Raw genomic sequence first — 72,089 nt, 5'->3', positions numbered from 1 at the left:
ATCCTTTTTGTTGATGGTTCATGCCTAAGAGACAATGAAGGGTATCTGAGAGCAGCTTTTGTTGTGTGTACTGTCTAGGGGGTGGTCGAAAGTACCTGTTTGAACAGAGTATACTCTTCCCAGGTGGCCAAAATTATTGCTCTGACATGTGCCTGTACCATCGCAGAAGGGGGTCAAGTTACCATTTATACGGACAGCCAATATGGGTTTGGAATGGTTCATGATTTTGGACAGTTATGGTCTCAAAGGGGTATTTTAAACGTCATCACGATCCCCTATCCATAATGGAGAATATGTACATCAGTTACTAGAGGCCTTACAGAGACCCGAAGTTATAGCAGTAATGAAATGTACATCTCATAGGAAAGGAGAAGATTTTGTCACCAAGGGAAATAACTATGCTGATGAAGTAACTCATTTTTGTGCACTACATGTTTGCATTTTCAATGGAGGATATGTAGGAGAAAGCGTAGAAGAGACCGAGCTTAGCATGATGTTAGCTGTGGCTGATACATTGGATGAGATGAAGCGGCTGCAGGATGAGGTCTCAGAGGAGGAAGCTGCATCATGGGTTAGAGCAGGCTGTGAAAAGAGAGATGATGGCATTTGGGTAGTAACATATGGAAGGGCAGTGTTACTTATTTTTTTAATGAGCCCAATTGCAGGATGTATGTCGTTACAACGCATACTTTTACAACGCATACCTTTACAACGCATTTTTTACACCGCAACCTCCATTACAACGCATTCCATTACAACACATGCCATTACAACAAATTCTTTGAAACTACCTTTACAACGCATTCCACTACAACGCATACTACATTTACAACGCATACCATTACAACGCATCCCATTACATTGCATGTATGGTAAGTATTGGATAGTGTAGGGATAAAAATTACTATTCTAACTCGAGGGGGTGCAACAGTATGGCAAGTGTTGGATAGTGTACGGTTAAAAATTACTATTCTAACTCCAGGGGGTGCAACAGTAGGGTAAGTATTGGATAGTGTAGGGGTAAAAATTACTATTCTAACTCCAGGGGGTGCAACAGTAGGGTAAGTGTTGGATAGTATAGGTATGCGTTGTAGTCGTATGCGTTGTAATGACTGCGTTGTAATGAAATGCGTTGTAGTGGTATGCAGAACTGTTGTAAGTAGTAAGTAGAACTCTTGCAACCTGCTGTGGGGTCCTGAGAATCTTAAGAAAACTTACTCTTTACCTCTCTCCTGATGCCCGGAAACAGGTGGCAGTTGCCCTTCTATCCTCGCGACTGGACTACTGCAATGCTCTTTAACTTGGCATGAGCGCTAAACTTCTCCATCGCCTGCAGGTTATCCAGAACGCGGTAGCAAGATTTGTTGTCAACGCCCCCAGACGCTCCTCCGGGACCAGGATCAGGAGAAACCTTCACTGGCTCCCGGTGTATGCCAGAATTAAATTTAAAATCCTGACCATCACCCACAAGGCTCTTCACGGTGCTGGCGCTGAGGGCATCAGGACTCTAGTGTCGTCCTATACCCCAGGCAGGACACTACGCTCCTCCGGTCAGTACCTGTTGTCTATTCCTCGAGTTGCCAAGGCTAGATGGGGTGGTAAGGCATTCTCCACACTCGCCCCCAGACTTTGGAATGAGCTCCCCCTGGAACTCAGGGGCCAGGATTCCCTGCTGCTCTTCAGAAAGGGCCTCAAAACCCTGCTCTTCACTGAAGCTTACTCTTAGACTTTTTTTTCTCCTTCTCCATTTCAGTACCTGGTTATTATATTCCATCTTCTGCGCCTTGACGCCTTTGGGCAAAGTAGCGCTTATATAAATCGCCTATCAATCAATCAATCATTGTAGTGACATGCGTTATAATGGTTGCATTGTAATGGCATGCGTTGTAATGGATGTTGCGTTGTAAAAGATTTGTTGTAAAAGTAGTGCGTTGTAAAAGTTGCGTTGTAAGTGTTGTTTCCCTAATTGCAAGGCAGATTCACGGAGCAGTTCATCTTGGAAGAGATGCCTTAGTACGAGTGTTCAGGCAAACATGATTTAATCTCGATTTTGTGTGCATGCTGAAGCAGTCTGTGATCGCTGTGTTACATATCAACAAATTAATGTGGGAAATAGAACTGTGGCTGTGATGAGTCACATTGGAAGGTCAGGAGGTCCTTTCAATAGAATACAGTTGGACTTTATTGAGATGCCGAGATGTAATAGGCTGAGATACGTTTTGGTGGTGGTGTGGATCATTTCATGTTGGGTTGAGGCATATCCAACTAGGCGATGTGACAGTCTCACAGCGGAAAAACTGCTCTTAAGGGAACTGATAGCGAGATTCGGATTTCCGACCTCGGTGGAGACAGATAGAAGAACACACTTCCATTGCGAACTTATGACATAATTGTGTGCTGCTGCGAAAATCGACCAGAGATTGCATTGCAGCTACAGGCATGAGGCTTCTGGTCTTGTGGAACAGATAAACGGCACAATCGAGATGAGGATGTCAAAATATGTTTGTCAACGTCATTAAAATGGCCTGATGCATTGCCACTTGTGTTGATGAGTCTGCGTAGTACACCTGATAGAAGGACAGGGCTCTCTCCCCACGAAATATTGATGGGAAGAGCTATGCGACTGCCTATGGTGCCAGCTACAGCATTGATAAACATCACAGAATATTTGGTTATGGAATAATTGTAAGGGACTGGCTGATGTGGTTAATTCTGTGTCCCACCAGGTCGAGCCTGTGACTGCATCCACCTCGAGAGACCTGCTGCATGATCTAAGCCCTGGTGATTGGGTGCTTGTCCGAAAACATGTGAGGAAGAGCTGCCTTGATGCTCGCTGGTGAGGTCCATACTAGGTGCTACTAGTTACAAGTCCTGAAATCACAGAAAGGTATCAAGGGAGGTTTATTTTAAATATTTGCGATAAAGCTGAGACCACTAATTCTGGGGTTTTTGAGCATTTATTCTGCTTAGTTTTGGTAATTCAAGAAAACATTCATGAATCAATTGGGGATGCCTTTTAAAAGGAAACACAACATTAGTAAATCACACAATTGCAACACATTTGTATGCATGATTTAGAACCATTTCGTTTGTGAGACAATATATACAACACATATATAATACCAAATGTTATTTGTGACAAAAATATATTCAGCAAACCAATGATCACAAGACAAACATCGATAAATTATGTGTGCCAGCCTGAAATCAAACCAGTCCTGCATTTGCACTGAAAACACAAGGCTGACTCATTCAAAGACACATGTCTACTGTCCTGCCTGTGGGAGGGTGGGGATGCATATCCTACTTAAGGGTGTTAACAACCTAGAAAAAGGGGGATATCATTTCTATTCAGTCCCCTCGTGGCACACCCTGTTCTGTCTTCCCCCACACTCAACAGTCAACGCATTTCCAATCCCCAACAATTCTGGGATTCTCTTCAGGACTCTGACTTGGTTTTGTTTTGGTTCTAAAAAAATATAAATAAAAAATGTTGCTATAAATCTGACGACCCCTTTTATGACCAGAACTTAGTGGGCAGCACACGTGTGATAGGTACCTCAATTGTGCTGCAGACAGATGTCCATTATCTGTTCTTCAATTCATAGTATTAATCGAGGCTACAAAAGGATAGACATCAGGGCATTAAATGTACGATGTACTACGTAAGAAACACATTGTATTTCAAAGGATCAATGAACAGAGCTCCTACCTTAAATTTTATGGCTGTGTGGAAGCTCTTGATAATGGTTTAAAAACGGTCCAGGATCTAGAAATGGTAAGTAAAATTGTTATCAGTACTGACACTGCCTGCATTCTGTGCGTGCATCAGAATTAAACAGTGAAAAGCTGGCTCGCGCTACAATGTTACCTTGAGACTTGTGAAATGTAGCTAGAGCTCACGGGCACGTCGCAATGAATTTCTTCTGCAATAATCCTGACTGTTTCCTGTGTAAATTGAAAACTACATGAAAGGAGGCTCCTTGATTATGTGAAACCCCAACTGTTCCAACAGCAGATTGTGACTTGCCTTTCCTTTCAGCCATGTAAAAGCAGTTAGAAAATCATCTCGCTCCTCTCATTCAAACCGGCAGTACTTGGTAAATCCCACTGATGCTTCCGTAAACAACCTGGAAGCGGAACTGTGAGGTCAAAGGCCCCGGGGATTGTGGGCCATGTAGTCCATATACAAACCGGGTGACATTTCAGAGTTTAGTCATTTCAGATGACTCATTCAGGCTGTGCAAGGCCGTGTTAAATTTCATAATGAGAAATGCCTCTCTTCGTGCCAATACTGTCTCAGGGTCACCACCTCTCAGGTTGTTCTTTGTTATCAGAGACAATACAGTCCATGTAAAGTTATCGAATCTGTGGTTCAAAGTTATAAAATGCTCGACCATGGGGGCAGTCAACATTTTATTCTTCAAACATGAGTGGCATTGCACAATTTGATTCCCTACTTCTTGCAAAGTTTTTCCAATATAAATATTTTTGCACGGGCATGTAACTGCGTAAACCATGTTTTTAGATTTGCTATTTGTAAATTCATTGTGATGCCAGTGTCTCTCTCCTTCAGTGAAAGTGCAGCCCTCAGTGGGGGAATTGCATACCGAGCATGTTCCACATTTGTGATGCCCTTGCACAGGTGGAAGATTTAGCATGCTGCAGAGAGTAGACGGTTTTTTACTTTGGCCTGCTGTGTTGGCAATTTGTTGCCCAATACTGCTGTTTTTTTTCAGAGCAAAGAGGGGTGGTCCGATGTTAGGAATTGTACCTTCAATCAATCGCCAGTTGTTGCATATGATTTTTTTAACGTGTTGTGTGTAGGGCCCGAACGTGGAAACACACACAATGCGATCAGTAGGTGACTTGATTTTTTTGGTTAGCAAATGTTCCCTAGGTATGAGACATGCCCTTTTGAGAGAGTGTTTTAACAATTTCTTAGGATACCCCCTTCCCTGAAGTTTGTTAACAAGTGCTTCTGCATGGAACTCGTAGTCTTCCCTTCTTGAGCAATTGCGCCTTATACACAAAAATTGGCCAAAATGCAAATTGTCTTTGAGGTTTCTGGGATGGCAACTTCTGTAGTGGAGGGCATTATTTGTATCCGTGGTTTTGTGTGTAGTATGGTAACTAATCCACTGGGTGACCTTTTCACACTCACGTCCAGGAATGAAAGACCCTGATTACTGTATTACAGGCTAAATTTGATGTCTGGGCTGCGATCATTCAACCATGAGTGGAATTCTTGTAGAATGTTAGCGGGCCCCTCTCACAGGTACCAAACATCATCGATATACCTGTACCACTGTTTTAAGTGTTGACTGTATGAATTGTTCTGACACAATAATTGCTCCTCGTACTTAGCCATGTATAGGACTGCCATCTCAGGCGCGATGGACTGCTCATGGCTAGGCCTTTGACCTGGATAAAAATTAATTGTCAAATTTGAAGAATTTCTTCTTCAGTAAGATTGATGCTAATTTCAGAATTAATTCCATCAGAACACGATGAGGTCTAGGTCTAGATTCCAAAAATATTTCCATGGCATCAAGGCCATCTTGTTGGGGAATCTGAGTGTATAGTGATGACATGTCCATAGTGACTAGGAAATTGGTTTATGGATCAAAGGGGACACCATCTATTTTATTAATGAAGTCCAAGGTGTCCCATAGGCACGATGGAATTTCTTGCAGGAATGGTTTGAGAAAGATATCCACGTACTTGGACAGTGGTTCCAGGATGGAATTGCACCTAAAAACAATTGGGCGACCCGGCGGATTGGTTGCGTCCTTGTGAACCTTGGGGAGAAAGTAAAGTAGGGGCACCCTGGGAGTTTTTTATTAAGTATTCAGATTCTTTTGGTCCTAATATGCCCAGCTCAACATTTTGATTTTTTCCTTCAGATACATATGCTTGTTGGGACCAGAAGCCTATCTATCTGATGGAAAAAATCATGTGCAGAATCCCTTATGGTACCGGCACATTCCACGGGACTCGACATTGGAAATTTCACAAGAAATCGCAAAGGTGATGACTGAAGGTGTTGAGCTGGGCATATCGGGACCAAAAGAATCTGAATACTTAATAAAAAAACATCCCAGGGTGCCCCTACTTTACTTTACAGAAGAGAGAGAGTACCATCACGAAAGTACGCGTCTCCTGAGTGGATGTACCTGGCTGCAGATGCAGAGATCGGAGAGATCCGGGAGGTTGGGGACCGGCACCATGAGTCATGGAGAGAGCACTCTTACAATTGATCTTCAGCTGATAGTCCCTGGAATTGAGGCCTACGGAATCCTGACTCTGACAGTCCCTGTTCCACCAAGGCTGAGTGGCTTACTCTTTTTGATCCTCAACCAGGTGGCTTTCCCTACTTTTGGTCGACAGCCAACTGCACAAGAAATGGGAGAAATCTGTGCTGTAATATTACAGTTTGTTCTTGCTATGCTTGGAATAAATCTCATAAATGATGAAGTGTGAACTGTAAAATACATTTATTAGCCTTAGAACAAAGATAACCTAGCCCCAAGAGGGAGAAGATATAAAATTAGGGCCTTTCAATAGAGAGAAGAATTGAGGGTTAGGGCTGACTACGTCTCTTCAATAGGTGTAGTATTGTTGAACTGAACTTTGATAAAAATCGAATGGAGTAAGGAAACTAATAGCCATTGTAAATAACAAAAAGAAACAAGGGGAAGAAGACCAAAGACTTTAATGAATACAGTTAAGTTTTAAATCAACACAGTGATTCAAAATGGAGTCTGAGAAGTCAGGACACAAGCATAAATGCATAATTGGTACCTTAATTGTTGTGGTTCTTATTGTCATAGCTGTGGTGATTTTTACATCGTTGGTTGGGTCTCATGATGCTGAAAAAAATGAAATGACACAAACCTCATCTACCGCAGGAATAGAGGAGGGTGCATCAGCCAAGGATAGAGATATGATTAGGTAAACTAGTTGAATGTTACATGTAGATTTGTCAAAGGGAGATTTTACGCTGAATGCATATGCTCGTTTGTTGTATGAATATATAGATACAATTGAAGCAAAAGATTATGTGTGTATGCAACTGCCAGTATCAGTAGAAGAGGGCATCCAATATCACCACTTACCTTTAACTTATGGCATCACATGTAGTGTGTTGCTGAGCATGTTTTATAGTAAGGCCCATTTTGAGTACTATTTCTCGAATTATGATGTAGTACTCGCAGAAGTCCCAGTACTAAAGTACGTGAAAAAGTATGACTACTACAAGGAGTCAGAAAGAATGCCTATGTATTTCATGCCTACTAATATGTTAGATACATCATATGCTCATAGACACAATTTGACTTGCATGTTGACTGATATTGAAAAGAAATTTGTAGATCAGATAGAGGATCGACATAGACAGACCTTATTTAGACCAGACCCAAAGCATAAGGTTATCCCATGGACACAGGAAGAATTAGATCATAAGAAAAAGGGAAGTTCCGGTCCAATAGCAATAGACTTCAAGCAAAAAGGAAAGTTATGCATCAGACACACATCAACTTATTGTGACAAAATATTTGTGGGTGAGAGTGATTGTGAACACATTTTCTTAATTGAAGAGGTGATAAGAAAAGCATTATTGGATAAACTAATCATAGCACCAAATGCGTATTTTGTGTGGGGGAAAGGTGCTTATGTAAAATTGCCTAAGAATTGGTATGGTACATGTTATTTAGCAGTGGTATTCCCTAAAATTTTCCATGTGGATGATCTATGGCCATTGGAAGGAAAAAGCGTTTGCAGAGGAAAACGTGGTGCATGTGCTGGAGAAATTGTTGGAGATATTTTTGGAGCCATGATACCAAGTGTTGGTGTAATCTTGAATGACGTGAAAATCAGAAAGCTGGCAACAATAGTGGATAAACTCTCTGTGAATACATACCAAATATTGTTACTCATTGATGGGGAGATGGTCTCGATAAGAGTTATGGTTCTTCAAAACTGTCTTGCTTTAGATGTCCTCTTGGCAAAAGCTGGAGAAGTCTGTAAATTACTGAAAGGTCAACAGTCCTGCAAGAATATTCCTGGCACTAGTCGGAATATACAAAAATATATCAGTAACATTTCAGAGATACACCAAGATGTGCGTGATTTGGCTGCAGATGGCATTTGGGAACAAATTGGTAAGGGATTTGGGAAGATAGGAACCTGGTTTGGAAGCCTGAGGCAAGGGATAGTGGGTTACATTTTGAAACCCATCAAAATAGGGGTCATTTGTATCATTGTGTTATTAGGAGCCATTAAAGCTTACAAATGGCAAAAGGCACACCATCATGAAAACTCCTTGAAGAAACGAGAGCAGCAAATACATCGACTGAAGGACAGTCATTATATGCAGCTTAAGGGGTTAGAAAAATTCAGACAGGGACGGCAAGCTACAACTTCTGTTTAGGCCGATCTCTACTGCAAAGAGAGAACTGTAAGAGAGTAATGTGTTGGTGTTATGACACTAGTCATAAGAGGGGGGAACTGATAGAGCGCTTACAGCAATCTAAACTATATGGGTGCATCATACTCATGATTTAAACACATTCATATATTTTCGTATTGTGTGTAATATATTGTGTTTATTAAATGCATTTATTTTACAACTAAGCAAGAATCGTAATGTGCACCTTTAAATAGAATTTACATGTAGTAGAGACCCATAATTTTTTTATGTATAATGTGCAGAATTATATTATATTCATAACAATGTAATTGTGTTGCCTGCACTGTAGGCCAAGAGTTAAAAGTTGTTGACAGTTTCGAAAGCCCCGGTTGCTGAAGAAATTATTAAATGTATCTTTGTGTGTGCTAGAACAGTATGCTCTCACCCCACTGCAGGTATTGGACTTCCACCTCATTATTTTAATTTAAGGAGATAACCAGAATGTCTTTGAAGAGTCTGAGAAGCGGGAAGGTCGGATACCTTCTGTGCCTGGCCTATCTGCACTCCAAGGCCAATCGAAGAAAAGAAGAATTAATTAGAGAACCAATGGAAATTCACCTCAACCTTTGAAAGTGAAATGATTTATCATGTGATACATTTAGGAGGGTGCTGAGTTTGTCCTTTTTGTATTATGCCCAAGCACAGAAAAATCTGACTTCTAGATTTTCAGAGGAGAAGGAGCATCCTAAGAGGGAGCTCCAAACCTTTAAGCTATCTTGACCCATTTGACGTGGGTACTTCTCAGGAAGGCTACACGTGCTGACACCTTTGGGAATTGAGGTAGGGGGAAGCAGACAGGAATATAATTAATGAGAGTAGTGTAGGGAAAGATAATTTCTGCTTTCCTTCCTAATGAAAAAGTATTTAGATTCCGCCTCCATCTTGGGGTGTATCTTGCTTCTTCAATTTATTACTTTGTGCCTTCTATGCCAAATTAATTATATGCAAAGATTTGGCTTTGTATTGATTTTCATGTATCTATATTCGCTGATTCTCAGATGCGTGTATATCCAATTATTCTTGGCCTTATCTATACTACTATTATAAAGAGAGAACAGAAACCTTTTGGCAAGGTAAACTCGGGAACCACAGTGCCAATCCACACACCCAATACATTGTTGTAATCCTCAGGGTGTGCAGATGGACATAGGCTATAGAAAATGTAAAAAAAAACATACATTTCAAAATATAACTTAAAAAAAAAGTAGTGCCCTGAAAATAGCGCCGGCCGCGACGCTGCGCTGGCCGCGACGTAGCGCTGGCCGCAACGTACGTGATGACGAGAAGGAGCGGAGGTGAAATGAGGAGCGCGGGGAGGAGCGGCAGCTCAGGTGCGTCATGACGAGGAGGAGCGGCGGTGAAGTGAGGAACGCGGGGAGGAGTGGCTGCTCAGGTAAGGCTCTGGGACATGGGAAATGTCGGGGCGGGAGGGAGCCGGTGTGGGAGGTTGGCCCTGAACAAATGCGGCTGAGGTAAGGCTCAGGCTCTGGGGGCAGCATTTCAGGCTTGCGTGCACTCCCGCCCCGGCCCCTTCCCGCCATGACATTGTCCGGGACACAGACAATGTTGTGGCGGGCCGGGGCGGGAGTGCACGCAAGCCTGAAATGCTGCCCCCAGCCCCCTTCTGCCCCAGGCAACGCTGGGACGGGCTGCTAGTAATATCCATAAATGACAATTCGGAGTCTGTGGTCTTTAAAGCATGACTACAGTGTAAGTATAATCTTGCAGTGTTTATTACCCTCAACAACTTTCAGCAAGCAAATAGAAGACCATGAGTGCTAAATTTGGATGGTAAGGCAAGGTTTAAATTTAGCGTAATCACCAAGCTAAACATCTATCCCACCAAGACCACGAGACAGCTCCCAGATTACATGCGAAGCAGGTCCCACTCATCACCCATGTGATGAGTCGGGGTCCTAGGCCCCCATGCACTAATAATGATCACACAGACACCATGGTACACTATCAGGAACTGGCCCAGGGCCTGTGCGTCCGTCCTCTTTTATTGGCAGGGTCACATGACCTGTGACACCTGTGATGGATGGGTGTGGGGTGAGAGTGGAAGCCAGCCCTCTAGGAGTGGCTGGTGGAAACACATTACTGTTCAATACTCGAACGTGACCAGCTGGTCACCAAACCTAGCAGCTTGTGTCTGCAGGGACCTATGGCTGATATGGAGATGGCAGTTGGTGGAGGTAGCGTGACATCTTCATTCCACCACCACTCTCGGTCCCTGGTGACCGTGGGGAAGATAGTTGATTGCCGCCCAGAGCATCGGACCCATAGTCCAAAGCTTCATTATTCTAACACTAAAGAAGCAAAAAAAAAGAATTCTTGCTCATAATTCTTACTCGATCTGTAAAGTTTCGGAAAAGGTCAATATGCTAATGTTATCGCTATAAATAATGCCTTTGAAGTATAAGGCACCTTCAAGTAATTTATGCGAAGTCTTTCTTTAGTTTAAAATTAAATGTTAAGTCTTTCTTTAGTTTGAAATCTGGTTAACACATTTTTAAAGTACATATAACTGACTAAACGGTCTTTAGACACAACAGTACATTGTTCATGGTGATGCAAATATACAGCATTACTGCGCGTAAAGGCCAACTAAAGCCAGTATTCTATTTTAAATATGTATGAACTCGCACGGATATGGTCATGACGTCAGCTGATGAACGTACATATATGGACGTGTGCGCGTATTAACATCATTCAAAGATTATACATTAAATTAAAAGAATGTACTAAACTTACCTAGTTCATAATTCAGCAAATAGTTTGGAGAGATCTGGTGTAGTTATATGTTGAGCCCCTGGTCATTTTTTCTAAGACATACCATGTTTCAACTGTATCAAAATACTGGACGCTAGTATTTTATTTATTTTTATAAAGTGAGGTCAAAAGACAGATTCAACAAATTGAAGCCCTGTTTATTTTCATAGCTATGTGAGCCAGAGGATTTGAGTTGACAGAGCCCCTCCCTTTCTTCTATTCTGCCCTGCGGGGGTGCATAGTCATCAGGATGAAATGCGTACCAGCCCTCCATCTAGGCTGGGCCAGTACTCTATCAAAATATTGTGACACCTTCATCAGTTATTATGTTACTGAGGGAGCGTTTACTAAGTGTGCTCTTTGATGTCCATTAAAATATCAAATTAGATGACGTGTAACATGTAGACGTTTCCAGAACATTCCTGGCGTTGAACCGTCCATCGAGCCTTGAGTATTTGAAACTTATAGCACAAGAGTTTAGTTAGCTAAATCAAACTCAGAAAGTAGTATAGGAAGGGTTATATGCCCTCTAATGCAAGTAAAACATTTTTTTTGCTCCAGGTTATGTAGCAAACACTGCCGTAATTAATGTGTATTTTTCTGTCCCTCACACCCGGAGGCCTAGTGTTACTGCACATAGTGCACCGGTGACAAAAACAATCCCGAGAAGCCCGGGTAAACACCCAGCCTAATGCATCTTTGTAACATATCCATATTTTCCCAAAAGGGCTGGACATTATCACGCACATGCGTTACGCTTGGCATGGCTGAATAAATACAGCTCTCCCTGCAAAGTTCTTCCTTCCTCAGCCACTTTCACGTGACTGTCCGAGGACTTTTGGATAAATTAGACAGACTCTCTGCCCCATGGGAGAGAACTGTTGCACTGGAAATGTGGCTAGTGTCCCTCCCTATTCATGCAATTAAGTAATTTGTTACTAGCACCCACATGTGCCGTGCATCCTCCGTATTGCCTACCCCCTGTGGCTCTGACTCCTGAAGCTAGAATGCGCCGAGGAGAGCCAGGTAAAGTGAGGACCCACAGTCCATAGCCCCACCTTACCCTCTCCCGACCTAACCACAGAAGAATAACATCTGACCTCCGGCTTCTGACCTCTGAATGTAGAAACCCCCGACTTAGACCGCTGTAAAACCACTACTTTCCCAGAGGACACCAGAGAAATACTTCTTACTGCGATTTAGAAAACTTTCGCTCCAGTTGTCAATGTGTTTATAAAACCAATTTTCAAACAAACAACTTTAATAACGAACTTCATGATTCCGAGAGACATTGAGAGATCTGTTAGTAGGTCAGACTTCCATATCAGAATGCTGTTTCTTTATAAGCACGTTTTAAAGTTAAACTATACTTTTATTCATGATTCTTTTTTCTTGCCTCTATCTCTTTACATGAAGATTGTAAAACACATCACATGTAGTTTAAGTGAGCAATGCACTTTTTAAAGAGTAAGGGAGGTGATGATCAAAAGGCAGGTGCGACCAGAATCTCGAGTTCGTAAGTACGCTGTTGTAATTGGTTGCCTTCCAATCCCCACCACTTTTTAAAAGAATTATGTTTTTGGGAAAATCTCTCGTGGATGGTGTTGCCGCATTTCTTAGGAAAAAAATACCGACCATTTATTTGTCTGTGTTTTACTATTTTGGAACATGCAAGAATTGGGTAGATGAAAAGGGATTTGTGTAAAATTGCCAGGAATCTTTTTTGACAATTTTCCCTCTGTGTGCTCTAATAATCTTTCAGAGAGGGCTAACAGCTCCCAAATACTTTTGATTAAGTCATTTATTTATGTATTTGCTTCTTTTATATTCCAGAAGAGAAAATGTACCAGATGTTGCTGCTTTTGCCAATCATGCTACCGGCCTGGACTTAAAAAGACAGGTCAGGTCGGTGATAAAATTGGCCAAATGGCAACCGGACTCGTGGGTCTGTCTCCCATCACTCAATTTGAGGGAAGGATGGGAGAGTCGTAAGTCGAGGACCTCAGTACCAGGTGAGCCTATCTTGTTTTGCTGACGTGTTTAGCCAGTCGTGGCTTTTTAGCCAAGACTTCAAGGGTTCTTCGGCTGGTTTAACACCATTACAAACCAAATAAACGATCATTTCTGAAATTCCTACTTTGTTCTGTTACTAAAATGTGTCAGTTAAAGTGTCACACGTAATACATAAAAATGTCACAGTTAAGTGCTTTGAAAACCTAGAAATGTCACTCGAAAAGAAACTGAAGAGCTAGCATCTATGCATGATCTCTCTCTCAGGAAGATATAGCACAAATAGGTCAGTTTGTGATGCTATCTTGAACCACAATAAAGTGAGATTTCAAGTTTTTGAGTGCTTGGCACTTTAAGCAGATTAGAGCTTTCTGTATAAGAGGTATTAACGGAACTGACCAGGACCACACTGTTTAGGCAATTTGGAAAGCTCATTTAGAACTAAAGTCTTATTGCTCCACAAACAATTATGTCGCTACTACAGCACATATTCTCCTTTCCTTCTTTTTAAATCTTCATGGATTTTACTGTATTCCAATTTGACCACCAGTTATTCTGCTTTTGCAAACATTGGTCCTATGACTGCACATGATTCTTTAGGTTTATTTTACCATCTTTGTGAAACCTGCTCCCTTTATATAAAAGAACAGCACAATAATCCGCATTTATTGTTGAAAGTTACCGACCAAACCGTTTTGATAGATATCTGTATACACAGGTACATTTCACCTGATCAGGCTTCCAACAAACAGTAATAGATGTGTAACTATGGAATACCCATAGCAATGTAAATACTGTTGTGACAAATTGGGTTACTGGTTGACTGGAGTGTGGTCAACAGCAACCTCAATCCTTGTCGGGGTAAGAAACAAGCAAACCTCAAATTTACCTGTCCTCATCCCCCTGGTAGCCGGCACAGAGCAGTCAGGCTTAACTTAGAGGCAATGTCCAAACTATTTGTGCAATACTTCAAACAGTAAACCTATGCAAACACCACACAAAAAGATCCCACAACCAGTTAGACAAATAGAGCTAAATATAATCAATACAACAAGACAAAATCATAAAAAAATCCAATCCGTAGAACCAGATATATAAATATTTAAAGAATATAGTGAAAATAACACAAAAAAATACAAAGCACCAACTTGGGATATCTGGTCGTGCTGGGCCGGGTCAAATTCAAAGGTCAGGCTGACCACGATAGAGTGCAAATCATTACAGTCCCAGATTAGTCCAGATAAAGGTTTACTTTCTCAAGTTCTATCCAAGAGTCCCGATCACATTGCAAAGGGCCTTGAGTAGCAGTTAGAGTGTTGCGGGACGCTGTCCGTGAAGCACGAGGATACAGCCGGCATTGCTGGATCTTCGCAGTGAGAGGCCCATTCGTGGACAGCCTAGAAGCTTGATTTTAGTGCCCGTGAGCCAACCAAGTGTTCAGCACCTGAGATTAACTTCTTTGGGGTCAGGAACTCGCTGGACCTAGGCCCAGAGATTGTTTAGGATATTTGGGAGCCTATGATGTCCCTGAGGCTCAGATCAGGAGGCCAGCAGACTAGCCCTTGGACTCACTCTGGGGTCCTGGGTTCAAGATGAAGTTGAAGGTTCTTCCCCAGGCAAGGGGTCAAAAAGCAGCAGGGCAGCAGTTGCTTTATAGCCACAATCCAGCAGAGTGACAGTCCTTGTAGTAGCACAGTGGTCCTTCTTCCTTCCAGAGTATCCACAGGTCCAGAAGTATACTGAAGAGTTGGTGTCTGAGGTCCAGTATTTATACACAGTGATGCCTTTGGACTGGGAAGAAGCTTCAGGAGGCATGCCTTTTAAGTGCACAGATGCCCTGCCTTCCTAGCCCTGGCTCCACACTGACTACAGGGGGTATGTAGCTCTTGTGTGGAGACAGGACACGGCCTGTTCAAGTGTAGGTGGGGATGGTTCCAGCTCCTGCCACTGATGGCCGATTTAGCCACACCTAATCACCCCATTGTGAGTGGGTGTCTAGTAGGAATATACAAAGCCTGAATGTCACCTACACCCTGTCAGATGACCCAGAGACAGGTTGCAGACACAAAATGGCTAAGACATGAAAATGCCAACTTTCTAAAAGTGGCATTTTCAGAATTACAATTTAAAATATGACTTCACCGTAAGCTAGGAATTTAAAGTGCGATCCCAGAAACACCAAACATGAACTAGTTATCTCTTTCCAATTGGAAATTACACTTACTAAATGTAATTAGGCTAGTTCCAATGTTAGGCCTATAGTAGAGATAGGCCTTACAGTAGAGACAAATGAATTTAAGCATTTCACTATCAGGACATGTAACATTAAAAAGTACATGTCCTACTTTTTAAATACATTACACTCTGCCCTCTGGCGAGTCCATGGCCTACCCAAGAGGTGACATGTATATTTAAAAGGAAGGTTTGGCCTGGCAAAAAATTTACTTTGACAGGTTAACAAGGTAGTTTAAAGTGCACACACGGGGGGCGTGGCCAAGATGGCGGAGTGAGCGGCCGCACTCTCTGTGAGCTCCCCGGACCCTAGACCCCTAAGCCCTGTATTTATGCCGATCCCACCCCGATCAGCCTAAAACTTGCAGCGGAGGCGGTGGTGCTGCCGGTAGCTCATTGTGAGCTGGCGTCCGCCCCGGGGATTGCGCAGGCGAGGCTCCGTGGCGCGGGCCGGTGCCGACACCAGAGACGTGGAGAGCTGCGACCCGAGACCTGCCGGAGCAGTGGATGACGCAGTAACCAGGCCCACGGCAGATCTGGAGTAGCGGATCGGCCGACTGAGCAGCGGAGGCTTCCGCAGAACAACAGACGACGGCCCGGAGGCTGCGGAGTAACCGGAGGTGACCGGACGTATTGTCGGGGCCCTCCCAACGGCCGGGAGCTTCTACGCGAGGCCGAGGACGCGGCCTGTGGGCGGAGCTGCCTAGATTCCTGCACCGGACCGAGCGATTGCGGCGTCTGCCATCGACGGAGGAGAGGTGCAGAGCCGGTGGCAGCAAGGAGGTCGAGGGAACGCAGGTCCACTGAAGCGACGAGGCCCAATGGTTACCGAGAAGGACTAGGCCCCGAACCCACCCCGCCAAGTGCGGCCTCGCCGGAACATGGCCGACTGAAGTGCGGGTTGTGACGCAGGAAAATTTCAACACTCATTGGGAACCTGGAAGTTGGACTGGCCTAGGGTCCGAGATAGAGGTGAAGCTTCTTTGCCACGGTGCTCGAAGGGCAGGGAGCCTCGACGACCAAGCACAGCAACAAGGCCTCCCGGTCTACGCCAACGCGCTGAGGAGGTGTATTACCGAGGGAAGCCTGGAACTTGAGGCGCCGGATGAGGGCCCCGAGGTGAACGAGCTGGGGCGTGGAGCACACGCTGGTTCAGGGACGGCGGCCGGCGAAGGCGGCGGAGCCGCGAGATTGCTATCCATGAGAGCCCGAGAGAGACGCATTCCATAGAGGCCCACGTTGATGGGAACGATGGCGGCCGGCTGGAACGGCCTTTAAACTTGCACGTAGCCAGGCTGGGAGAAGCTACCAAGGAGTGGCCCAAGTGCAGCGGAGGGGCTGAAGAGGGTACCCAACCCACACAGTCTCGATAAGCGGTGGTGCAGATCACCCGAAGATTGCCGCCGGGTTGGTGTCGCACAAGACAGGGCGGACCGCCACGTGGCGAGCCAGAGGGCAGAATCGGCCGCCGCACTGAATCTACACGCAGTGAGAGCTCGAGCCCTCCTGTGACCTGAGACGGAACCGGACAGCCCACGGCGCTCACCAAGGAGGTCAGGTTGAACGTCGGTGGAGGACAGGGAGGTCTCTCCAGACTGCCAGCGACTCCGGCAAACTGCTGGCTGTTATTAAGGGCCGAAGAACCGATAGGCCTCACCCAGCAGCTTTCGCTTCTATAATGGCCGGCAACAGGGGGGGTAAGAAAGGAGAACGGACATTACCTGAGATGCTAAACGAGGGGTCATCGAAACAAGATAAAGGACAACACTCACCGGGCCCCTCGCGGAGCCCACCAGATGCAGGAGGAGGAGAACCACCGGTCACCAGGTCCTTCCTGGAATCTCTTTTCAGCTCTCTACGGGATGATTTTCAGACTCTAAAGCAGGAAGTGGCCGGAGAGGTCCGAGAGGTGCGGAGAGAGGTTGATAGTCTAGGTGAGAGGGTGGCCAGCATGGAGGAAACCGGACATTCGAGGGATGAGGAGGTCGGACATCTACAGCAGGAGGTGCTGCGACTGAGAGAGCAGCAGCTGAACCTCCAGGCCCATACGAAGGACCTTGAAAACCAGCCGGAATAACATCCGAGTCCGGGGGGTACCTTTCAAGGAAGAAGGAGAGGACACTGCTGGATACTTGCAGAGCATGTTTAGGGAGATACTAGGTGAGCCGGAGGACTTCCCTATCAGAATCGACCGGGCGCATAGAGTGGGCATAACGCGCCGGTCCTCGGCGCCCCCGCCGGATATCCTGGCCTTCCTACCTGATTTCCCACTTAAGGAGCGAATCCTGCGTGAAGCGAGGAAACAACAATCACTCCAATTCCGTGGGCATCCAGTTGCACTTTTCCAAGATTTATCAGCGATTACGCTGCAAAAACGCAGAACATTTAAAATAGCAACGGACTTTCTGAGAGCCCACGAGACACAGTATTCCTGGGGCACCCCTTCCGTCTAATTTTCCGGTGGAATGGCATCCTACACCAGCTCCGATCGCTCCAGGACACTTGCGAGGTGCTGGGTATCACTGCGACGGACGAAGAAACGCACACACCACGCAGAAGGCGCACCACCAGGGACGGCTGGCAGAGGGTCTCTGAACGCCGGTCCTCTGCTTCTTCTGCTCGACCGGACTCGCCTACCATTCGGGCCGGAATGGACGGGGCGCTCCGAGAGACGGCCGGTCACACTACCTCGAGTGACGTCGCTATGACAGCCTAAGTCGACTCTGGGGGGAGATCAACACAGCTTATTTTGCATTGCAGGTTTGGGGGGTTCTGGGGGAAGGGGGTGGCGGGCGGGGGTGTAGTGGCTGGACGTCCACATTAGTGACTCACCACAGACTTGTCCCTTGAGGACCTGCCTGGGACAATGCCATTCTGGAACTTGTTGGGGGCGGGAGGGGTGGGAGCGGAGGGGTGTGCGGGTTGTTTTCAGGGGAGAGGGGGTCGGGGAGTTTGGTTGAGGGTAGGGTAGTTGGGGAATGGGGGGACGGGGAGGGTTTGTCCAGTGCATGATGCAGGTCTCGGCCGTGCTAACGGCATACATATATTTTGCCCTGCTCAGGCAGGTGTTTTTTGCTTAACTTTCACCACTTCACATGCCTCCCACGTCTCTTAAGATAGAGACTCTAAATGTCAGAGGCCTCAATAACCAGGTTAAGAGGAGGGCAGTGTTGTGTTTATTGGAGAGCACACAAGCAGATATTTGTCTTCTTCAAGAGACCCACTTGCTACCTAGCGATTCCCATAGGCTGCGTTCCCATAAATTCCCGACACAATTCTTTTCCTCCAGCAGGGGTGGCGATCCTAGTGGCGCGACATTTCAAGGGGGAGGTCCTTCATAAACAAGCAGAGCACAAAGGCAGATTGCTGGCCTACAGATTTAAAATTGGGGGACTCCCGTTTACGGTTGGATCCCTGTATAGCCCCAACAACCAACAGGAGCAGTTTTTGCTATCAGCGTTAGTGGATATTACTGCCTCGCAGGACAGACACATTATCATCGGGGCGACTTTAATATGGTTTTCGATTCGGCCCTTGATAGGTTGAGATGTATTAGGGATGGAGAAACTATCGCTCACGGTGGCGGGGGACATAGAGCAATTTGACGACCTATGGCAACCATTCCGGTCACTGCTGCTCACCGAATTTAGGGAAATCACCTGCCCTAGATACCTACGCCTTTTAAGGCTTACGACGCCTGAAGAGCCACCTTCTTGAATAACAGCTGACTTAACCTCTTTCAATCCAGGGAGATCGGGGCAGAGGGCAAGGGGCGGGCCTGCGCAGTGGACGAGGGAGGGGGGTTGGGAGGGGGGTTGGGGGGGGTGTTTGGGGTGAGGGATAGTTCATTGAATATGGTACTGTATATCTTGAGGGGTTGCTGTGGAGGGGTCTGAACTTGAGATGCTTTGGGGACAATCAATGCTTTGTATGCAACCCTAATCACAGCGACCTAATTTCATATATGCTATGAATGTTCTGTCTCTTTCTGTTGACTCAACAAAAATACTTAAACCTAAAGTGCACACATGGGCTGAAATGGCAGGTGTGAGACATGTTTAAAGGGTTATTTAAGTGGGTGGCACAATCAGTGCTGCAGATCAACTAGTTAAATTCATTTACAGGCTCTGGACAAATATAGTGCCACATTACTAGGGACATATCAGTAAATAAAAAATGCCACTTGGGAGCATGCCAAGGTTACCATGTTTATAGGAGAGAGCACAAGCACTTTAGCACTGGTTAGCAGTGGTAAAGTGCACAGAGTCCTATGGCCAACAAAAATGAATTCAACCAAAATGGAGGAGTGAAGGCAAAATGTTTGGGGATGACCCTGCAAAAAGGACTAAGTAAAACAACTGTTATTGAGGGGTCCAAAGGTAGGGCTGACAATTTTCCGGGTGGATGAATTCGACATGAAAACAAAACAAATATGACTAGCAGACTCCATGCTCCCCATGTGGACCAGAGGGCATATTCAGTAACATTTCAAGCAATGCAGCTCAGCAAGGCAACCATATTTACAAAGATATCATGTTTAGGTCAAGCCTGGGCAGCTCATGTGCTGCTTTGCGGGGCATGCTGTATTCAGGTAGGGACTTGAAGTACTATCCATTCTCTGCCCATATTTTTTATTGGCTTGTGTTATTGTCCACTGTAAACTGTGGCTGTTTATTGGTCAATAGGTTTAGTAGTCATTCCTTAGTACCGCCTTGTCTCATTTTGTAACCTACCATGGTGACACCCTGTTACGTGTGTTGTTACTCGTAGGCTTTAATTACAGCCTCCAAGCACTATTCCCAAACAGCTTTGCCCTGCCTGCTATTGCAGGCAGGACACACTCTCTCCTAACTCTTTAAAAAAATATGTATAGCATGGGAACCAAATGCATTTGCAATGTAATAGGTCTCACATTTGTGAGAGTTTAAGCTATTGACATTGTAAATGACAATGCCTTTAATTTATCTGTTTTAAAAACAGCACATAAATAAAAGGCATTGTCATTTACAATGCCAGTAGCTCAAACTCTTGTGAATGTGATTTGCATTGCAAATGCTTGTTTTTCATGTGTGATGCAGAATGCATCACACATAAAAAAAGGAAGTAGCAAGGAGAAATAAAGATATTTCTCCTCATTACAACTGTTCTGGGAGGCATCCCATTTTCACACATTCCCAGGTTTACAACTCTTTCTAAATCTGGGAGAATTCACCAAAATCCATTGGTGGATGTGTGGGAAACTCCCACACTAAACCCATGGAACTCCTCTCTGAGGCAAGGTAATGCAAATGAGTGAAATGTGCTGCCATACATAACCTAGGATGTACTAAACAATGCAGAGCTACGCAAGGTGGATTTGCATGGCTTAGTAAATCTCAGTTAAGGGCTTGTGTTGCCTTGCAACACCTTGCCTGATACAAGTGCAACAAAAGTCCTTAGCAAATGTGTCTCCAGCTTATTACAAATTTTTATATCTATTAGGCGGGTTGACCTAGATGGTGGAGTCAACCTGGATCATTTAGAAACACATGCAGAAACTTACATGGCATTCAAGTTTCAGTCCTGAGCCCAAAGACTGAGGCTCTGATTACGAGGTAGACAGATTTCTGTACGGGGCACCGTGTGGCTGGAAACAAGATTTTTGTCCATATCGCCGCATGTAAACCACTATTGGTCCCTGAAATAGTGAATAACAAGCTGACCCAGATTCATCAGGTCTAAATCTACATGTGGTGTTCCCATTCCTGGGACAAATAACCTTCCATTTACTTCTTGCTTTGAGCAGGTGGCAAATGGAAACTGGGGCACAGACAGGAAAAATAAATGGAGAGATCTTCAGAGCACAGCAGAGGCTTTTGGCTGGCAGGGAAAATTCTTTTGTCTTCTGTGTCCCATGGAAGGAGGATACATGTGTGGAATGTCAGGGCCCGAGGCACGGCTATGCTTGCAGTAAGAGCTGCATATGCTGTCACCAGCCAGATTTTCTGGGTGGTAAAGTCAGGATTGGTGCACCAGGGAAATCTAGGTGCGGGAACACTGGGCCAGATATTATTGAGCAGAGCTGTGTCCCACCAGGAATACGGCTCAACCAAACGTATAATTTGGAATTGGTTGGGCACAGGTGCAAAACTTTTGGGGTTTCAGAGTAGCGTGCTACTTGCTGAAAAAACGCGTTCACGCCTTGTCAGTGGTAGTAACCGCTATACAAACGCAATTACAACACAATACAATACACATTCAGCAAGAATATCCCTAGAGAATATCACACTAAATAACTTTCTTATAGCAATACAGTCGCTATTAGCTTTGTGCTTTAGTGAGTTCCATTTCCGAGTACTACAGTCTTAGAAAAAGTATAACACACCATCTCCGCTCTTTCTCGCAACAGCAGGTGAACAGAGACAACACAAATCCCAAAATTAGGCACTGATAAGATTTTATTCACAGAGCTGCAAGCTGTATATATATATATATATATATATTCACTGAAAAACCATAGGTTTCATGAGTGTTATAGTTAGCTGGACATTTCACTCGTACAAAACCATAGAAATTCCTCCGTTATAGTAAGTTGTGCTAGCTATAACTCGCACGCCCGCAATGCACTGCTGATGATGTCACATATTACATCATTCATGACATGGTCAGTGACATAACAGATGACATCACTGATGACATCTCAAATGACATCACTGATGAAATCACTGCAGACGCGTGAGTTATAGTTAGGACAGCTAACTATAACGGAGGAATTTCTATGGTTTTGTATGAGTGAAATGTCCAGCTAACTATAACACTCATGAAACCTATGTTTTTTTCAGTGAATTTCAAAGGTTTTTTAAATGCTAATTTCTAACTATAACGTCTCTGAAACCTATGTTTTTTTCAGTGAATTTCAAAAGTTTTTTAAATGGAATTTTTTAAGTGCAATAGTAGTTATATCTATTTTTCTGTACTGAATTTCTACAGTTTTTTAACTATTTATTTATCAATATTTTATTTATTAAACATGATATATTTTTCCGAAAATTGCAAAAAAAAATTAAAAATGAATAATTATTTAGTTTTTTGTATTTTAATATATTTATATAATTTTCTTTTTGAAAACATTTTTCAACATTTTTGGGGGAGTTGCACACCTCAGGTGTACCTACCGCAGTGGGTCCCCGTTTTCTAGCTGCCATTTTGGAAAAGTCGTGAAGAATCTGCGTATGGTGAGCAACGAGTGCATTGTTTTTTTCAGTTACGTCATATACGTACAATGTTACGTGGTGTGCGCGACCGGTATGTGACCGTTTCGCGAATCCTGCTCCCGTGCATTCGCGACACATGCGTATTATGGTACACGACGTTTGCGCGGGGGCGGCTCTCATGTGATGTCATATACGTGCTGGGGCGCGCTGGGTGTGTGACTCCCGCAAAATGTTTTATGTTCTAAAATGATATGTACATGTCTTTTATGTACATATTAGGGCAAAAGATTATCTAAGGTACTCATAAAAATAATATATTTCTACTTGTAATGAACTTATATTACATTTAAATATATTTTCGCTTCATGAGCACAAGGTGCGTGTATCCCATGTGACCTCAAAAAAAAAGATTTGATAGGTTTATAACATTTCCCACTGTAACTACTGGTAACTACTGAAGGACGCCAACCATTTTAATTATTCTTTTTGGAGCAGTTGATGAGAGACATCTCTTCTTCTTCCAGAGCTGGTTTTGGAATTTTTGGGGTGTTTTTAAAAAATTGCATTGGAGAAATGGCATCTGGTTCGGAAGCTCCTCATCATTCTTCAAATGACGATATCTTGGAGGAAGATCCACCCAAGCAGAGGCATAAATCAGTGGTATGGAAAATGTTCACCTTTCCTACTGGAGAAAAAAAGGTCAACGCAAGAAAAGTCACATGCTTGCTGTGTGACAGGGTCCTGTCGCGAGGCAGTGACAAGAAATACTCCTGTGGAACAACGGGTATGTATAAACATCTGCGGACTATTCACCCGAAGAATCTGGCACAAGAAGAAATGAGGCGTGCAGCAAAAAATCCACCACCAGGCATTGATAGCACCTCCGGTGTGTCCACTTCTGCACCACCAGTAGACATTCAGCCAGAATTTGCTTTTCTGCAGCAGCACTGCACTAAGTGCAAAACCATAATCTGTTATGGAGAACAGTCAGTGGACGCTATTTGTGCAGCTCAACGGAACCACAAATGCATTTTCTTTTGTTTTTTTTTTGTTTTTGGAATGATGTTGAATTCCAAAAGCTAACTGTTTACTTAGTTCCTTTTTTGTTCATTTAAAAAAAAAACACCCAATAAAGAACAAAGTTGTTAACAAACTACAAAAAAAACATAAAACAAAAACCAGAAGAAAAAAAAAGTTCAGAACTACCTTATCTGGTTTAAAAACTATAATTGCATGGTAATGTCTGAAAATGTGGTTGAATGTATGTGTAGAGCTTGATTGACTGAAAGAATGCATTAGTACTGTATGGTGAATTTATAGGGGGAGATCTATGAGGAAGTGCTGCAGCGTGACACTGCAAGCCCTTTACCTGCACCGCGCTGCGGCACTTCTGAAGCACAGGGATGTGACATATTTACATGAATATGTTGCAATTCTGTGCTCCCTCTGCACTAGCACACAAACTGCAGGCACCATTGGTGCAAGGAAATCTGTGTTGTGGAGAGATTGTTTTCGTGCAGGAAAGGACTACTTCCTGCACAAAAAAATCACTAAAGGCATTTTCCTCCTTCAATGTGTGCTGTGGAATGCAGCATGCATTGAAAGAGGAAAAAACGAGGAGACATGAAAACCTTTCTCCTTGTTGTGCCTCGCTACACCACCTTTAGGGTGGCACACCATTCACACGTATCTGCAGATTTACCTTTTCTCGTAAATCTTGAGATGTGCTATTCCATGGGTGTTGTGTGGGAACAGACACAGCAACACCCGTGGAACGCCCCTTCAACACAAAGTGCTGCGTTTGAATGGGTCATATTTTCAAGGAGAGGAAAAGCCACGCAGGGTAACTTTTCCTCTCCTGGTAAATATGGAGGAGTCCCCAGCGCCGTTACGTTAACGTTACGTTAAAATTATTTGTAACGCGCACTATCACCGTAGGTTTCATGGCGCTCAATGACAAATAACGTGATCCAGAGTGAGAGGGTTATTCATATGCGGATTGAAAGAGCAGAGTTTTCAACAGTCTGCGGAAACAGTCATAATTTTGGCAGAGACGGAGGGAGAGTGGCATTGAGTTCCAGGTGGTAGGAGCCAGAACAGAAAAGCTCAGGCCACCATGCTTTTTCCTTTTAAATTTGGGAACGACGAGGAGATTTTGTGATGCTGAGCGAAGGGCTCTAGAAGGGAGGTGGCGGGATAGGACCGAAGAGATGAACGCAGGGGCTGTATCCGAGAGGGCCTTATAGGTTGTGCATGCCAATTTGAAGGTGCAGCGTTTAGAGACAGGAAGCCAATGTAGACTGCGGAGGAGGGGAGTGACGTGCTGATGTTTAGGCTGGCGGAAGATCAGGCGGGCGGCCTGATTTTGCACCAGCTGCAGTCGGTGGAGGTGACATGCAGGGATTCCTGCGTACAAAGTGTTGGCATAATCGAGCCTAGAGGTGATAAGCGCAATAACAACTTGGATCAGGGCTTCTTTGGTGAGAAACCTGCTGATCTTGCGGATCCGCCTGAGGTGGAAGAAACAGGCAGAGGTGACCGCGTTGATTTGCGGTCTCATGGATAGATCTTCTGAAATGATCACCCCCAGGCTTTTGACTGAGCTCACGGGAGTGGGTGCTGTCCCCAGAGATGTTGGCCAGAAGGTGGAATTCCATGGATGATTGGGGCCTCCTATCAAAACGAGCTCAGTTTTGGTAGGGTTCAGCTTTAAGTGGCTGTGGTACATCCACTCCGCAATGGTCACCATGGTGGACTGGAAATTCATACGGGAGGAAGGGAGGGAATCTATAGGAAAGATTAACTGGAGATCGTCCGCGTAGTTGAAAATCTTGACTGGGGAGTTGTGAAGGGAGGCTAGCAAGGGTTGGAGGTACAAATTAAAAAGAAGAGGGGAGAGTGCAGAGCCCTGAGGTACACCACAGGGGAGGGAGGTGTAGGGTGCGGAGAAGGTGGAAAGATGAACGGACTGAGAGCGCAGGTGTAGGAAAGATCTGAGCCAGTCAAGGGCTATTCCCTGAATGCCGGCGTTATGGACACGGTCGATCAAGATGGTGTGATCGACCATGTCGAACGCCGCCGAGAGATCCAGTAGGACAAGGGCTTGAGAGATGTTTTTGTCAGCGCCCTTCCTGAGAGTGTCTATGACTGCTACTATGACCGCCTCGGTGGAGTGGAGGGGTCTGAATCCCGCTTGTTGAGGGTCTAAGAAAGAAGATTTCTCTATAAAAGAGCTCATACAGCGGGTAACGTGGGACTCCAAGATCTTTCCAAGGTAGGGGAGGAGGGAGATGGGTCTGTAATTGCTGAGAATTGATGGGTCTGCATTGGGTTTCTTCAGTATGGGTAGGACTGCAGCTTGCTTGAAGGAGGATGGGACCTCCCTGGTAGCGAGGGAGTTGTTAAGTAACGCTAGAGGGGGGCCTGGACATGCAAGAAAGGCTTCTTTCAAGATCTGCGGGGGACAGCAGTCATTGGGGGATCCCGATCTGATTTTATGAAGGAGAGAAACAAACTCTTGATGGGATATAGGTGGGAACTCTGTCAAGGTACTGGTATTAGTAGGGGGAGGCGGAAAAGGAGTGGGAGATGCCGGAGTCGGAATATTGTTTTTTATTGTCGTGATTTTCTCTATGAAGTAAGAGTTGAGTGAGTCACAGAGGGTTTGAGTTGGCTGAGGTTGGGGAGTGACTCTATCTGGCAGGGAGAGCTCAGTTACGATTGAAAAAATGTCTTTCGTTTTATTGTTAGAGTCCAAGATTTTTTGTGAAAAATATGCCGTCTTGGCAGCCAGGATTGATTGTTTATAAGATTTAAGGGTTTCGTTGTATGTGAGTTTGAGCTGTGGGTCATAGTGACGACGCCAGCGGCGTTCAGTTTGCCGGAGGGTTAGTTTTTCCGCTTTGAGTTGGTCTGTGAACCAACGTTGTGCGTCGTGGGGGCGTTTTGCTTTGATTCTTTTAAGAGGGGCAGTTTTATCACTGGCCTGACGCAGCCAATCATCAAGTATGACAGCCTGAGTCTCTAATGATGTCAGCGATGTCGGTGCAGTGGAGACTAGGGACTCATGAAACTCAGGCAGGTTGGCCCTTTTCCAGTTACGAGCCATGATATTTTTAGTACAGGGGGACGGACACAGAGTGTGCAAATGTAAGTGAAAGGAAATGAAATAGTGGTCAGACCAGGAGCAAGGGAAAACTGAAGGAGGTGAGATATCTAGGTTAGATGTCCAGAGTTGGTCAAGAGTATGACCTTTCAGATGGGTGGGGGTGTGGATGTGTTGGGAAAGATTCATACCTTTTAGGAAGTCTGTGAAGTCCACCGACAATTGGCTTTCATGGACATCGGCTGGCCAATAATTAAAGTCTCCAATCACCATGATATTGGCGTGGTTGATAGCCAATTGAGCGATAACGTCGCTGAATAATAGGGGAAAGGTGGGCATAGAATCGGGGGGTCTATATACAAGGACACAAACAAAAGACGATTTTGGGGAGGAAAATTTTAGTGCCAGGTATTCAGTTTTAGGGATAGGGGTCAGCGTGATATCAGAGAAGATATATTCTGTGCGGATGATAGCCGCCACACCGCCACCAGTCTTTCCAGCGGGGCGATTGGCATGCAAGATGTAGTATCCCATAGGGAGAGCAGCGAGAATATCGGGGGCTGAATCTTCAGTGATCCAGGTTTCCGCTAGGAGAAGGATGTCGATGGAGCTCTGATGCAGAAGTTGGAAAATCTCGAGTTGATGGCGGATGAGGGAACGGGTGTTAAGATAAATAATTAACAGAGATGTAGAGATCTGTGGAACAGAGGGAGAAGGGTCGTGACATGAAACAAGTGCCGAGTAATCAGAAGGTATAAGAATGCCACATGCCTGAGCCGCTCTGACAGTGCGGGCGGGAATGGGTCCGGAGGAGTTAAGCCTCAGGAGCTCGGCGGAGGAGTAAGAGTGGAATTGGGCATTACGACAGGGCCCTGGGCCTGGTCGGCCGCGGACGGGCGCAGACGGGCTTGACTTGTGCGCGACTTCGGCGCGAAGTCGGCGCTCCCGCTGCGCTCGTCCGCTGCGCTTCCTCCATACCGCCATTAAGTAGTGGTAGTGAGGGAGCGCTAGACCGCTAACCTGCGGGTTTTCAGTGCAGGGCGGAAGTGTGGTAACTGCCAGGAAGTAGCGCTCCTCGAGCTGGCCCTCCGCAACAAACGGCACAGAGCCGGGGCGGAACGGGGCCACGAGGCAAATGAGGTGCAGGTAAGAGATGCAGGAATAATTCAAAGACGGAGTGTCAGTTTCAAGTTTAAAAAAATGAATGAATAGTGCTATTAAAATCAGCGAAGAAACAGAACACAAAGTACTTATTCCTAATACATTAATCCAAATCAGGCATGCTATTTAGAGTCAGCAGCGAGAGAATAATATATTTAGCAATATCCCCAACCAAGCTATACAATCGCAGCCTGGATCGCCGCGTATGTCAATGGCCTTGGGGCTGAAGGCGGGAGTTAAGTAAAGAAAATGCTCGGCAGCGCTAGACCGCTAACCTGCGGGTTTTCAGTGCAGGGCGCCATCACTACGTTACAAAAAGTGACGCACTGGTGGAGCAGGAGGCTTGTAATCTGCCCCATAAGTGCTTAGGTTTTTGCAGAGTAATACAATAAGAACATAGTGCTGGATGGGTGATTGACGAACTGCATGAGACTGACAGGAGTTATTCTAGGCTGTGTGAGTACTACTTCAGTATTTAGTGGAGTGTACCAATAGTATGTATCTGCTTAGAGGTTTGTAGGGATTGTGCACAGAATATTATATGTGTACTTGTGTTGGTGCCTAGGTCATTCTATAAGAACATCACTAGTAACTAGAATGCTGACAGTTCTGCAAACTGAGTGCTCAGTTAATTTATAAGTGCTTAGGTATTGCCCCAATGCCTGAGTCATTCTGCGAAGTGCATATACAGTGACTGGGTTCTTAGAGTGCTTGTAGTTGACAGCAGGATACGTTTATAAGCGCTTATGTTTCAGCAGAGTGAATAGATAAGGACATGCTTCTATCAGGATGATTGTGGGAGTGGACACAGACTCACAGTGTGATTCCAGACAAGCACGGCTATTACCTGGACTTTGGCAGGACTGACTCAGTAGTCTGCAAAGGGTTAAGGGACCGCATACATTGTGCACATTTGACTTACCACTGCTTGTCTCAATGTCTGAGTCATTCTGCAAGTGCATAGGCAGTGACTGGGTTCCTAGAGTGCTAGTAGTTGACAGCAGGATACATTTATAAGCGCTTATGTTTCAGCAGAGTGATTAGATAAGGACATGCTTCGGTCAGGATGATTGTAGGAGTGGACACAGACTCACAATGTGATTCTAAACAAGCATGACTATTACCTGGAATTTTGCAGGACTGACTCAGTAGTCTGCAAGGGGTTAAGGGACCGCATACATTGTGCACATTTGACTGTACCACGGCTTGTCTCAATGCCTGAGTCATTCTGCAAGTGCATAGACAGTGACTATGTTCCTAGAGTGCTAGTAGTTGACAGCAGGATACATTTAAATGCACTTACGTTTCAGCAGAGAGATTAGATAAGGACATGCTTCTATCAGGATGATTGTGGGAGTGAACACAGACTCACAGTGTGATTCCAGACAAGCATGACTATTACCTGGACTTTTGCAGGACTGACTCAGTACTCTGCAAGGGGTTAAGGGACCGCATACATTGTGCACATTTCACTGTACCACTGCTTGTCTCAATGCCTGAGTTGTTCTGCAAGTGCATATACAGTGACTGGGTTCCTGGAGTGCTAGTAGTTGACAGCACGATAAGTTTATAAGTGCTTATGTTTCAGCAGAGTGATTAGATAAGGACATGCTTCTGTCAGGATGATTGTAGGAGTGGACACAGACTCACAGTGTGATTCCAGACAAGCATGACTATTACCTGGACTTTTGCAGGACTGACTCAGTACTCTGCAAGGGGTTAAGGGACCGCATACATTGTGCACATTTGACTGCACCACTGCTTGTCTCAATGCCTGAGTCATTCTTCAAGTGCATAGACAGTGACTGAGGTCCTAGAGTGCTAGTAGTTGACAGCAGGATACGTTTATAAGGACTTATGTTTCAGCAGAGGGATTAGATAAGGACATACTTCTGTCAGGATGATTGTAGGAGTGGACACAGACTCACAGTGTGATTCCAGACAAGCATGACTATTACCTGGACTTTTGCAGACCTGACTCAGTAGTCTGCAAGGGGTTTACGGACCGCATACATTGTGCACATTTGACTGTACCACTGCTTGTCGCAATGCCTGAGTCATTCTGCAAGTGCATAGACAGTGACTGAGGTCCTAGAGTGCTAGCAGTTGACAGCAGGATAAGTTTATAAGCGCTTATGTTTCCGCCAGTAATTAGATAAGGACATGCTTCTGTCAGGATAATTGTAGGAGTGGACACAGACTCACAGTATGATTCCAGACAAGCATGACTATTACCTGGACTTTTGCAGAGCTGACTCAGTAGTCTGCAAGGGGTTAAGGGACCGCATACATTGTGCACATTTGACTGTAACTCTGCTTGTCTCAATGCCTGAATCATTCTGCAAGTGCATAGACAGTGAATAGGTTCCTCGAGTGCCAGTAGTTGACAGCAGGATACGTTTATAAGGATTTCTGTTTCAGCAGAGGGATTAGATAAGGACATACTTCTGTCAGGATGACTGAAGGATTGGACACAGACTCACAGTGTGATTCCAGACAAGCATGACTATTACCTGGACTTTTGCAGGACTGACTCAGTAGTCTGCAAGGGGTTTACGGACCACATACATTGTGCACATTTGACTGTGCCACTATTGTCTCAATGCCTGAGTCCTTCTGCAAGTGCATAGACAGTGACTGGGTTCCTAGAGTGCTAGTAGTTGACATCAGAATACGTTTATAAGCTGCTTCAGAGCCATAGAACAGGCTAGAAGAGCTGCTTTAGAGCCAGAGAACCAGGTCAGCAGAGTTGTTGTACAGCCAGAGACCCAGGTCAGCAGAACTGCTGTAGAGCCAGAGAATCAGGTCAGCAGAGCTGCTTTAGAGCCATAGAACCAGGTCAGCAGAGCTGCTGTAAAGCCAGAGAAACCAGGTCAGCAGAGCTGCTCTAGAACCAGAGACCCAGGACAGCAGAGCTGCTCTAGAGCCAGAGAACCAGGCCAGCAGAGCTGCTCTAGAGGCCGAGAACCAGGTTAGCAGAGCTGCTGTAGAGCAAGAGAAACCAGGTCAGCAGAGCTGCTTTAGAGGAAGGGAACCATGTCAGCAGAACTGCTTTAGAGCCAGAGAACAAGGTCAGCAGAGCTCTTTAGAGGGAGAGAACCAGGTCAGCAGAGCTGCTTTAGAGCCAGAGAGCCAGGTCAGCAGAGCTGCTCTAGAGCCAGAGAACCAGGTAAGCGGAGCTGCTTTAGAGCCATAAAACCAGGTCAGCAGAGCTGCTATAGAGCCGAGTAACCAGGTCAGCAGAGCTGCTCTAAAGGCAGGGAAACAGGTCAGCAAAGCTGCTTTAGAGGGAGAGAGCCAGATCAGCAGAGTTGCTTTAGAGCCAGAGAACCAGGTCATCAGAGCTGCTCTAGAGCCAGAGAAACCAGGTCAGCAGAGCTGCTTTAGAGGGAGACAACCAGGTCAGCAGAGCTGCTTTAGAGCCAGAGAACAAGGTCAGAAGAGCTGCTCTAGAGCCAGAGAACCAGGTCAGCAGAGCTGGTTTAGAGCCATTGAACCAGGTCAGTATAGCTGCTCTTGACGCAGAGAACCAGGTCATCAGAGCTGCTTTAGAGCCAGAGAACCAGGTCAGCAGAGCTGCTCTAGAGCCTAAGAACCAGGTCAACAGAGCTGCTCTAGAGCCAGTGAACCAGGTCAGCAGAGCTGCTGTAGAGCCAGACAAACCAGGTCAGTAGAGCTGGTTTAGATCGAGAGAACCAGGTCAGCAGAGCTGCTTTAGAGGGAGAGAACCAGGTCAGCATAGCTGCTCTAGACGCAGAGAACCAGGTCATCAGAGCTGCTTTAGAGCCATAGAACCGGGTCAGGAGAGCTGCTTTAGAGCCAGATAACCAGGTCAGCAGAGCTGTTGTAGAGCCAGAAAACCAAGTCAGCAGAGCTGCTCTAGAGCCCAAGAACAAGGTCAGCAGAGCAGCTCTAGAGCCATAGAACCATGTCAGCAGAGCTGCTTTAGAGCCATAGAAACCAGGTCAGCAGAGCTGCTTTAGAGGGAGAGAACCAGGTCAGCAGAGCTGCTTTAGAGCCAGAGAACCATGCTAGCAGCACTCCTTTAGAGCCAGAGAACCAGCTCAGCAGAGCTGCTTTAGATCCAGAGAACCAGGTCAGCAGAGCTGCTCTAGAGCCAGAGAACCTAGTCAGCAGAGCTGCTTTAGAGCCATAGAACCAGGTCAGCAGAGCTGCTTTAGAGCCATACAACCGTGTCAGTAGAGCTGCTTTAAAGGGAGAGAACCAGGTCAGCAGAGCTGCCCTAGAAGGAGAGAACCAGGTCAGCAGAGCTGCTCTAGAGCCAGAGAACCAGGTCAGCAGAGCTGTTGTAGAGCCAGAGAACCAGATCAACAGAGCTGCTCTATAGCATAAGAACTAGGTCAGCAGAGCTGCTCTAGAGCCAGAGAACCAGGTCAGCAGACCTGCTGTAGAGCCAGAGAACCAGGCCAGCAGAGCTGCTTTAGAGCCAGAGAACCAGGTCAGCAGAGCTGCTCTAGCTGACACTGACTGACTGACAGTGACACTGACTGACACTGATTGACTGACGATGACTGACTGACACTGATTGATTGACACTGACTGACTAACACTGACTGACTGACACTGACTGACTGACACTGACACTGACTGACTGACACTGACTGACTGACACTGATTGATTGACACTGACTGACACTGATTGACTGACACTAACTGACTGACACTGACTGACTGACACTGACACTGACTGACACCGACTGACTACTCTCTACTATTCTACTACTCACTCTCTACTACTCTCTACTATCCTCTCTCTCTCTACTCACTCTCTACTACTCACTCTCTACTACTCACTCTCTACTACACTCTGCTACTCTCTCTACTATTCACTCTCTACTACTCACTCTCTACTACTCTCTACTACTATCTCTACTACTCACTCTCTACTACTCACTCTCTACTACTCTCTACTATTCACTCTCTACTATTCACTCTCTATTACTCTCTCTCTCTACTATTTACTCTCTACTACTCACTCTCTAGTACTCTCTCTCTACTACCGACTCTCTACTACTCACTCGCTACTACTCTCCACTACTCACTCTCTACTACTCTCTACTATTCACTCTCTACTACTCACTCTATATTACTCTCTCTACTACTCACTCTCTACTTCTCTCTACTACTCACTCGAATACTCTTTACTACTCTCCACCACTCACTTTCTACTACTCTACTACTCACTCTCTACTACTCTCTACTACTCTCTCTCTACTACTCACTCTACTACTCTCTACTACTCACTCTCTAATATTCACTCTCTACTACTCATTCTCTACTACTCGCTCTCTACTACTCACTCTCTACTACTCTACTACTCTCTACTACATTCTCTACTACTCACTCTCTACTACTCACTCTTTACTACTCTACTACTCTCTCTACTACTCACACTCTACTACTCTCTATTACTCAATCTACTACTCTCTTCTCCTCTCTACCACTCATTCTCTACTACTCTACTACTCACTCTCTACTACTCTCTCTCTACTACTCTTTCTCTACTACTCACTCCCTACTACTCTCTACTACTCACTCTCTACTACTCACTCTCCACTACTCGCTCTCTACTACTCACTTTACTACCCACTCTCTACTACCTTCTATTACTCACTCTACTACTCTATACTCCTCTCTACCACTCACTCTCTAATACTCTACTACACACTCTCTACTACTCTCTACCATTCTCTCTCTACTACTCACTCTCGAATACTCTCTACTACTCACTCTATACTACTCACTCTCTACTACTCTCTACTACTCAATCTCTACTACTCAATCTCTACTACTCTCTACTACTATCTTTACTACTCACTCTCTACTATTCTTTACTATTCACTCTCTACTACTCACTCTCTATTACTCTCTCTCTACTATTCACTCTCTACTACTCACTCGCTACTACTCTCTACTACTCACTCTCTACTACTCTCTACTACTCTACTACTCTCTACTACTACTCTCTACTACTCACTCTCTACTACTCCTTCTCTACTACTCACTCTCAACTACTCTACTACTCACTCTCTACTACTCTCTCTCTACTACTAACTATCTACTACTCACTCTACTACTCTCTACTACTCACTCTCCACTACTCTCTCTCTACTACTCACGCTCTACTACTCTTCTACTCACTCTCTACTAGTCTCTACTACTCTCTCTCTACTACTCACTCTACTACCCACTCTCTACTACTCTCTCTCTACTACTCACTCTCTATTACTCACTCTCTACTACTCACTCTCTACTACTCTACTACTCTCCACTACTCTCTCTACTACTCACTCTCTACTACTCACTCTCTACTACTCACTCTCTACTACTCACTCTTTACGACTCTACTACTCTCTACTACTCACTCTCTACTACTCTCTACTACTCACTCCCTACTACTCCACTACTCTCTAATACTCACTCTCTACTACTCTACTACTCTCTACTACTCTTTCTCTACTAATCACTCTCAACTCTCTCTACTATTTACTCTGTACTACTCTCTACTACTCACTCTCTACTACTCTCTCTCTACTACTCACTCTCTACTACTAACTCTCTACTACTCTCTACTACCCACTCTCTGCTACTCTCTCTCTGCTACTCACTCTCTTCTACTCACTCTCTACTACTCACTCTCTACTACTCTCTACTACTCACTCTACTACTCTCAACTACGCACTCTCTACTACTCACTCTCTACTACTCACTCTCTGCTACACTCTACTACTCACTCTCTACTACTCACTCCCTACTACTCTCCACTACTCACTCTCTACTACTCTCTACTACTCACTCTGTACTACTCACTTGCTACTATTCACTCTACTACTTTCTACTACTCACTCTCTGCTACTCTCTTTACTACTCTCTATTACTCACTCTCTACTCTCTATTACTCACTCTCTACTCTCTACCTCTCTCTCTACTACTCTCTACCTCTCTACCTCTCTACCTGTACCTCTCTAGCTGCGACTAAAGGTTCCTATGGAAAATTGCATGGGGAAAACACGTTTTTGGGACCCCCTTTTTTCTTGGCCCCCTCTGGACGAATCACTCCGAAACTTTCAGGATAGGAGCGGACCAGAGCGTCCCACGAGTTTAAAACTTTCGTGAAGATTCGTAAATCGGCGCCAAAGATATTGGGAATAGAATATTGCGGATTTCCTATGGAAAATAGGTCCTAACTATAACTACCTACTGGCAACCGCCAGTAGGTAATACATACACATATATCTATATATGTATATATATATTACCTACTGGCGGTCACCAGTAAGTAGTTATAGTTAGGACCTAGTTTCCATAGGAAATCCGCAACATTCTATTGGGAATAACTTTGCGAATTTCTCAAAGAAGATGGCCCGCCCCGCTCTCTCTCTACCACTCATTCTCTACTACTCTACTACTCACTCTCTACTACTCTCTACTACTCTCTCTCTACTACTCTTTCTCTACTACTCACTCCCTACTACTCTCTACTACTCACTCTCTACTACTCACTCTCCACTACTCGCTCTCTACTACTCTCTACTACTCACTTTACTACCCACTCTCTACTACCTTCTATTACTCACTCTACTACTCTCTACTCCTCTCTACCACTCACTCTCTACTACTCTACTACACACTCTCTACTACTCTCTACCACTCTCTCTCTACTACTCACTCTCTACTACTCTCTACTACTATCTCTACTACTCACTCTCTACTATTCTTTACTATTCACTCTCTACTACTCACTCTCTATTACTCTCTCTCTACTATTCACTCTCTACTACTCACTCGCTACTACTCTCTACTACTCACTCTCTACTACTCTCTACTACTCTCTACTACTACTCTCTCCTACTCACTCTCTACTACTCACTCTAATACTCTCTACTACTCTCTACCACTCACTCTCAACTACTCTACTACTCACTCTCTACTACTCTCTCTCTACTACTAACTATCTACTACTCACTCTACTACTCTCTACTACTCACTCTCCACTACTCTTTCTCTACTACTCACGCTCTACTACTCTTCTACTCACTCTCTACTAGTCTCTACTACTCTCTCTCTACTACTAACTCTCTACTACTCACTCTACTACCCACTCTCTACTACTCTCTCTCTACTACTCACGCTCTATTACTCACTCTCTACTACTCACTCTCTACTACTCTAATACTCTCCACTACTCTCTCTACTACTCACTCTCTACTACTCACTCTCTACTACTCACTCTTTATGACTCTACTACTCTCTACTACTCTCTCTACTACTCACTCTCTACTACTCTCTATTACTCTACTACTCTCTACTCCTCTCTACCACTTACTCTCTACTACTCTCTCTACTACTCACTCTCTACTACTCTCTACTACTCACTCTCTACTACTCCACTACTCTCTAATACTCACTCTCTACTACTCTACTACTCTCTACTACTCTTTCTCTACTAATCACTCTCAAGTCTCTCTACTACTTACTCTGTACAACTCTCTACTACTCACTCTCTACTACTCTCTCTCTACTACTCACTCTCTACTACTAACTCTCTACTACTCTCTACTACCCGCTCTCTGCTACTCTCTCTCTGCTACTCACTCTCTTCTACTCACTCTCTACTACTCTTTCTCTACTACTCTCTACTACTCACTCTACTACTCTCAACTACGCACTCTCTACTACTCACTCTCTACTACTCACTCTTTACTACTCACTCTCTACTACACTCTACTACTCACTCTCTACTACTCACTCCCTACTACTCTCCACTACTCACTCTCTACTACTCTCTACTACTCACTCTGTACTACTCACTCGCTAATATTCACTCTACTACTTTCTACTACTCACTCTCTACTACTCACTCCCTACTACTCTCCACTACTCACTCTCTACTACTCTCTACTACTCACTCTGTACTACTCACTCGCTAATATTCACTCTACTACTTTCTACTACTCACTCTCTGCTACTCTCTCTACTACTCTCTATTACTCACTCTCTACTCTCTATTACTCACTCTCTACTCTCTACCTCTCTCTCTACTACTCTCTACCTCTCTACCCCTCTACCTCTACCTCTCTACCTTTCTAGCTGCGACTAAAGGTTCCTATGGAAAATTGCATGGGGAAAACACGTTTTTGGGACCCCCTTTTTTCTCGGCCCCCTCTGGACGAATCACTCCCAAACTTTCAGGATAGGAGCGGACTAGAGCGTCCCACGAGTTTTAAAACTTTCGTGAAGATTCGTAAATCCGCGCCAAAGATATTGGGAATAGAATATTGCGGATTTCCTATGGAAAATAGGTCCTAACTATTACTACCTACTGGCAACCGCCAGTGGGTAATACATACACATATATCTATATATGTATATATATATTACCTACTGGCGGTCACCAGTAAGTAGTTATAGTTAGGACCTAGTTTCCATAGGAAATCCGCAACATTCTATTGGGAATAACTTTGCGAATTTCTCAAAGAAGATGGCCCGCTCCGCTCCTTCCCTGAAAGTCTTGGGAAGATTTGTCAAGCGGGGGCCGAGAAAAAAGGGGGGTCCCAAAACGTGTTTTCCCCATGTTAATTTCCATAGGATGATTAGACAAGGCTACAGCCCGAACCGCTGAACGGAATTACACAAAATTTTGAAAAATGGTAGAGTCTTATTCGCAGATCGCCCTTTAGTTTAAATTGTGTAAATCCCTCCAGTAGTTGTTGAAAAAATCGAATTTGAAAAAATGTATATATCTACAAGCGCGCACCGTACGCATACCGTACGCTTACCGTGCGCGCACCCTACGCGTACATGCGCGGACATTCGCGTGCATGAGCTGCATGCTGATTGGCTGCCAATGTCTGTCAACACTCCAAAACAGAAATTGTTGGCAGCCATCTTGTGCCTCGGTAGACTGAGGCACAGGAAAGCAGAAAAACAAACGTGTAGAACTCAAAAAGGGGGCAGGCAGGGTAGAAGCACCCTGACCCCCTAGGCCTGCTCAGGGGCTCCCACAATGACCCCCAAGGCCCCCTAATGTTTTTTTGGGGGGAAAAATCGCGGGGTACACGCACCGTGCGCGTACCTCGCTTAGGTACGCGTACGGTGCGCGTACCCCGCGATTTTTAAAAAAAATACATACTTTTTTTTGGCCTTGGGGGTCTTTGTGGGACCCCCTGAGCAGGCCTAGGGGGTCAGGGTGCTTCTACCCTGCCCCCTTTGCGTGTTTTCCACATTTGTTTCACTGCTTTCTTGTGCCTTGGTTCTACAGAGGCACAAGATGGCTGCCAACACTTCCTGGTTTGGAGTGTTGACAGACAGTGACAGCCAATCAGCATGCCTTCCCGAGAAAGCAGCATGCTCATTGGCTGTCTACACTTCTAACCAGGAAGTGTTGGCATCAATCTTGTGCTAGGTAGACCGAGGCACAAGAAAGCAGAAAAACAAACGTGTAGAAAAAAAAGGGGGCAGGGTAGACACACCATGACCCCCTAGGCCTGCCCAGGTTGTCCCACAAGGACAAAAAAGGCTCAATATATACTTTTTTAAACCGGTCTGTTTTTTAAAAAATAACCCCCCGGGGAGATCAAATCATGAGGGCATAGTGATAAAGAAGTGTGGGGGTCCCCAATCCCCCCCCACACTGCCCCGAGGACCGCTGCCCCCCGGGGCAAAGCAATGCAGCCCACTGGCGCATACTGGAGGTTCCAGGTGGGCTAGCTGGCCCACAGGGCCCCCCAGTATGCAAGGGGAATTAGTTCCCCCTCTGCAAACGGGCCAGGGGGCTGCGTTGCAGAGAGGTGTAAAAAAGGGTGTGGCCTCATTACAGCTTTCTGCAACGCAGCCCCCTGGCGCATACTGGAGGTTCCAGGTGGGTCAGTTGGCCTCCAGGGACCCCCAGTATGCAAGGGGAATTAGTACCCCCTCTGTAAACACGCCCGGGGGCTGCGTTGCAGAGAGGTGTAAAAAAGAGTGTGGCCTCAATACACCTCTCTGCAATGCAGCCCCCTGGCACATACTGGAGGTTCCAGGTGGGCTAGTTGGCCCCCAGGGACCCCTAGTATGAAAGGGGAATTAGTTCCCCCTCTGCAAACGCGCCCGGGGGCTGCGTTGCAGAGAGGTGTAAAAAAGGGTGTTGCCTCATTACACCTTTCTGAAATGCAGCCCCCTGGCGCATACTGGAGGTTCCAGGTAGGCTACTTGTCCCCCAGGGACCCCCAGTATGCAAGGAGAATTAGTTCCCCCTCTGCAAACCCGCCAGGGGGAAACATTTTTTTTTAATTTATATTAAAAATATGTAATGTAATTAAAAAATAATATATCTAAAAATAAAAAAATGTATAATAATGTAGTAAATCAGTATAAAAAATATAACAAATATTACATTTGAAAATTATCATTTAAAAACCTTTGAAATTCACTGAAAAAACCATAGGTTTCAGCCAAGTTATAGTTAGGAATTAGCATTTAAAAAACCTTTGAAATTCACTTTAAAAGCCATAGCTTTCACCCATGTTATAGTTTGGAATTAGCATTTAAAAAACCTTGCAAATTCACTGAAAAAACCATAGGTTTCACACACGTTATAGTTAGGAATTAGCATTTTAAAAACCTTTGAAATTCACTGAAAAAACCATAGGTTTCACACCAGTTATAGTTAGCTGGTCATTTTACTCATACAAAACCATAGAAATTACCCCGTTATAGTTAGTTCAGCTCTCTCTTTAAAGGATTTACCTTCCCCTTCATCGCTCACCGGGCATGAAAAAGCACTGCATTGGTCGCCCTACAAAGGTGTATTTAATAAACGCACCCTGCAATTATGGGGCACACCTAATGTGGCTGATTTTAATGAACACATCCTAGTAAATAGCGCGGATGCACTTCGGTGAGGGGAAACATCCATTTCAACAACTGTGTTTTCACGCACTGCCATCGCATTATCACTGATGCAAGATGCGCGTGCGATGATGAAGATGACAGATTCAGATGCCGATCACTTGTATTGAAGGAAAAATATTGATGCGTGCAGATGACAGATGCGCATTGATCACTTGCATTGTATGATGCGCATTATGACTGATGCAAGATGCGGGTTCTGCGATGACAAGGGAGATGGAATATGACATTATGCGGTGATGTCATACCATACCCACTGGCCAGAGGGATGACATCTTAGCAAAGGCTGGCTAATGCGTGCAGATGACAGATGCGCATTATGACTGATGCAAGATGGGGGGAAGGGCAGGAACACGGGAGATGACAGATGCCTGCAATGATCAGTTGTATTGAATATGATTTATTTTACGCACATATGGTTACACTATGAAAAAAACGTTAGTTTTGAACACGGGAGAGGACGGATGCCTGCAATGATCAGGAGAGGTGAGGGATGCCTGCAATTATCATCTGTATTGGATATGATTTATTTTACGCACATATTGTTACACTTTGATAAAAAAAAGTTACTTTTAAACTAAAGATAATTATCACTTGCTCAAAGTAAAAACGCGTTCTTAATAGAGGCTGATGCAAGATGACATGGCAGATTGAAAATACATTTTTTGGGGGGTCACGAACACTCAGAAGCTTGGATATTTTATGCTATGCTGCAACATGACCTCATAACATTGCCACGGATGGTGACAGATGGAACGCAAAGGTGACAGACCCAACGCTTGCTGTGGTGACAGATGGCATGGACAAAGAGCAGGTCATGTCCAGGTAGGTCAATACAAATCGCCCCAGATACTATAATAAACAGTTTCGGAAAAACGATTTTATAGCATGCGATGTGATGAACTGCAATGTATTTTCCTAAAGCGGCAGACACACTACAATAGCGTGGTGACAGCATGCGCAACGAATGCCTGCGATGTGATGCCTTTTGCGACGTAAATACGGCGTGGTCATTGCTGGCATTGTGGCGGTTAGCGATGTATCGTCATACATCCGTTTTCTCCATGTTAATTTCCATAGGAAACTTTAGACACGGCTACAGCTGAACGGAATTACACCATATTTGGGAAAAAGGTAGCCCTTGGTTCAGAAAGAGTCCTTTTTTTAAATGGTGTAAATCTGTTCAGTAGTTCCTGAGAAATAAAATCAATTTCCAGTAGGAAACTTAAGCCAAGGCTACAGCCCGAACTGCTAAACAGAATTACACCAAATTTGGCAAAAAGGTAGTGCTTGGTTCGGAAAGCGTCCTTTTTTAAATGGTGTAAATCTGTTCAGTAGTTGCTGAGAAATTAAAAAATAAAGGTTTCGATATCCCGAGCACGAGCTTCACTGTGATTGGCAGCCAACACTCCAAACCAGGAAGTATTGGCAGCCATCTATTGACTCTGTAGAACTGAGTCACAAGAAAACAGGGAAACAAAGGAGAATAAAAAGAAAAGGGGGCAGTGTAGAAACCCCCTGACCCCCTAGGCCTGCTCAGGGGGTCCCACAAGGACCCCCCAGGGCAAAAAAAGCATGTTTTTTAACAATGTTGGCAACATTCGCGCTGGGCTTGCCAATCCCGCCGAAATAAAAAAAATGAAGCCTTCATTTAATTGAGGCCCCCGGGTGGGCCAGGTCCCGGGGGCATTGTCATAAAATATTAGCGGGGGCCCCTGCAGTCCCGGGGATCACCACTCCCATGGCTTGTTTAATTTGTGTGGCGGCCTCCAAGACCACCCCCAAGCCCCAGGGACCACCACCCCCTGGGGCTTTTTTGAAATAGTCACGGGGGCACACAGCCCCCCCTCAGCACAGGGGACTGCCACCCCTAGGGCTTCAATGTTTATAAATGATCAAACCTGTGTGGGTGGGATCGAGCCCCCACACACGCCCCGGGGACCGCCATATCCCTGGGGCACTTAAAATGTAAATGGGGGTCCATTATGGACCCCCGAGCTCCGGGGACCACCACCTCCCAGAGCTATTTTCACAAAGACCCCCTTCCATGAGCCCTCAATGGCCCTGGGGACCACCACCCCCCAGGGCCAGCTCCTGCAGTGTCCCACCACCGGGACACTGCTGTTTGCTATGGCGGGTGGGAGCCGTGCGGCTCCCGCCCTGCCATTGCAAACACTGCTTTGGATTTTGGGAGTGAGAGCAGGGAAACCTGCTCTCTCTTCCAAAATCCAAAGCAGATTGCTTTTCCCCACGGGGAGCTGCATGTCAGGGTTGCGTTGCAGAGAGGTGAAAAAAGGGGCATGGCCTCAGAACACCTCTCTGCAACACAGCTCTGTGGTGCTTACTGTAGGTACCTGGTGGGCTGGTTGGGCCCCAGGGACCCTCAGGATTCAAGGGGACTTAATCCTCCAACTGAAAACGCACCAAGGGGCGCGTTTCAACACTTGTCATATCAGGCCCCACCCCCTCCCTTCACCACTGTGCAAATGGGCCCTCTGACACGTTGTAAGTTGTGGATTAAGCCCCCTTGAATCCTTAGCGTCCCTTGCGTCCAACTAGCCCACCAGGTACCTCCATTAAGGACCACAGAGCTGGTTGCAGAGAGGTGTAAAAAGGGGGGTGGCCTTTGACCACCTCTCTGCAGGGCAGCTCTCTGGCGCTTACTGGAGATCCCTGGTGGACTAGCTGGCCCCCAGGGCCCTTCAGGATTCAAGGGGAATTAATCCCCCAACTTAAAACCTGCCAGGGGGCGCATTTGCACAGTGGTGAAGGGATGGGACGGGACTGATGTGACATGTGTGTACTTTTCCAATCACTCCGCCAAAACCCAAGCACTTATAAATTCACCATGCACTCTCCTTGCAGTACTCTAATCATCCAGTCAGTACCCATGCACTCATGCAATGACCCATGCACTAACTCATGCACTGCTACAATACCCTGAGCACTACCATGCAGTCCAGCCATGGCCCTGTCAGTACCCATGCACTCCTTCAATCACCCCAGCACCATGTACTTATCCAATCACTCCACCAAAACCCAAGCACTTATAAATTCCCCTTCACCCTCCTTGCAGTACTCTAATCTTCCAGTCAGTACCCATGTACTACTCATGGAATGGCCCATGCACTGCTAAAATCCATTGAGGAATACCTATACAGTCCAGTAATCTCCCTGGTACTACCTATGCAGTCCTCCAATCTCCGAGCCAGGCCTATGTCCTTATCCAATCACTGCGCCAAAACCCACGTACGTATAAATTCACCATGCACTCTCCTCGCAGTACTCTAATCAACCAGTCACTACCCATGTAGTCATGCAATGATCTAGGTACTAACACATGCACTACTACAATCCTTGTGTACTACCCATGCAGTCCTCTAACCACCTAGACACTTCTCATTCGCTCCTTCAATTTCCCTGGTAGTACCAATGTAGTCCAGCAATTACCCTGTCACTCCCCGTGCAGTCCTCCAGTCACCCAGCCACTACAATATACTAATCCAAACACTCCACCAATACCCAAGCACCTATAAATCCACTCAGGCACTCTCCTTGCAGTATTCTAATCTTTCAGTCAGTAGATATGTGCTCATGCAATGATCCAGGCACTAACTGATCACTGTTACAATCCCATATGCCCTAACCATACAGTCCTGTACCCACTTACACACTTCTCATTTGCTCTTTCAATTCCCCAAGAAGTACCCATGCCGTCCCACAATCACACTGTCACTCCCTGTGCACTCCTCCAGTCACCCAGCCACTACCATGTACTAATCCAAACACTCCTCCAATACCCAAGCACTTATAAATTCAACATGCACTCTCCTTGTAGTACTCTAATTATACACTCAGTACCCATGTGCTCATGCAATGACCCAGTCACTAACACATGCACTGCTGCAATACCTTGAGCACTACCTATGCAGAGCAGTAATCTCCCTGGTTCTACCTATGCAGTCCTCCAATCACCCAGCCTACAAATCCTATGTGCTTATCCAATCACTGCGTCAAAACCCATGCACTTATAAAATCACCATGCATTCTCCTTGTAGCACTCTAATCATCCAGTCACTACTGATGTACTCATGCAATGACCCAGGCAGTAACTCATGGCAAATACAGAGGAGGACATGCTAAATTCTCACTAAATATATTGGATAGTGACTAAACTGTGTGAATATCTGTATCACTTTGTCATTTGTTGTGTAAACTGCTGTACTAGTGAAAGTCTAAATTAGTTATTGATTAGTTAACTGAGTATTTGTATGGAAGAGTGAATGTGTGTGTGGTTCGGTGGGGGGGGGGTGTGACTGCCCAAAGATATGCAGTTGATTTAGTAGGCATATGATGTTAAGACTACATGTTATAACAGTTGTTTGGGTGAGGGAATATCTTTATGGGTGTGGTGATGAGCAAATATATCTCTCAATAGTACATGTCCAACACACTAAGTATGAGTTACTATCTATATGAATAAATGAAGTGGTGTTTGTATAAGTGTGTAGCTGAGTAAATGTAAGTATGATCCATTGTTTGCATAAGTGAGTAGGAGGACTGCATAAGTGAATAGGATGTGTGCTGCTGTGTAATGTCGATATAGGTGTATAAGTATATTTGATAGTGTCCTGATCATTGACAGCATGTATGAGTGAATCTATAGGTAAGTGATTAGATATGTGTGTAGATTTAGGAGTCACTGAGTGGGTTTTTCGAAACTTGTATTGGTTTGTCAATGGATTCAAATATGGTACATTGTATTTTACAGTGAGTGATGAAAGGTTGTACTAGTGTATGATGAGGTGTAACTGATTGTCACTTGGATGATGTCATCAGTGATGTCATTTGAGATGTCATCAGTGATGTCACTGACCATGTCATGAATGATGTAATATGTGACATCATCAGCAGTGGATTGCGGGAACACGAGTTATAGTTAGTAGAACTAACTATAACTGAGGAATTTCAATGGCTTTGTATGAGTGAAATGTCCAGCTAACTATAACACCCCTGCAACCTATGGTTTTTTCAGTGAATTTCTAAGGTTTTTTAAATGCTAATTCCTAACTATAACATGTCTGAAACTTATCTTTTTTCAGTGAATTTCAAAGGTTTTTTAAATGCTAATTACTAACTATAACATGTCTGAAACTTATCTTTTTTCAGTGAATTTCAAAGGTTTTTTAAATGCTAATTACTAACTATAACATGTCTGAAACCTATGTTTTTTTCAGTGAATTTCAAAGGTTTTGTAAATGACAAATTTTAAATGTATTAATTGTTATATTTATTTATTTATTTATTTATTTTTATACTGATTTACTACATTTTTTAAACTATTTATTTGAGATATTTTATTTTTAAAATTACATTATAATTACATTATACATTACATTAAAAAATATACTTTCTGTGAATACATTACGTTAGTTTAAATACTTTGCAAAGAGGCAATAGACTTTTAAGTACAGTAGTTACAGTTGTTGCAATGGGCAACACAATTTCAAACACAATGCAACATTGAGCTCAATGTGAATTTTTAGTTAAATGCAATTAGTTACTTTATGGATTACTCTTCTAACCACAGGACTGGATCCTAGATTCAGTCCTGGGACATCTCTTGTAAACAGTTTAGTTAAAGTGTTTTGGTTACAATAGTGATTTTTAAGGAATATTATTGTATTTTAAAAGTTGACAGAATTTTTTCACATGAAGTCAACAATGTTATCTTATGGGAGGAAATTCACTTACCTGGTAAGTAGTGTTATCGTTAATTTTTGTTACTCAGTGGTGGATCCTGTATCCAGCACTGGTGCATCTCCTGTAAACAGTTGAAAGAATGCGTTTAAGTCATACAGGCGATTTTTAAGGAATATTTGTAGTTTGTGAAAATAGACACTTAGAAACTTTTCTAGTGAAAACCAGACAATGGATTCCTATGGAAGAAAATACAAGGTACTGGTAAGTACGGTTAGAAATACTTTTCAAGGTCAGTGCTGGGCTAAAAGATGCCGCAATGGGTTATCTCTTGATAACAGGTGAGTAAATCGGAATTCGTTCTTCGGATGATTTCAGGTGAATATTTTAAAATTCCAAAAACTCCACACTTAGAAGAATTTCCAAGTGAAACCAGTCAATGTTAACCTATGGAAGGAAATTCAAGTTACTGGTAATTATGGTTAGAATTACTTTTCCGGATCAGTACTGGGCTCAAAGATGCAGCACTGAGGTCTCTCCTGATAACAGGTGAGTAAATCGGATTTTGTAGTTCAGCTGATTTTAGAGGAATTCTTGTAAGTTTCAACAATCAACACAAAAACTTTTTCAGCAAAAAGCAGGCAATGATATCTTATGCAAGGAAATTCAAGTTACTTGTAAGTACGGTTAGAATTACTTTTCAGGATCAATACTGGGATCAAAGGTGCAGCACTGAGGTCTCTCCTGATAACAGGTGAGAAAATCGGAATTCGTAGTTCGGCTGATTTTATAGGAATATTTTAAAGTTCCAAAACTCCACGCACAGAAGAATTTCCAAGTGAAGCCAGTCAATGTTAGCCTATGGATGGAAATTCACTTAGCAGGTAAGTAGTGTTATCATTACTTTTTCTTACTCAGTGGTAGATCCTGGATCCAGAATTGGTGCATCTTCTGTAAACATTTGAAAGAATACGTTAAAGTCATACATGCAATATTTAAGGAATATTTGTAGATTGTGAAAATAGACAGAATTTTTTCTGGTGAAAACCAGACAATGGATTCCTATGGAAGGAAATTCAAGTTACTGGTAAGGACGGTTAGAATTACTTTTCAGGGTCAGTGCTGGGTTAAAAGATGCAGCACTGAGGACTCTCCTGATAACAGGTGAGTAAATCGGAATTCGTAGTTCGGCTGATTTCAGAGGAATATTTGTAAGTTTCAGAAATCAACACTTAGAAGCTTTTTCAGCAAAAAGCAGGCAATGATATCCTATGGAAGGAAATTCAAGTTACTGGTAAGTACAGTTAGAATTACTTTCCAGGATCAGTACTGGGCTCAAAGATGCAGCACTGAGGTCTTTCCTGATAACAGGAGAGTAAATCGGAATTCGTAGTTCGGCTGATTTTATAGGAACATTTTAAAGTTCCAAAACTACACTCAGATGAATTTCCAAGTGAAACCAGTCAATGTTAGCCTCTGGAAGGAAATTCACTTAGCAGGTAAGTAGTGTTATCATTACTTTTTCTTAATCAGTGGTAGATCCTGGATCCAGCACTGGTGCATCTCCTGTAAACAGTTGAAAGAATGCTTTAAAGTCATACAGGCGATTTTTAAGGAATATTTGTAGTTTGTGAAAGTAGACAGAAACTTTTCTGGTGAAAACCAGACAATGGATTCCAATGGAAGGGAAATTCAAGTTACAGGTAAGTACGGTTAGAATTACTTTTCAGGGTCAGTGCTGGGCTAAAAGATGCAGCACCGAGGTCTCTCCTGATAACAGGTGAGTAAATCGGAATTCGTAGTTCGGCTCATTTTAGAGGAATATTTGTACGTTTTTTAAATCAACACTTAGAAACCTTTTCAGCAAAAAGAAGGCAATGATATCCTATGTAAAGGAATTCAAGTTACAGGTAAGTACGGTTAAAATTACTTTTCAGGATCAGTACTGGGCTCAAAGATGCAGCACTGAAGTCTCTCCTGATAACAGGGGAGTAATTCGCAATTCGTAGTTCGGCTGATTTCACGTTGGTCCAGTATATATAGAGCCACTTTTGTACACCATCCCCCTCCCTTCACCACTGTGCAAATACGCCCTCTACCGCGTTTTAAGTTGGGAAAAAATTCCCCTTTAATCCTGAGAGTCCCTAGAGTCCAACTAACCCACTAAGCACATCCACTAAGCGTCACAGAGCTCTGCAGCAGAGAGATGTAAAAAGGGGCACGGCCTACACCACCTCTCTGCAACGCAGCATAGTGGTGCTTCCTGGAAGCACCTAGTGGGCTACTTGGCCCCCATGGTCCCTCTAGATTGAAAAGGACTTTTTTTCCCAACTGAAAACGCGCCATAGGGCGTGTTTGCACACATCACCTCAGGCCCGTCCACTCCCTTCACCACTGTGTAAACGCCCCCTTTGGCCGTTCTAAGTTAAGAGATTAAGTCCCCTTCAATCCTAAGGGTCCCTAAGGTCAAACTAGCCCACTAGGTACCTTCAATAAGCACCTCAGAGCTGCATTGCAAAGAGGTGTAAAAGGGGGCATGGCCTCTGAACACCTGTCTGCAACACAGCTCCCTGGCCCATACTGGAGATACCTGTTGGGCTATTTGGCCCTCAGGGACCATCAGTATTGAAAGAGAATTAATTACTTAACTTAAATGCGCCACAAGGCGCGTTAGCACAGTGGTTAATGAAGGGGGCCTGGCCTGAGGTGACATATCGACAAACACTCCCTGTGGTGCGTTTTAAGTTAGAGAATTAATTTCTCCTCAATCCTGTGGATCCCTGGGAGCCAACTAGCCCACCAGGTACCTACAGTATGCGCCAGGGGGCAGCGTGTCAAGTCTCACTCACCTGTGCTCCCAGTTAGTTCTGCTCGAAGGATGAGATGACAATTCACACCCTCTCTCAAACCTCTGGCCCCCCCACACAGTGTTAGCAATATGTGGAAGAGAAAGAAGCTCAAGGGAAGGGGGAAGTGGATAGAAGAAAAAAAAGAGATATCAGCTCTCCTTTGATTCTCGAGCTCTTCTCCTAACCCACTTTCCTCAATGGACGAGCTTGGAGTATCTTTATCTTTAACGAGAGAGAGAAAACAAAATGTATATACATATATATTAGTTCACTATTAATGACAGTTATTGGTACACCAATTTGCAGTGATTATTCTTATGTCCGAAATCCACTAAGTAACTGGAAAATACCTCAGAGATCTGGCTTTCAGACGCACCAGATGAGGGCGCTCTAAGGAAGATGTAATTCTCTCTTTCCTAAGAACTGTGGTGAGAAAAATAGAGATAAGCCAACACATAAATTAAAGCATACTAGACATTTACATGGTCAAAAACTAAAACCCCTTTTTGCACTGAGCGCTTACTCTGTAATATATCCTGAAACAGCTGTTCTATTTGTCACACTGTTTCTTTACCAAATGTCTCTTTGTCGTTATTACTAAATGTCTCTTTGTCGTTATTACCAAGGTTCGTTTCCCATAGGATAATCAGAGAATAGTTCAAGTAATCTTTTTGGGCAAGAATTAAACACTCGTAACTCTTTAAACAAAAGTGCAATTCCTTTTGCAGTTCCGAAGTCTTGGAAAGTGCAAGATTGATTGTTCTGTAATTGACTGAGGCTTTCATAATGTCTTGCTTTGATTGAAAGTCTTTTAGGTTTAAAGTATTTTATTGAAGCAGGGTAAGGAAGGAAACAACAAAAACAGCATAGAACCACAGGTGCCCCCAAAAGTAGTGCGAATGATACATTAGATACATAAAGGCAGTCCTCTCGACACGGTTGGCACAGTCGTGCCGGGATCTCACAGCTCGCGCACCTGTGGGTAAAAACAAAAGGGGGAAAAAGGAAAAAAGAAGAAAAGGGGGAACAACCCCGCCCTCCCTCCCACCCAGCCAACAACCCCCCAACCCCCACGCCCCCTCCCCCACCCCCTGTACTGTGCCGTCAACCACACGCTCTTCCCCTGTGGCAACCTATCGTCGACTCCTACTACCGGTTGCCAGCCTGGGCCAATCAAACAGGCGGGTCTGGCGGCGGCGTCAGCCGCACCAGTCTAAGATACCTAGGGCAGGTGATTTCTTTGAATTCTGAGCATAACAAATTATGGAAGGGTGCCCACAGCTCCTCAAAAGCGTCTACGTCTCCCGCCACTACTAGGGACAGCTTCTCCATGCCAAGGACATGCCACAATCTGTGCAGCCAGCCGACAACAGTGGGGAGCGTGGTGGAGCGCCAGTGGATGAGTATATTCTGTACTGCTGACCCCAAAGCTATCGCTGTCTGTCTACCCCTTTTAGATCTGAGAGGGTACATCAATCCATTCGGCAAACCCAATAGGACATATGCAGGGAAACGGGGCAGTTCTATTCCAAAGCATTTGTCAACCTTGTTGAGGACCTCCTCCCAGTAGGGAGCCAGAAGGGGACAGTCCCACAATATATGAGTAAGTGTGCCAGTCTGACCACAGTTGCGCCAGCATGTCCCAGGTATTGAGCGGTCCATCTCATGTAATTTCTCAGGAGTGCGATACCAGTAGGTTGTGATTTTGGTGAAAGTCTCTGTGAGCCCGGTGTGATAGGCGGAGTGGCGCGCTCGGTAGGAGATGTGGTCCCATTCAGTATGGCTCAGCACTCGACCAAGCTTCCGTTCCCACCGCTCCCTACCCGGCTTGTGGATGTGAAAGGGGGGGGCTGCAGCATCTTATACAAGTCGGAGATGAGCTTGGCGTCCGACGAGCGAGTCACCAGCCAGCGCTCATACGCTGTGATCGTCCGGTCTGCCGTCGCGCGCACTTGGGGCTGTAGCGCCCAGTGACGCGCCTGCATATACTGCATGCGTTCCGTCTCGGGGAGGCCATAATCCCGACGCAAGTCCTGGAAGGGAACAACACCCTCTGGGCCATTTAGATGAAATAGAGTGCAGCAACGGGCCGCCCGCCAGTGATCATAGGCTCCAGGTTCCATACCCGGGCCAAAGTCCGGGTTACCGATCAGTGGCGTGAAGGGAGAGGGAAAGGTAGTGAGTTTGTGCTTGATAGCCACAGAGTCCCACACACGAAGCGGGACCCACGTCACAAAGGAGGCATAAAGGTTAGGGGGCCGATGGGCCCGTCTCAGGAAAGGCACCTCTTGTAGCGTTCTGCCCGCCACCGCCTGGTCCTGAAACAGCCAGTGTTTATCCGATTCCCACCGGCTCCATTCCACAAAATAGCACAATTGGGCGGCCTGAAAATACTTCTGCAGGTCCGGTATCCCAAGTCCACCAGACTCCGGCGCCAGCATAGCTATGGTCCGTTTAATCCTAGGCCTACGGCCCTGCCACACAAAACGTGCAATGGCCGATTGAGTCTCCGCGAGCCATCACTTGGGAGGCTGTAGCGGGAGCGCCCTGAATAGGTACAGGACCTGTGGTAGGAGGGTCATCTTCACTGCGGCCACCCTGCCCAGCAGCGACAACGTGCCCTTATCCCAGCGGGCCAATTCCTCCTTGATCTTTGCACTCAAAGCTGTGTAATTGGCCGTGACCATCGCGGGAAGGGAGGGTGCCAAAAGGATCCCCAGATACGGAATCCGGTCCCCAGACCAGCTCAAGGGGAAAAGCCTCTGCAGGTCAGCTCTGGTGGCGCTAGTCAGTGAGATATCAAGGGCCGCAGACTTCCCTAGGTTCACCTTGAAGCCTGCCACCGCGGCAAAGAGTTCTAGTTCCGCGATACATGCAGGCAGGGACCTCCGCGGGTCGTCGAGTGTTAGTATGACATCGTCCGCGTAGAGGCTGAGAGCATGGTGGAACTCTCCCATCCGGACTCCTATGATGTCGGGGTTCTGGCGGACCCGTTGAGCGAACGGCTCCATATAAAGAGCAAAGAGCAGAGGGGACAGTGGGCACCCTTGTCTTGTACCACGCTCTATTGGAAAGTGCCGAGAGCTACCCCCGTTCACCCGGACCACCGCGGATGGAAAACGGTAGCAGTTGAAAATCAGGTGCCGGAACTTCTCGCCGATCCCAAACTTGCCCAGGACCTTCTCCAAATAAGGCCAGTGCACCCTGTCAAACGCCTTTTCCGCGTCAATGGAGAGGAGCATGCGTTCCCCGGGAATCCTCGAGGCCTTCTCAAGGATATGAGTCACTCTCTTCGTGTTGTCCACAGTCTGCCTGCCTGGTACAAAGCCGGCCTGATCCGAGTCGACCATGCCCGGGAGATGGAGCGCCAGACGTGCCGCCAGAATGCTAGTGAAAACCTTCAGGTCTGTGTTTAAAATCGAGATTGGGCGGTAGGACCCGCAAGCAGTCCGATCCTTGCCCGGTTTCAGGATCACAGAGACCGTAGCCTGAAGAAATTCAGGGGGAATGGCACCCGGCTCCGAAAATGTGTTAAAAAGACGCGTCAACAGAGGCGCGAGCTCCTGGCAGAAGGTCTTATAGAAAAGAGGGATAAAGCCATCAGGTCCCGGGGCCTTACCAGTCTTGAGTCGGGAAATTGCCGTAACCACCTCCTCAATCCGGATCTCCCGCTCCAGATATTGAGCCTGATCCGGTGTCAACAACGGAAGCGACACCGAGTCTAGATAGTCCGTCTCTGCCCGTGCGGAGGGGGCCTCGCCAGCGTAGAGGTCAGCGTAGTAGTTGCGGAAAACTTCCGCGATCTGCCCGTCCTCCGTGACCGACCCCCCGGTAGGGGCAACTAACTCCTTCACCTGGTGCTGTTGATGTTGCACCCTGAGCTTGTGCGCCAGGAGCCGGCCACACCTGTCCCCACCGGTGTAATACTTGTGCTTCAGGCGAAGCACCGCGTACTCTGCTCGGTCTGTGTCAAGAGCGGACAGGAGTTTCCTGGCGGCCTTCAGCTGCCTCTAGACTCGAGGGGCGCCCGTTCTGTGATGCACCTGTTCCAGCTCCCGCACCTGTCGAGTGAGCTCGTCCCTTTTGAGCTGGCGATCCTTGTTCTCCGCCGAGGAGATAGCGATAAATTCGCCACGGAGCACAGCCTTCAGGGCAGCCCATTGCGTCGCGCGGGTGGTGTCGCCGTTGTCGTTCACACGCTGGAAGTCCGCTATGGCCGCGCGGATCTGTTGCACCGTCGATCGCTTGTGCAGTAGCGTGTCCCTAAGACGCCAGACCCCCCTCGGGCGGGTCACTGGAGGCAGACGGAAGGCGCCCTCCACCGGCGCATGGTCGGAGAGAGAGAGGACCCCCATGTCGGCATTCGAGGCTAGCTCGAACATCGGGCCCGTCACTAGAAGATGATCCAGCCTCGCGTAGGACTTGTGGGCATGGGAGAAATAGGAGTATGCGCGAGTCGCGGGGTGGAGGCGGCGCCACATGTCGTGCATATCAAGCTCCTCCAGTCGGGTACGAACCGAGCCCGAAAGCTCCCCCAACTGGTGGCGCCGCTGCACAGACCTGTCCAGAGTCGCATCAAAAACCACATTCAAGTCCCCCCCTAGTACAACATGCCTGTCAGGAGTGGATGCCACGTCTTCCAGCACCCTGTGCAAAATTTGGTCCTGATGGTCATTGGGGCCGTATATGGAGCCTACAGTAAACACCAAGCCCCCCACCTTGGTCCTATATGCCAGAAGTCTCCCCTTCTGCTCCGCTACCTTCTGCAAAACCTCCCCTCTGAACCCTCTGGAGAACAAAAGCGCCACACCTGCTGTTTTAGAAGTACTGGAAGAAAAGAGTTGCGTGGGGAACTTAGGGGTGCGCATTCTGGAACAATCCTTGGCCAGCAGGTGGGTCTCCTGCAATAGGCAAATGTCGGCCTGGGAGTTCTCCAACAGGGACAGGACAGCGCGCTGTTTGACCGGATTATTCAGCCCTTTCACATTCAGAGTAACAACTTTAAGGGCCATCATGGAGGGGAACACCAGAAACGCACATGAAGGCGGGCAAGGCCCACCGGGCAAAACTCAGAGGCCACAGTAAGAAACATCATCTCACAGCGAAAGCAAACTTCCCAACGGCACAGTACAGTCCCCGAACCCCAAAACACCCCAACTGTGTGGACCCCCCCCTCCCTCCAGAACCCCGCACGCCCAGCCCCACACTCCCCCCAACCCCCTTCCCCCCAACAAACCCCCAGACTCGAAACATCCCCCATCAACTCCCCTTCCTCCCCCCCGCTCCCCAAGCCATTCAAAAATGTCATTGTCCCAGTCCGGTCCTTATCGGACAAGGCCGTGGTAAGTCGATCGAGTGGACGTCCAGCCACCTCCACCAGCACCCACGCTCCCCCCTACCCCTAGAACCCCCGCGCCTGCAATGATGAGAGGCTAATGTAGACTCCCCCCGGAGTAAGTTCAGGCCGTCAAGGCCACCTCGCCGTTCGTTGTCACTCTGGAGGCCTCCTGGATAGCGCTCGACATGTCCGCTCGAATCGTGGGCGAGTCAGGCCTCACAGGCGGTGGGGATCGTCTCTCTCCGACCTGTTGCCAGCCGTCTCAAGTGCTTCGCCTGCGGCGCGGCGCCGGGGTGTCCGTGTCTGAAGCCGTGATCCCCAACACTCCGCAGACATCCTGGAGGGACCGAAGCTGATGCCATTCCACCGGAAAATCAATCGGAAGGGGTGCCCCCACGAATACTGCGTTTCATGCTCCCGAAGGAAGTCCGTGGCAATTTTGAATGTTTTCCTCTTCTGCAGCGTGATCGTGGATAAATCTTGATATAGAGCCACCGGGTGATCTCTGAAGCAGAAAGGCTGCTGCCGCCGCGCCTCGCGGTAAATCCGCTCCTTCAAGGGGAAGTCCGGCAGAAAGGCCAAAATGTCCGGGGGGGGGGCGCCAAGGCCCTGCGAGGACGGCCAACCCTGTGCGCCCTGTCGATACAAATTTGGAAGTCCTCAGGCTCCCCCAGGATTTCGCGGAATAGGGCTCCCAGGTAGGTGGCCACGTCCTCACCCTCCTCGTTGGACGGAACACCTCGGACCCTGATGTTGTTCCGCCTGGACCGGTTTTCAAGGTCCTCGGCGGGTGCCTGCAATTCGATCTGTTGTTCCCGCAGCCGTAGGACCTCCTGCTGCAAGTGGGTGATCTCCTCGTCTCTAGTATGACCAGCCGCCTCCACAGTATTAACTCGCTCCCCCAGGGAGTCCACTTCTCTTCGGACTTCCCGGACCTCTCCGGCCACCTCCTGCTTCAAAGTCTGAAAATCCTCTCTCAAGGAGCTAAACAGCGACTCCAGGAACGACCAGGTCACTGGGGGCTCACCGCCGTCAGCGCCCCTGGAGTTGGCCGGGGGGCTCGGGGCAGACTGGCCTCCCCCGCTGCGCAGGGCACCGCGCCCCAACATGTCCGGCAAAGTCCGATCGCCTCTCCTCTGCCCCCTGGCATTCGACATCTTGGAGAGGCGGGAATCACCGACCTCCACAGCTCAGCGAGTAGGCGCCACAGGCCGGGGCAGCTGAGCAGCAGAAGCTGGCCGGACCCCCCAGTCGCTGATAAGGGGGCACTGCACGCCAGAGGCCCCGGTCGAGGCTGCTAGGGTTCTTCAAAATGGCCGCCCGTTACAGGCAATGGGGCCAACGCCCAGGGAACGAGGCCGACCCCCGTCACGGGTCCACATGCAGGGCGAACAGTCAAAGGGCAGGCTCGCAGGGCGCGAGGCAACCAGGGCCGGCTCGTCGGGATGTGCAAACACGCTGGAAGCGCAACCTTACTCCGTTGCGGCCAGGGGGGGAACCGGAGCAGCCACGTGGGGTAGGCCCTCTCGAGCCCCGGTCTTGCGTAGTTGCCATAGGCCGGCTACGCCTCCGCTGCCACCGTCTATTCAGCTCCGCTCCGTCGACGAAGGCCGCCTCGGCACCAACCCAGGCGCCGTTGCACGGGCACGTCGGCAGGCCACTCGCAGTCGCTGGATCACCCTGCCGGAACACCAAGCCTGAAGGTCTCGCGGCTCTCGGGCCTCCCGTAGGTCTCTCAGCGGGCACCGCCTCAGTCGGTACCCGAGCGGAACCACCGCCGCGGCGGGACAACTGGGACTCACCGACTGCTCCGCACCACCACGGGGATCACCAGGTGTGGTAGCCGCTCGATCTGGGGGAGATCAGCGGTCGTGAGCGGTGCAGGGTTTCCAGGGGCTCGGGAGCTCTCGGCAAGTGCGTCCTCTCAGCCCGCCATCTTGGTCACGCCCCCGATTGAAAGTGTTTTGACAAAAAAAACTAGTCCTTCTACTTAATTTCCGAAGGTACGTACCTTAGGATTTATCTGCGTAATTACCGTTCTTTTCCTTTGTTTTATTTCAGGTGTCACGAAGGATTGAAGGAAACCGGAAGGCGATGCCCAGAAGACGGGAGGATGGAATGATGGAGAACACGGAGAAGAAGGAAGATCTCAGGAAATGAAGCCACCTCAGCGGATGGCCTCAGCAGTCTTTGAATCAGGTAAGCGAAACCGGAGCTTCTCTGGAGCGCAGATGAACGGGACTGGAGCCGACGAACACAAGCGTTGCTTAGAGGGATGCGCTGCGTTTTATAGGCGCTCATGGGGGGGGCTGCTTGCTGCACATGGGAACAACCAAAATGAAGTTGTTTGTTGACACGTGGGGGAAGGCTCCAAGGGTGGGGCATATTTGTATTTCAGAAAACCACAAACCAAATGCTAAACCAGAAGGATTGCTAAAACCAATTGTGTACATGGGCATACAATTGAAACATAAGAACAGCAAACATAATGTCAGATGTTTTACATAAATGCTGATCCTTGCCCTATGAACTAGTGTGTCAAAATAAAGTACAATACAAATAGTTTTAAGGTTAACTTCAATGCATAGTTAATGGACAGGCTGTTTGCAAAGGAAACACCATAACGCAGCTCTGTGGCGCTTACTGGAGGTATATGGTGGGCTAGTTGGCCCCCAGGGACCCTCAGGATTGACAAGGAATTAATTCCCCAACTTAAACCGCGCCACAGGGCGTGTTCAGGTCCCGACCCCTCCCTTCACCACTGTGCAAACGCACCCTGTGGCGCATTTTAAGTTGGGGGATTAACTTCCCTTGAATACTGAGGGTCCCTGGGGTGTAACTAGCCCACCAGCTACCTCTACTAAGTGCCACAGAGCTGCGTTGCAGAGAGGTGTAAAAAAGGGGCATGGCCTCAGAACACCTCTCTGTAATGCAGCTCCTTGGCGCATACTGTAGGTTCCTGGTGGGCTAGTTGGCCACCCAGGGACCCTTAATATTAAAGGGTAATTAGTTTCCTGTCTGCAAACGCGCCATATATATATATATATATATATATATATATATATATATATATATAGAACTGATGTCTCCTCTGCTCAGTCACTTAGCCTTGCGGTGTCTTCAATATTTTTCCGCATAAATCTGTGTATGTCAGCCTTGGATGTCATTAGTTTTGCAGAAGCACTATTGCTTTCTTCTGCATTGTGTTGCATTGTATTGTATGCTAAAGGTCAGACGTTAGCTCCTCTGGAGAAAACTGTATATGGATATTCAAAGAAGATTAATTGGTTCGTATAAAACTGAATATGCTGTTCTCTACAAAGATGGAGTTTTTTCTGATTTCCATTATATTGACAGACACTTAAGTATGAGGCTCTTGCGTGCTTCCTTATGACTGGAAGTTCTTTAAATAATAATTGCGCCATTGTGTAAAGCAAAAAGGATACTACAGAAAAATGCTTTATTGTGCTTCCTTGGGTCCTTACTTTTGCTTTGTTGCAATACTCTGAACTGTACTGGATTTTTACTAATCATTGCAAAGGGCGGGGGTTTAGGCCCAGAAGAATGATTGCTTATTAGAGAAGTGAATTGTGTTACTTATTTTGTATACTAGCTCTCGGAGAGAACTGCTAAAATAACGACAGACTAAAATAAAGCTATGCAATATCAACATCTAAAAGCAAAATTCGCTATCTAAAAGTCAGTCTAAAATCACAGAGATCCTGACTTTTAGCTCTGGACGAAGTAAAGTGTTTTATCCTGAAAGCTTCTGTCAGGAATTCGACTTGCCACACAAGAACATTTGGCCCCTCAACACCTAGAAATCTCTCCCTGGGTTCGGATGCTGCCGGTGGAGTTTGTAAACCTGCAGTTGAGTATGACATGTTCTACATAGGTGTGGAGTTTCGTGCTGAAATCGTGGGTTTTACTATCTACAGCAGCTATGTTAGATAAAATATTAATATTTTGAAATGCCTAAGGAGGTGCATAGAGACTCTCACAGCGAGAAGGGTCGAGATTAGCTCATCTTTCCTGTTCAAGGGTATAGGGGGCTATGGTGAATGTGCACAAGGAATAAGAGATGGCATTGGGAGTGCTTGCCAAAGCCAAGGTTGCTTATGCTGGTGATGAAACATAAGAAGGGGTTGTATGTTGGGGTGAGCATGAGGCTGGACTCAGAGTTGTTTGCCTTTTGGGAGGAGCAGCAGACAAAGCAGTGTAAGAGGAGTGTGACTCAGTATAAAGAAAGGAACACTGTACTGCAGGGGGTACGCTACACACTCACAAAGGGGCTCATGATATTCTTTGAGCACCCCTATTTTACAATACCAGTGGAGAACCTGACGCAGGAACGCAAAGGCCAGATACCATCTCACTGCGTCTCCGACTGTTGCACTGAGAACAGCAGCATGAAGGAGATTGAAAAATCATCACTGACAGCGCTTCAACTGTTTTGCCAAATTTGCTGCTGACAGGTTGAGACCGAGACAACATTTTACCACTACACTTTCCTCTCATCCATAGTTCTCTGGATACAACTTGCCCTGTCCCGTTGCCTAAGTGCACTGGCCTTGATAATGTATATAAATATATCAATAAATAAATAAACATTGTTCACTATGGGGGGAGGACAGTTCAAGGCCTGTATATGGTCCAGCCGCGGCCGCTGCAGGGGATAATTAAATAAATACTATGGGGCATATTATCAAGGGGGTTTATCTCCGCTTTTTTGTCTTTAAAAGCCAAGAAAGCAGAGATAAAATTATCTCCCTATTACCTAGCTGTCGCTAACACCAGTTAGCGACAGCTAGCAGGAGATAGCGACCATCTTGGGCCCCACTTTGCATGTCAGTGATATTTATCACTAATGACATGCAAAGTGGGCGTGCCAAGATGTTAGCGACTGGAAACAGTCGCTAACATCGCTATCTCCTATTACCAACTTATGGAGATATTCGCGCGAAGCGCGAATATCTCCAAAAGCTAACACCTGCCCTGAGCAGTTCTTAGCCATGTTATCCAATGGGAGGTGGATAACATGGCTAAGAGCATTAGCTCGGTAATGCATGAATATCGCTGACTTTTCAGCGATATTCATGCATTGCGGCCGATTTTTATCGCATTTGCGATAAACCTTGGTAATACCAAGGTTTATCTGCGAGAAAAATCGCCGCAGCTCAGCGGTAAATTTTTGTCTCTAACCAAGCAATAGCGATATTTATCGCTATTGCTTGGTAATATGCCCCACAATTCTTCCCTCATGGTCGTCTCTCGAAATTTCACACAGCCAGCCCCACTGCCCCACTGCTCTTACCAGCAACGGCCGCAACTGATAATGTCCCTAGGTCAGGTCATGGTGGTGACCCCAAATAATATTCTGAACGGTGGTGCTTACTCTGAGGTATACCTGTTTTTTCCGTTGGATAAAGGTTTCATTGAGCATCAAGGACTGCCCTCAAAGATATAATTATCAACCGAAGGATGGTCCGACATATATGAGGCCTCTGACAATGCTTTTCTAGGTTCAGGAAGGGGCATTTGAGAAGGAAAGAACTTCCAGAGTCTTCACTTTAGGCCTTGGTTTTGCTCAGGCTGCTTCCACACTGCTACTGGATGGCTGAAGAGAATGTTGAAGCTCGCAGATATGGAAGCTTCAATGTATGCAAAAGCAGCTTTTGGTCCCTGTGAGACACATGTATATTTTGGTACATGCACTCGTTTAAGTCATATGTTTTATTTATTTTTTAACAATTTACTTTCAGAGTCACATTGTGTCAAAGCACTTACTTTGTATACATTTCATTTTTTACCAATTTCTGGATATCCACTGAAAAGGCTTTGAAGAGAAGGTGGGATTATGCTCATGCTACCAACACAGCTAACATTACGTTTGTAAGATGCGTCTGCTCAATCAGCCAGGTTCATCAGCTTGCTAGTTTGTTCTACATCTGATGATAGATCATTTCAAACTAATAGACACATCTCCATTCACAGCACGGCTGGTTGGCCGAGTGGGTGTCTTTTTAAAGCACATGCTCAGCAAGTTTTTTTCAAGTTTCGAAGTGGGTGTTTATTAAATCTAAACAAAACAAGAACAGCCTCTGGTGCTTCTCCCAATTCTAAACAGAGAAGGGACACATTGAGTTTGTAGGGGAGAGCAGAAGGGGAGGAAGCATACACTTGAGAGTGTGAGGAGATACAAGAAAGAAAGGGAAGGCAAATGCCAAATGATGGGATCTTGAAAGGTTGTAAGGGCAGGGTGCTCCTGAGAGACTGAATATATGAAAAGTGGAAACTGAGAGAAATAACACAGGGGTAATGTTGGGTGTGTGGTGGATTGGAAGAAGATAACGAATCCCCACAGGGAAGGGACTAAGGTCCATTTAAATACGTCTCCCAAAGGAGGGGAGTGGATATTCATAACAGAGAAAGGATGGCTACTTGGAGAAATAGACGTAGGCAATGTATTATTTAACACCTTGGCTGCTGTGGTTATTTTTCCCCTGTTCTGGAAAACTCTTGTTGCCATATATTCATGACGAGCTCAGCTCGTCATCAGCACATGACCACTGTGGCTGATGACGAGCTGAGCTCGTCATCAGCATCGAAGGGGTTAAAGGACTGAGAGATGCATCAGCTGAATGAAGTGGAAAACGGCCCTGGTGTAAAGTAGCATTAAGGAATTCAAGAATTCTGATGCCATAGGTAGGTCAGAGTATGCCATGGAATGGCAATGAAAGAAGTATATTGGTCAAGATGAGAAACAGTTCTATAAAGTGGGGAATGATGGTCCTGGACGATATAAGGAGGGAGGGAGTAGAAGCTCTGTTAGGGATTGGGAGTTCTGTGATAAAGAGATGTCAATAGGGACTTAACTACATTAATCTGGATGGGTTCAGACCCAACTTACATTCAACGTCAAGCCACTGAGATCCTCCCTGTACACAAAACGCACCGACCAGGAGCACATCACCAATAAAGCCAAGCCGTTGGTGCCAGCTTTATCTACTCAAGAACATCTGGCCATTCTTGCCAGAAAACAGCACCAGCGATGCTGTTACATCCATCATTCATTTGAATCTAGATGGTGACTGTACTCCGCTAATGGCCTCCCAGACTAAAAGGGGATCCCACATACAGCAGCAGGCTTCATCAAGAGCTAAGGAAAATTTGACCTCATCATCTACACCCTGATGGAACTCCTCCGACTCCTCTTGCTGGTCCTTACCATCTGCAAAGCCAACAGCATCATCTATAAATCCATCACAACTAGTACCCATGCCTACCTGGCGGGCAAACTTACCATTTCCAGTGGCTCATAGCGTACCAGGATGAAGACGTAAGAACCTTTTCCATCTACCCACCACACGCAGGATCTGGAACAACATCTTCATTTCCATTTTTGACCCTGCACAGCACTCTCTGCTTTCAACTATGTTCTTGATTTGGATTTGGAAACACTACATACATATATATATATATATATGGAGAACCCTAGCAGATTAGGGCTTTGATCCTTAATAGGAAGTATCTGAGGGGGTTGCTGCTGCAAGACTGTAATGGGAGAAGAATATTATAGCTAGCGAGATTGGGGGTTCTGATAACGCAAGTGTTAGTCATAACGTCTCTAATAGAAATTATGTCTCCAGTTGGCAGAGGTATACAACTTATCAAAGTAGGGGCCACCACTCTAGTCAGGGCAAGCTACATGCACACCAAGAGATACCCTGTGCTCATCCTCTGGTAGCTTGGCACAGAGCAGTCAGGCTTATCTAAAGAGGCAATGTGTAAAGCATTTGTGCAACACACACAAAAACACATAGTAACACAATGAAAACAAACATAGAAATATTCCACAAAGGGTTAGACAAATAGATAATATTTCCATGAGTAAAACAAGACCAAAAAGTCAAAAATCCAATATGTAGAATTAGAGTTATTAATTTTTAAAGATTACATTTAAATATAGTGCTTAGAGTCATAAAGCAGAAACAGGGGACATCTGGTCACACCAGACTGGGATAAATCCAAAGTTCAGGCTGACCACGATGGAGCACAGGCCAGCTACAGGACCCACTTAGTTACCAGTGAAAAAGTACCTTGGATAGAGGAAGCATTGACGTTGAAGACCTAATGTGAAGAGCAGAGGAGGTGATGCGTTGATGCGTTGATACCCCATCCACGTACCCCTTTGTAATGTAGGCAATGCATCATGATTGAGCAAAGCAGTCCATTATCGTCGAGCCGTGCAGTCTGTCGAAGTGATGTCGTCGAGCAGCAACTGCATTGGCGTCGAAGGAGATGCGTCAGTTTTGATCAGCGCAAAGCAGTTGATGCATGGACTATGCTGTGTCAGCAAAGAAAAGTCACTTCTGAGAAGCCCCGGACTGGATTGGCACCAGTGGGCAAGTCAGGACTCACGGATGGCAAAGTCCAGGTGCTGTTGCAGGGTTCTAGGAATACTTTGATGGCCTGAGACTTCAGAACAAGGGCAAGTCAGCAAGCCCATGTAGTCACTCTGAGTTCAAGTGAGGTGGGTCGAGTTCTTTCCCCAGCAGGGCAGAGGGTAGCAAGTAGCAGGCATTAGGCAGAGCAGAAAAGCAGTTCTTCAGAGCAGCAGTCCAGCAGAGTGCTAGTCCTTGTAGCAGTACAACAACCCTTGTTCCTGGCATAGATCTACAGGTCCAGTAGAGTACTGTCTTGGTGGGGTCAGAGACCCAATACTTATACCCAGTTGTGCCTTTGAATTGGCGGTGACTTCAAAGTAGAGTATTTGAAGTGCACAATGGTCCTTTCTTCCCAGCCCTGGCTCCAGACTACCTGTAGGGGATAATCAGCCCTTTGTGTGGGGACAAGGCAGTCAACTCCTCTCTCCCTTCCTACCCAGGAAGGGCCATCAGAATGCAGAGGACTGCTCAGACACACCTAACCTTCTTGTGTTTGAGGATATCTAGAGGGAATGCACAAGGTGAAGCTGTCACCCACCACATATCTTTATTGAAGACAGGCTGCAGGCACACATAGCAGTAGGAGCGGAGAAATGTCCACTTTATAAAAGTAGTTCAAAAGAAAATTGGTTCTGTTGGGTGCGAACAACACTTATTTTCAACATTATTATTTGGTTTTTGAGTGGTCTTGTAAACCAAAATACAATACCATCTAAATAACTTTATAGCTGATACCCCCTCTGCAAAGAAAAGAGAAAAGAACTGATTTGAGCAAACACGTCGGAGATCACAAGCCGGGTAATAGCAGTCTTTACGAAGCCACCGTGCTGGATTGGATATAGACAAGGTTATTCCAACTGACCGAACAGAAGATTTTATCACGACTTCAGGTGACACTCTTGCACTTGGAATCTAGGACTGTCGTGCACTTAATCGTCTTGATAAAGACCCACCGCGACCAACAAGTTGGCGCTTAATAGGGTCGAAACGTCGACCCTTCCTACAGGCCCCTTAACTCTAGAACTCCAATGAAATAAAAGAAATCAAAAGGGTTCAAGAAGTTTGCATCGGTGGATGGCCTTTGCAAAACAAGAACTTTGTAACTGTTGTATATTTGTATAGATTGTCTAATTGAATGCATTGATTGTGTATATATTGTCTTTTGTATTATTTTTTTTTGCGCCGTGATCACTATTCATTGTCTTCACTTTCTTTTGCACTACATAGAAGAGATTGACAGTCTTTTGTACAGACAAAATGATTTTTGTAAGAGTGTGATTCATTTAATATAAAGAGAATACAGAGTCACTTGTAGGCTATTCTTTCATTCGATTGTAAGAAGCCTCTTTTCTCTTTTCTTGCAGAGGGGGTATCAGCTATAAAGACTAAACCCCGTGCTCACGCACTGCTGCTTCCCTAATATATATGCTTCTCTCCCTGCCTCACTTTGTGATTTTCTCTCTTGCCCATGTGCTTCTCTCCTGCGGCCCCCACATTGCCTTCTCGCTCATGTGCTTTCTCCCCACCAGCTCCGCATTGCTCTCGTTGGCCATTTCATCCCCCACTTCTCCCCCATCTTGTGTCCCCTCACACACGCCCTTTGTTGCTTTCATCCCTTTGCCCCATGTTGCTTGTGTCCCACCGTGCCCTTTGATGATTCTGCTCCCCATGTTGCTTCCACTGCCTGGTTTGAAAATGCCCCCACTTATGCTTGCTATGGTGCTTCTCCAAAGTTGCTTTCCTTTACTGCTTCAAAAAAAGAGTGTTTTCATGTGTTTTGTTTTACAGATCGTACTCGGGTTGGTAACTAAAAAAATAAAATCATCCACATCTTTTTGGGAGGCTTGCACATATATGGTTTGTGCACCTACAAAACAAAACAACGCTGCTGACTGCATCAAATACTTTTTTTTAGTGTACGTTTTTGTTTTATTCTTTAACCGTGTGGCTCAGCGTCGAGATGCTGTGCTACATGTGTAAAACCTTTGGCAAAGCCAATAGATTCCTTAGGTGAGACTAGTGTTAATTTCACGTATTTTATTGAAAACATTCTTACATGACCATCTTGGCTGTTCTGTTACAGGATTAGCAAAGTTGCTTCGGGCACATCTTATACTCTGAAATTTGCAAAGGCTTTTGCTTGCAGGCACTGGAATTGTGTGATAATTGGCAGTATGCGATTCTGCGACCTTTGATTTCTATGCCTAGTTATTGATTTATTGTACTTGCCGCTTAGCCAACCATGGGATGCATAATTTGCATATTTCAATAAAAGACCTATTGCTACCTCAAACAGATCAAACGTTACTTAAAAAGGGCATCAGGTTAAATCCCGCAGTGCCAGATGGCAAATGTTAACTGGTCACCTTTCACCTAGTGATTGCTGTATTCTGGTATTCAATTGGTAGCAACGAGGTAAAACCTTTGCTTTCACAGTTTACTATCAACATATTTTAAAACCTAACATGCCATCATTTGCCTTTCTGTGCTGCATAATTTAGTAAACTATGCCACATAATGTTTTGCATTGTCTTGTAAATATGCCCCGCAACTGTTTTCCTAAAGAGTCATACTATACTATGAGAGTTTTGTTCTGTAAAAACCATAAACCGTACAAATTCATTAATTTGACTTTCTATGCTGCATAATTTAGTAAACTATGCCACATAATGGGATTGTCTTTTACCGTTCAATTCTAGTCGCCCTGCACATAATGAAATGACTCTTAATTCTACATGCACGAATAGCTGATAGAGCATTAAACAGAATTATTTTGATAATGACCTCTCTTTCTGATTCTCCTCTTCGGAGCTCCATTATTTGTCCTCACTACTTGTTCTCTTCAGTACCCTTACTAACAGACATGAGGGCAGATTTACAAGCCTCCTGCTCCACCAGTACGTCACTTTCGTGACATACTGGTGGCTCAGGGGGCTCCTTCATATTTACAATGAGAGGAAAAGCCAACCTGCATGACTTTTCCTCTCCTTGTAAATAAGGCTCCTTCACACGCAGCACTTTGCGTTGAAGGGGCGTTCCATTGGTGTTGCTGTGGTGGTTCCCACGCAACACCCATAGAACAAGACACATCTCCAGATTTATGAGAAATCGTAAATCTGGAGACGCGTCTGAATGCTATGCCACCCTAGAGGTGGCGTAGCAAGGTGCAACGAGGAGACATTTTTGTTTTCTCCTTGTTTTATTACTCTTTCAATGCGTGCTGATTCTACAGCACACATTGAAAGAGGAAAATGCCTATAGTGATTGTTTTTGTGCATGAAGGTGCTCCTTCCTGCACAAAAACAATCTCCCCACGACGCAGGCATCCTTGCACCATGGTGCAAGGGTGCCTGCGACAGCGCATGGCTGCAATTTGTGCACCAGCGCAGCGGGAAACACAGAGATGCAACATATTCTTGTAAATATGTCTCATCCCTGTGCTTCGGAAATGCTGCAGCGTGGCGCAGCCAAAGGGCTTGCGGTGCCACTTTGCGGCACTTCCTTGTAGATCTGCCCCATGGCTTGGTTACTCAGCTGCATTGTACATTTTTTATTAAATCAGACCTTTGCTGTACTTTAGAACAACACTCGCTGGCAGGATATGAAAACCTCTCCCTGTTCTGTGAATACACGATTTGGGGAAATATAACTACAAAACATTGTGATGACCTTTATGCGCAGCTACTTCAAACACTTATTTCTCCATAAAGGGCCAAGTCATCCTCAAAGGCTGGCATGTATTTCCACTTAGCTGTCCCACCTTGCTGCCCTGAAGCAAGTCATAGTGTGTAATCATTTCTGAGTCTCTCTTTAACATTAGCACAAACCATCGTCTGCTCTGCTGCACCTTCTCTGTAAATACTTTTGTAACTTCAAAAGTAGGGCCAGTTTTTACACTGTCATTCGTACCTCTGAGCCACCAAACGTTCTTGCATTTTCCATGAGATTTTCCTGGCCACTCTCCTGGCACACCCTTTGAAATGCCCACTGACCTAAATCTTTTCCGTTTAATGAGTTGTATTTGAAGGTATGAAAAAGCAAAACAAAGAAACATAACATGAGGACTAAATGCCTATCATGTATTACAAGTAGAGCTTAATAGGTAGAGCATATGCTGCTTTTATCATGTCACAAATAAAAAGAATGTCAATTACCAACGCTTTATAAACAGAGATGTATAGTGAGCAAATTAGCCAAACAGATCGAGGTAGCTGATTAAAACAACACAGCACAGTCCCTACAGTAAAATCACCGAAAAACAGGCAAAGAAGGAAGGAAGAAACATGGGTTGGACGAGGACCAAACTAGACAGATATGAAAAGATTTAATAATGTCTGACTTCAAATAAATCTAGGACTGCAATGGCAGGAAAAGAGGAATACAACATCACCTTTTTATCCAAGGGGTTTAAATACCTCAACAGGAAAGCACTAGGGGGCATATTTATATGACCCTAGCTCCACAGGAGCGTAACTGTTTTTGTGGCTCCTGTGGCGCTCTGTGAAAGCCCCTATTTGCAAGGTTGTGCTAAGCCACTTTGCTTTGCTCAACACAGCCTTGTAAATATGGCCCTCTGTAACACCGTTTCTGTGGCAAATGGGTGTGCAATGGATGTTGCTGTGGGCGCTCCAAGCAACACCCATAGCTTTTTGACACAGCAATGGATATCCAACAGCGCCGACATCCTAGCACCGCTGAAAAAACGTCAATGCAAACCAGGCAACAAAAACGCCTCCTGGTTCAACGATGATCTTAAGAAATCGAAGAAACACTGTCGCTCCCTCGAGAAGACCTGGAAAAAAGACCCAAACACCAATACCAGGGACGCCTTCAAAAACGCCACCCGCATACACCACCAACTAATCCGGTCTGCCAAGAAAGCCGCATTCAAAGACCGTCTAGATAACAACGCCCACAACAGCAAGGAATTATTCAACATCGTCAAAGAATTTACCAACCCATCAGCCAACTCCAACGACATCACCCCCTCCCAAGTCCTCTGCGACTCCCTAGCTTCCTTCTTCCACAACAAAATCGCAGACATCCACAACAGCTTCGACAACCGACCCGAAGACCAACCCACCCAACCTTCTGCACGACCTTCACCCCCCCTGAACATCCTTAATGACTGGAACCCAATCTCCACTGAGGACACCATCCGACTGATGAACTCCATCCACTCAGGATCCCCAACCGACCCATGCCCCCACCACATCTTCAACAATGCAGACTCCATCATAGCACCACACCTCCGAGATGTCATTAACTGCTCCTTCAACTCCGCCACCTTCCCAGAAAGCTGGAAACACGCAGAACTCAGCGCCCTTCTGAAAAAACCCACAGCTGACCCCACCGAACTCAAAAACTACCGCCCCATCTCGCTTCTTCCATTCCCGGCCAAAGTTATCGAGAAAGCTGTCAACAACCAGCTCGCCACCTTCCTCGAAACCAACAAATCCCTCGACCCCTCACAGTCCGGCTTCCGAGCCAAACACAGCACTGAGACCGCACTTATCGCAGCAACAGACTACATTCGAACCCTACTGGACAATGGAGACACAGTCGCCCTCATCCTCCTCGACCTCTCCGCTGCCTTCGACACAGTCTGTCATAGCACCCTTCTACAGCGCCTCAGAAACGTAGGAATCCAAGGAAAAGCACTGGAATGGATCACCTCGTTCCTCACCGGAAGAACCCAGAGAGTCCGCCTCCCACCATTCAAGTCAGAGGCCACTGAAGTCATCTGTGGCGTGCCACAAGGATCTTCTCTCAGCCCCACCCTCTTCAACGTATACATGAGCCCCCTTGCGGCCATCGCTCGCCAACACAACCTCAACATCATCTCCTACGCGGACGACACTCAACTGATCCTATCACTCACCAAAGACCCTAACACCGCCAAAACCAACTTACACGAAGGAATGAAAGAAGTAGCCGAGTGGATGAAGCACAGCCGTCTGAAACTGAACTCAGACAAAACAGAAGTCCTCATCTTAGGCACCTCCCCCTCCGCCTGGGACGACTCTTGGTGGCCAGAAGCCCTTGGAAAAGCACCCATCCCGACGGACCACGCACGGAACCTGGGCGTCATCCTGGACTCCTCACTCTCGATGACCAGACAAGTCATCGCCGTTTCATCATCCTGCTTCAACATTCTTCGCATGCTCAAAAAAACATTTCGCTGGATCCCCACCAAAACTAGAAAAACGGTCACCAACGCGCTGGTTACGAGCCGCCTGGACTACGGAAACACACTATACGCTGGTACTACCGCAAAACTCCAGAAAAAACTCCAACGCATCCAGAACGCTTCAGCCAGACTCATACTAGACATCCCGCGTAAAGAACACATCTCTGGTCACCTGAAAAACCTCCACTGGCTCCCCGTAAATAAGAGGATCACTTTCCGCCTCCTAACCCACGCACACAAAGCACTCTACGAACTTGGACCCGAATGCCTCAACACACGATTGTCCTTCTACACCCCCTCCCGTCAGCTACGATCCTCCAACCAAGCCCTTGCCACTGTACCTCGCATCAACAAAACCACCATGGGAGGCAGATCCTTCTCCTACCTGGCAGCTTAAACCTGGAACTCACTTCCCACTCACCTTCGCCTTACTCAGAACCACCTAGTATTCAGAAAACAACTTAAAACTTGGATATTCGACAAGTAACTCCCCACCCTTCCTCTAGCGCCTTGAGACCCTATGGGTATGTAGCGCGCTATATAAATCTCTTGACTTGACTTGACAGATTTACAAGGCTCTGTAAATCTGACGCAGCGCCCAAAGCTAACACCTTTCAAAAGAAGGTGTTAATGTGGAACAGCAAGGAGAAATACTTTTATTTCTCCTTGTTTTTTTTTCCAAGGAGAAGGAGCAAAACGCCCTTAATGATTGCTTTTGTGCAGGAAGGTGTCCCTTCCTGCACAAACACAATCATCCCTGCAACGCAGGCTCCCTTGCATCCCTGCCTTGGTGCTAGGCAGCTTTTTAAGCAACAGCACAGGGGTACGCACAGGGTTGCGCCACATTCTTGTTAATACAGTGCATCCCTGCGTTTTGAAAATGGCTCAGCTCGGCACTGCAAAATTGCTTGCGGGACCGCGCTGTACCATTTTCATGTACATATGCCCCCCTCTGACTGCTTTCCTAAAGAGTCATGCTTTACTAAACTATGAGAGTTTTGTTTTGTAAAAACCATAAACCATACAATTTCAAAAGAGGAATTAATAAACGAATTTCAATAGAAGAATAGAATTGTTGCAGTAGGAGTCTGTGAAAAAGCATTGCCTCCCTATAAGCCTCTCTTTACCGCTTTGAAATATCAAACAAATCCACTGGTTCTCTCATCATGGTACATTGAGCCACATAATGGAAGATGCTCTAGTTTTAATATCATGATTATGCAATGAAATCAAGAAAGGCAATCTAATGTGGACATCATAATCTGATGACTTTGTTTGGGTTTTAAATCCCCTCAACAGTAAGAATGTACAAGGGTCAGTGGATCCAACTTCAAATAATTCACATTGTAGGGTTTGTTCTTTGTATATGGGCCATTAACATCATTTAATCACTCAGTGACTTTTTATTGACTGTTGGAAGCATTCTCCAGTCAGACATCATCTTCCAAAACATTAGTCAATGAAAATCACTCAAGCCAATGCTCCCCAAGAGTGAGGATTTTAAGACTTCAAACATCATTTGTATACAAACCGAACAAGACGTCTGGAGGAGCGGGAGTTATATCATGAAGGAGGTTTAATGAGAAGTGCAAGGTCATGGCATTAGCACAGAACAAATAGCCTGGCTAAGGGGCGGATTTATATGTTGGCAGTAAGGAAACTCCGTCTCAATCACGTCAGAGCTTCCTTACCCGCAACATAAGGGTATGCCTGCATGATTTAGATGCTGCTGGACTTTTGGTGAAACCATAGCAGATACTACTCAGTCTACTCCATCTCCACCATGATTACACCTCTCCAGTAGCCCAACGGAATACGGACCAGCAGAGGCTGACCTCTATGTCCACCAACCAAATTGTGATGGGTGGATTTACAGATCAGGAAAACCTTGGTGGTAAAGGGCAGTGAAACATGCTCAATTCTTCTCTCACCATGCAAGAGAACTCCCATTGCGAGGGGAGCATTTTTTTAAATCCCTTTCCAGGATTTTCTTTTGCACAGTAAAAAAAAAATTGACGATAGCTCTGTCGTATTGACAGAGCTGTGTGTTAAACTTCCAGCCAACGTTTTTGAAATGACCACCAGCTTGGCGGTCCTTTCTAAATTTGATGGGTGGAGGTCTTTACATCCGCCAGGCCAACGGAGAATACTCTGCCTGCCAAAACTTAAATCATGCCTGACGACCTGATTTAAGATTTGATGTATGGATCATTATGCTGACCGTAAGGGTACGCTGTCAGGTCAGGTCAGAAATACTTTATTCGGTTCATAACAAAAACCAAAAAAGGATACAAAGTCCCAAAGAAAAGAAGGGCCGAGGTACCAAATTACAATATGGTTAACAGACAGCAAAAAATATATGAAAAACGCTGTCACAGCAGTGACAAATTATCCTCACTGCCAACATATAAATCAGTCTTAAGTCCTATTACCATGTGTAATACCTGTCTATCAATTAATCTTTGGTAGGAGCATAGATGGCTACCAACCTTCAAAAAAGTAATCTGCATTATCTGTCCAGACCTTTTCTATTCCATGCATTATGCATATACCATTTTACAATATTGCAAAGGTATTTTGTGGGTATTTTTGCAGCTCACCATAGAATCGTCCAACTCAGTGTTATAAAAATGTATTTTATGTTTTTATAAAGCATAAACCTAGGCTCAGAGAGGTATGTACAGAGGCGGGGCACAGAGCAAACATGTGAGAAAAGAGCGTTTTACAGGTTAAATGAGAATCCAGTACAAGAAATGTGTACAATACAGAATAAACAGTGTCACAGTGGGGTAAAGTGGGCGAAGTAAGGCATACTGTTTAGGCTATTAGGAAGACTGTGAAGAGGTGAGTTTTGAGAAGATTCCTAAAGTGCCCCATTAAAGGAGCAATTCTGAGGTGTGGCTTAACAAAGCCTTTGAAATATGACCCTCTGCAATTAAGTTTTTTGAGGCAAAGGGGCATGCAATGGGTATTGCTGTATGTGTTATCCCAGCAGCACCCATGGCTTTTTGACACTGCTCTAGATTTGCTCTAGAAGGATCTGTAAATCTGAGGCAGCGCCATGCTTTTTAAAAGGAAGAGTTAATGTGGCGCAACGAGGAGAAATACTTTTATTTTCCCTCGTTCTGCAGCACACATACAAGCAGCAAAAACGCCATTCATGATTGTTTTTGTACAGGAAGGTGTCCCTTCCGGTACAAACACAATTATCTCTGTGCCGGTGCAGGGGTCAACACAGGAATGCGCCCTATTCTTGTTAATATAGTGGATCCCTGAGTTTTGAAAATGACGCAGCTCGACGCAGCAAAATTGCTTGCAGTGCGGCACTTCTCCATTTTCATGTAAATATGCCCCTCTGTGTTCCTATTTCTAGAAAGTCTGCTGGTTTGGGCATTGTTTTTGACTCTTTAGAATATCCAGTCTGTATGGGGATGTGCTACTTGAAGTGCATGTGCGTTGAGCCTAGAGGCAAAGTGGTTGAGTTTACCAAACGAAATGCCTTTTTAATCAAGCATCACATGTTGAGGTGGAGTCTGGATTGGAGTTGGAGTCAAGGCACTTGGGCAATGGTAACAAAGATAGATTAAAACGTGGAGGGTGGGTACAAAATACATACTGATTTTAGAAAATATGGCTAAAGGGAGTGTTACGAAAGCCTCTCACCTCTGCAATATGTTGCCCTTGAAGCTCATCGATAATAACCTACCCCTTA

Source organism: Lissotriton vulgaris, chromosome 4_1 (assembly GCF_964263255.1).
Source record: "Lissotriton vulgaris chromosome 4_1, aLisVul1.2, whole genome shotgun sequence".
In the NCBI taxonomy this organism is placed as follows: domain Eukaryota; kingdom Metazoa; phylum Chordata; class Amphibia; order Caudata; family Salamandridae; genus Lissotriton; species Lissotriton vulgaris.
This window is presented reverse-complemented; position numbering follows the sequence as displayed.